The sequence below is a fragment of the Nycticebus coucang genome, chromosome 10 (genome assembly GCF_027406575.1).
Source record: "Nycticebus coucang isolate mNycCou1 chromosome 10, mNycCou1.pri, whole genome shotgun sequence".
In the NCBI taxonomy this organism is placed as follows: Eukaryota; Metazoa; Chordata; class Mammalia; order Primates; family Lorisidae; genus Nycticebus; species Nycticebus coucang.
This window is the reverse complement of record NC_069789.1, coordinates 114,262,999-114,328,255: the sequence shown is the minus strand read 5'-3', so window position 1 is coordinate 114,328,255 and position 65,257 is coordinate 114,262,999. Positions and strand designations below refer to the sequence as shown.

Here is a 65,257-nt window from a genome sequence, read left to right as displayed (position 1 = left end):
GACCCCAGGTCCTGACTCACTGGCTGATGCAGTGGGCGGCTGTGAGCACCCACTGGGGGTGCACCAGGACGCCCCTGCACTCATACTGCCCGTGGTGGAGCACTGCCATCAGCCAGGGCTGGACTTTCCTCTCACAGTCCTGGTCTTCCATGCTCAGGGAGGGAAGGAGGTCGGGGCACCTGTAGGGGGGTGCCGGGTGAGAGAGGATGGTCTAAGGGAGGGAGCTAAGAACTGTGCTTGACAGGCTGTAGGGACAGAGGAGGAGGGCTGGGGGATCTAACAACAAGGCAAGGGGTGCTGGGAAGGGCCCTGAATTCCTGAGCCATCCCTGGGTCTGCAGGCTGAGGGCTGATTCTGGATAGGGAGAATTCACGCTCTGAACACAGAGCAGACCCCAAGAGTCAGGGTATGCGAGACAGTGTCTGGAGCAGGGGTCAAGTGTAGGGATCCAGTAGTTCGAGGTAATTTGAGACCTTGGTCTGGGGGTAGATGGGGATCTGTTTGGAGAGTGAAATCCATATTCTAGAAACCAAGTAACAGTCCCAAGAGAAAGAATGATAGGCTAGGAGAGCAGAAAGTTAAGAGGATCCAGGCTTAGAAACTACTGTGGTCTGTGTGGGGATTTCGGGTCTGACTATGAAACATATTTAAGAGATCAGTTTTGGGAGGTCAAAAAAGTGCCTCCAGATTGGAGGATTTGGGGTTTCCTAGGCTGAGGTTGGAAGAAGTTAGTTGGCCTGTGAGAGTTATGAGAATTTTGGGTTCCAGGTCCAAGGGTGAAAGGTAGGTGAGGCTGAGAATTGGGAGGGGAGGGCAACCCTCCTAGCAGTGGCTCATGCCTGTAATCTCAGCACTCCGGGAGGTTAAGGCAAGTGGATGGATTGAGATCAGGAGTTTGAGATCAGCCTGAGCAAGAACGAGATCCCATCTCTATTAAAAATAGAAAAACTAGTCAGTTGTGTGGCAGGTGCTTATAGTCCCAGCTACTCAGGAGGCTGAGGTAGGAGGATCTTTTGAGCCCAAGTGTTTGAGGTTGCTGTGAGCTGTGACATCATGGCACTCTACCCAGGGCTACGGAGTGAGACTCTGTCTTAAAGAAAAAAAAAAATAATTGGGAGGGGGATCCTGTGAGGTTCGGGGTGCTGTGAAGTGGGAATGGTGTCTAAGGGGAAGGGTGACTGGGGGACAGGGCTGGGGTTGGGTCTTGGGGGTGGGGAGGGCTTAGTAACAGGCTCTCTGGGCTAGCCTGAGAGATGGGATCCTTATTTAAAGGAAATGAGGTGGTCTGAGGGTTCAGGAGGGATATCTGGTTCTCTTTGGGGTGGTCCAGGACAGGAGTGGAGATGGGGATGAGATGGGGACCTAGTAGATGTGGAATAAAGTGAAGAGTCTGTTTGATGTGGAGTCCAAGAATCCCATACTGAGGTACAGGAGTCAGTGAGGACCGCTGGGCTTAGAAGATCTGGGGGATCTTGGAGGGAGCTCCAGATATCCAGAGCTCTCCAGAAAGGCTTCAAGGAGCATAAGACTCCAGCCTGGGGAGGGATGGGAATTCTGTGAGCACTCATTGGGGGTCCTAGGTGTCTTTCATGGGAGAGACATTTGGGGGTACTGAATAGGGGTCTTGGTACAAAAAATGTGGGGGAAGAGAAACTTAGGGAACCCTCCTAGCAGGATGAGAGGCTGATCTGCTGTCAGGTGGCAGACGGTTTGGCTGGGAAGGAACAAGAGGAAGCTTGCGGAAAGAAGTCAGCATCCGCCAGACAGGACTGAAAGTTGACACCTGGGTGGGTCCTCTGGGCCACAGAGAACTGGAGACAGGAAGGGATGGTCAGGGAGCCAGGGTCTGACAGGGTTGGGGAGTTGTTGGAAGAGTCAGACTCCTCAGAGAGAGACAGAAATGGCCCAGGTATGCCCCTGTGACCCAGAGACTAATGTCAGGACATTGGCCCAGGAAGAGGAGAGAGTTGTGAGGTAACTGGGAGGGGGCAGGCCCCAGAGTGAGGGTGAGCACTGGGGAGCTCTGAGAACCTGAAGGGGCTGGGGTGGGATTGTAGGGTGGGGGTGGGGAGAAAGGAAGGAATCCCCACCTTGGTTTGGGTGGCCTGTGGGCTAGAGGCTGTGGTCTGGACTGGCTGGGAAGGGAAGGGCTTGTGGGGGCGAGGACAGCAGGAGGGTCAGGTGCTCCCCTCCCCCTGCTCTCTGCTACTTACCAGTGCCCCCGACCTAGGGACAGAACCAAGCACAGCACCAGGAGCCACATGGATGGTGACTGAGGTGTCCAGGGCCAGGTGTGAGCTAGGACCTCTGTAGGGAGCCTTTAAGAGTTTGTGTCCCCCCTCCCCCCCGACACCCTGCCCTGCTGACACCCAGATACCAGCCAAGGCCCTGCCCATGCTGATGTGGTGACACAGTCCCTCCTACTCCCTGGGCATTGGTAGAGGAGGGACAGCCTGTACCTGCTGTCCTCCATGCCCTCGATCACTCTGGATTCCTTCCAAGGGGCCCATAGCTCTGGGACATTTCTCCAGGAGACAGACAGTGAGGAGTGGCTGATGAGTGGACAGGAGAAGGAGTCAGAGGAATCACTGATGCACTAGAATATTAAAATCTTCTCCTGTATATTTGATTCCTGACACATAGCTAATGTTTACTATATATAGTCATTTTCTTTACCCAGGGACATATGGATTTGTTTATGCAGACGTATGTGTAGGTGGTGGGCGCAAATATGGCCACAGTAAGTCAGAGTTATATGCAGACCCAGATTGAAATGTTAAAGTCAAATCTGTGATTCGTCCACAAGCCACTTGGTAGGAGACCCTAAGTTTCAGGCACACACCCAAAGGCTGGAAACTACTACATGGATCCATTCCATCAGGACCCTGGCGACACCCAGACATAAGCTGAACACCGAAGGTGAAAGACCTTTTCCTGGGGTCTTTCAAGTGCGAGGCCAGGACATCTTTTTCCATCTCTAGATAAGAGCCAATGTCAGATACTTGGTGTTGAAGGTCATCGCTTGGTTTCACACACAGGGACATCATTCACCTGTGTGGGGAGGATGTAACACACACAGTCTTGGACATCCCCCCCTCCAGCCCCGAACACACACGGAACTGCACCATCCACAAGGACACAAATAGGAATGATCCAAGGTCACAGGGCCATGGACCCACACACACATGGACAGAGGAGATGTGTCTTCTCAAGATGCTCACTCACTCCCAGGACACTTGGGCTGGGTTCTGCACAGCCTGACAAATTCCCAACACTGAGCTGCATTTGGGAATCTGGCACAGAACCGTGGTGAGGCCTGGGGGTGCAGACACGGTGGACGAGGTTTTTAGCCAAGGAAGTGTGAGGTTTTACTGCAGGGAACCGTCCAGCCTGTGAACTGAACGGTGTCGTGAGGCACCTCTGCAAGGCCCTCTAACCTTCCTGCATATCTCCTGGAAAAGGGATAAGCTGCTTTCTAGTTCTGGGTTGTCTATTCCTTGTTTCTGGAGAGCATCACAGAATATTTATTTACTGATAGACAGTAAAGATAATGTCCCTCCATTAAGAATCGATTGATTGTCCTGGATAGTGAATATATGTCTTTGGCAGCTGGGTCTATCAGCGGTCCAAGATAATAAAGATAGTATCTCACTCAAGTTCAAGATCAGGTAGATTTCCTTTCAGCTTCCGTGTATGATTGAGGATGTATAAACTTAGGTACTCCAGAATTGGCACCAACGCTTGTGTGCACAGTGTCCACCTGGGCCACTCTGACCACCCAGTGGGACCCAAGGGACAAGGTGAGCCAACCGGACCATGATCCTTGTGGTGCCTGCCCTGCCATGAGTAATAAAGTCCCTTGTGTGTGACTGAAGAGTCTCATGTGTTCTGCCAAAGTCCTCAACACACAGGTAGGCTAACATATTTGTTTGCAAGTAGGCAAAACCTCAGCTGCTTCACAGTTCTAGACAAACAGCTGGGCACTGAGACTGCACCTGGCCACCTGGAGATGGAAGTAGGAGGGGACCCAGCTATGGGGGCAGGAAGCATAGAGAGGGGGCAGGACACAGACAGAACGTGACAGGAGGTTGCAAGTGTGAAGGAGGTCTGCGGGACCCCCAGAGACAAGGATTGGCCCTAATGAAACCACACAGCCACCTCTTTTGGCAGGGGCATTGGGTCACAGTTAATTTCTCTGTATGTGGTGCTGTTTGGATTCCCCTGCACTCAGACTTACCTTAGCCTCGTGTTACATAAATGAATCGAAGATGGCTTCTGTATACTGGCCCCTGCATTTATTTCCTCCCAGCAGCCTGACATCCATTACCTAAAAGCCTGTTGTCCCAACACTGAAATATTTAACAGTAGTGCAAAGGAGCAGAGTCTTAGCCAATGGGAGCTTGCCTTCTTTGCATACCCTGTAAACCCACACTGCACAGGTGATCCTGCTTGATAAGACCCCACTGTAGTCAGGAGGCTCTGTGCAGCTGTGGCCTCCTGAGACTTCTTTGTAGACTAGTGCATACGCTATTTTTGTAGAACAATTGCCTCAGTTTTTGAGGCCATTAGGGGCACAGATCTTTATTATTACAACATCTTTCGGTTATAGTATTTTAATCAGGAATAATTCTCGGTGCTTGAGACACAACAGGGGGTATATTCCATGACACTTTTTTATCATTAGGTTGCTATTTACCTTTATATCTTTTTAAAATTTACTCTTTAGAATAGATAACCTGGATTCTTTTAAGTTCAAATTCACCTGATTTTTCTGTCATTCTGTTTTTTAAATTTCATCTTTGGATGTTGGATACACACATTGGATAAATCTAATCTTTATCATAGTACACTCATCACTTCTCATTTATGATTAGCTTTTATTTATTTGTTTGGATTTTTATGTAATTTTTAATTTTATTTATTTATTTATTTATTTTTATTGTTGGGGATGCATTGATTTTATGTAATTTTTATACAGAATAATGTATATGTAAAGAGTAAAAAGTTGTTAGTGTAACAATTAGTGATAACATTGCATAAAAGGAAAATACTTGTGCGGCCAGATTTAAAAAACAACCCTGGAATATTACAAGAATTCCAGACGCCCTCTGATGCCTTACTTCCAATGCTGCCATTACTGGGTACCACAAAAAGAACTATCTTCTGACATTGTAAATTCATTTTTTTTTTTTTTTTTGTAGAGACAGAGCCTTACTTTGTCACCCTCGGTAGAGTGCTGTGGCGTCACAGCTCACAGCAACCTCCAACTCCTGGGCTTAGTCGATTCTCTTGCCTCAGTCTCCCGAGTAGCTGGGACTACAGGCGCCCACCACAACGCCCGGCTAGTAAATTCATTTTAATTGCTTTTGAGCTTAATATAAATGGGACTGTGCTCTATGTACTATTTATGTCTGGTGGTTTCTTTACTCAACATTTTGTTTATGAGATTTGTGCAAGTGGTTGAATGTAGTTGAATTTGTCTATCTCCATTGCTGTATAGCACATTGCTTTGTGAATATACCACTATTTAAAAAATTTGTTCTCCTATAGATGAACATTAAGATGTTTTCCATTTGTGATCTTATGAATGTCTTGAACAAGGATTTTGGTGAATATACCTCTATGTTCCAGTTGGTATATGCCTAGGGGTGAAATTGGGAAGTCTTGAGTATGCATGTGACCAGTTTCAGTGGATTTATTCATCAAGGGACCCATTTACAGACCAGAAATCTGATGTGCACAGAAAGTTTGCCACAAGGGAGTAGGGCGCTGGCCCATATACCGGAGGTGGTGGGTTCAAACCCAACCCCGGCTAAAAAAAAAAAAAAATAAAGAAAGATTGCCACAGACCACACACCAGGAGTGTGAATTGGAGCAGACAGGGAGCTGCATACAGACTTTCTTGTGGACTTTATTTTTCCAGCTGAGAGAGGAGAGGAAGAGGAAGTGGGCGGGAAACACCCTCCGTTAGTGCTGCTCTGCACAGTGCCTGCCACCAGGGGATGCTGTACGTGCTTCTTTTCAGAGAAGAGGTTTCCTGGAGGTCTGGACCCAGGATCTGAGGGAGGAAAGAACAAGGGAATGCATGTGTGCGTATGTGCTCACGAGTGTGTTTGCAGTATGCACGAGTGTGTTTGCAGTGTGGAGGGGGAGGATCAGGTTTCTTGCTCCTGGGGCTTGCAGTTTACTGGCCTGTGTGGTCTTTGGAACTCAGCTAGTCCAGTGGAAGACTTTGCCACTGACGCTGAGTGCCAGGATTCTTCCTGGGGATCTTTGCTGAGGATACAGGCCCTGCCGGGACCCTCCACAGGTCCTGGGGCTCCTGTCATCCTCCTGGGAGAGAGAAAGATGGAGATTCAGAGATGGTGTCAAAGACAGGGATAGGGAAAGGCCAGAGACACAGAAAGAAACAGGAAGGAAAACAAAGCAAAGAATGGACTTGTCTTTCCCTAGAAAAGGACCCCATCATCGACCCCACCTCTTAGGAACTTTACTTCCTAATTCTGGGACCACTCAGTTTAGGTCTGCAGGCAGAGCTTGAAGTCTGTGTGGGTCTTACGGTATCTGTTCTCCTTGTTCTTTGTTTTTTTTTTTTTTTTGAGACAGAGTCTCACTATATCACCCTCAGTAGAGTGCTGTACTGTCATAGCTCACAGCAACCTCAAACTCTTGGGCTTAAGTGATTCTCTTGCCTCAGCCTCCCAAGTAGCTGGAACTACAGACGCCTGCCACAATGCCCAGCTATTTTTTTTTTTTTTATGATTGCAATTGCTATTGTCATTTGGCAGGCCTGGGCGGGATTCTAACCTGCCAGCTCCGGTGTATGTGGCTGGCGCCCTAGCCGCTGAGCCACAGGCGCTGAGCACTACTCCTTGTTCTTGAGCTTCCCTCATGGTTTTTTCTGGCTTCGTGTCCCAAAGTGTCCCTGTCAGTGTTTGAGGCTCTTTATTTTGCCTGTCAGTTATACCTGCTTTTCTGCCTCCTGGTGTCTGCCTTCCTTTATCTCCCTTTCTCAGTCTGAGAATCTCTCTCTCCCCCACCTCCTGTATCCCATTTCTCTCCGTCTCTACCTCCCTTGGTGTGTTCATTTCCTTCTCTTCTCTCTGAATCTCTCCATCCCTGCTCCTTTCCAGGTCTCAGGGTGCGGCATCCTGTCCTGGCCACTCTGGTTCCCATTGCAGCATGGAGCAGCCTGGGATGGTACTGTGACTGCAGTGTGTTTGCAGACTTTGTTCTTTATCACCTGGATGTTCGCATAAGGTCAGCACCAAGGGGAATTTGCCTGGGACACAGGACAAGGGTGTCAGAAAGAAAAAAATGACAGAGACAGAGATACAGGGAGACTCTTCATTCAGTGGTCCATTCCAAATGGAATCCAGAAGGTCATTACCACAGCTGGAACACTAGGAAGGGATGCAGGCCCTGTAGGTGAGTCTGACTTTGTGAGGAATGCATCTAACTTGGAGCATGATGTCATTCTGGAATGATCATCAGAGTTGTCATACAAGGTCTGACAATTAAGTTTGCACACTTGTCACCATGCATTTACATCAGCAGCACTGTACAAACACCACCATAAGATTTCATAACCTTAGTATATCAGTGTCTCACAGCTGTGTTCATGTCAGTGTGTGATGGCGTCTTACTGAGTGGTGTTCATTATTGCGTGTTTGTATGTGCCAGACAATGATGATGACTCTGATGTCATTCCAGAAAAAGAGTTCCAAAATTGCTTTGAAGGGTGGACTAGGTGCTGGTGTCAGTGCATAGCTTCCCAAGGGGAGTATTTCGAAGGTGACATTCAACAACGAGGTATGTAGCACTTTTTCTAGAACGAGTTTGCAAACTTAATTGTCAGATCTCCTTATGAGAGAATATGATTGGGATATTTACCCAGTGGTAAAATTTCTGGGTCCAAGACATTCATAAATTTAGTTTGATTGTTTCTTCAGAATGCCTGGGTCAGGCTTTACTCTCCCAAGTAATCTGCTCATCATTTTTGTATCCCTACCACTCCACCACACCTGTCATTACCCAACTTTGTAATTTCTTCAGCCAGACAGGTATAAATTATATCTCATTGTGGGTTTAATTTGCATTTTTGACTACACATGACTTTGAGCATCTTGTCATACCCACATTAGCTTTTTGACTTTTCTTTTTCTGTGAATTGCCTGTTTATATTCTTTGCTTATTCTTCTTTAGGGGTTGCTCTCTTGTTCTTGCCAGGAGTTCTTTGTGTATTCTAGATACTTATCCCTTCTTGGTTTTGAACATTGTTTATGTCCTCTTTTTTTTTTAATGTATACATATATATATATATTTTGAGACAGAGTCTCATTATGTTGCCCTTGGTAGAGTGCTGTGGTGTCACAGCTCACAGCAACCTCAAACTCTTGGGCTTAAGCCATTCTCTTGCCTCAGCCTCTAAAGTAACTGGAACTACAGGTGCCTCCCACAACACCTGGGTATTTTTTTGTTGCATCTGTCATTGTTTTTTAGCAGGACCGGGCTGGGTTCGAACCCACCTACCTTGATATATGTGGCTGGCACCTTAACTGCTGTGCTACAGGAGCCGAGCCTATGTCCTCTTTTATAAGTAAAAATTGTTATGCCTGTAATCCCAATGGTTTGGGAGGCTAGAGGCCAGGACTTTGAGACCAGCATGGGCAACACAGTGAGATGAGAAAATAAAACAATTAGCTGGGCTGGTGACAGATACCTGTAGTCCCAGCTACTCAGAAGGCTGAGCCAGGAGGATTCCTTGAGCCCAGAAGTTTGAGGTTATAGTGAGCTATGATTGTGCCACTGCACTCCAGTGCAATGATACAGTGAGACCCTGTCTTAAAAAAAATCTTAATACTTTCATAAGCTTTTAGACTAAAGTTCCCTTTAATCAACAATTTTAAATGTTCAGGCCAAGCATGGTGCCTCATGCCTGCAATCCTAGCATTCTGGAAGGCCAAGGTAGGTGGATTGCTTGAGCTCAAGAGTTCAAGACCAGCCTGAGTGAGAGTGAGACCCCATCTCTACTAAAAATAGAAAAACTAGCTAGGCATTGTGGCAGATGCCTATAGTCCCAACTACCTGAGAGGCTGAGGCAAGAGGATAGCTTGAGCCCAAGAGTTTGAGGTTGCTGTGAACTATCATGCCATGGCACTCTACCCAGGGTGACAGAGTAAGACTCTGTTTCAAAAAAAATCTAAATTTTCATATAAAGAGGTACATCAAATTTTTGTCTATGATAGTACTTTTGATATTGTGTCAAGAAGCTTTTTCTTTGCCTTATATCACAACCTCCCACATTGTATTTCCTCCATAACCCTTTCTGTCCATCTGTTTTTGTCATCTATTCATTAATTTCTTATTAAATTGACATTTGGTATAAATAGTGATATTGATGAAGACAACAAAAGCTCATAACACCCTCCAAACAAGGAAAGGAACAATAGACAAGTTAGTGTCATTAGTTCATGAACTATGGAAGATTAGTCAATGCACCAGACGATTTGAAATGTCTTGCTATCTTTCAGTTTGTATTTGAAAGAAACTTGTGATTAGTTTGCCCCAAATTGGACAACATCCTAAAAGTTTATATCAAATACCACTAAAAACTTTTGAAGTTGAAAGAAATGTTTCTAAAGTATCAATAATGAAAACCAGATTTTGATGAACTAGGATAAAGATGAAATTATTTTTTCTCCTCTAGAAGATATTACAAAACCATTTGACCATAGGCAGAAGTAATTGAAGAGTATGACGAAAAAAAAATAAACAAACAAACAGAGAAAAATGCTACAGAAGCATTTTGGGGAATTGATTAATTAAAATGTTATGCATCTTCTGAATTTTGCATAGATTTCGGTATTGTATTGTTATTGTTATTTATTGTGTGTTTTTATTGTGTGTATTATTAAATATTGTGTGTTATTCCTTTTCTCATTTAGATTTTGTAAATTAGATTTTCTTGTTATTTTTCTTATTAGAATAATCAGGTCATACCCACGTTTACATTAGGAATATTTTATCTTTTTTGGAATCTGAAGACCCCACAAAACCTGATCCACGCTTGCTGAGCATGAAGAGGTGCTCAGTAGAGAGGAAGTGGGATGTAGGTCTGGAAGAAAAGCACCAGCCTCATCTCCGTATTTCCTCTCTGTCCCCCTTTCTCTTTCTCTGGGTTCCTCCCTCTTTGCAGAATCCAACTGTCTTCTATTAAACCAGACATTAAAGAGATTTGCAGAAAAGTATAACATTATTTTTTCACTAGTTTTATCTTAAAATATATTTTTCATTAAAATGTTATTTGTGTTAACATATATTTATTACTATTTTTCAACTTTTTTTTTTTTTTTTTTTTTTGGTTTTTGGCCGGGGCTGGGTTTGAACCCGCCACCTCCGGCATATGGGACCGGCGCCCTATTCCTTGAGCCATAGGCGCCGCCCTATTTATTACTATTTTTAATGAATAAATATTTTCAAAATTTCTCAGTTGTAATGTCTAAAATGATGAGTATCTATAGATGTAATCCACATAAACAACAGCTCTTGGAGACCCTCAAATAATTTTTAAGAGCGTAAATGTGTCCTGCAATGGCAAAGGTCTGGGAACTACTGTTCTAGAGATTTCCCTTAAGTCTAGTGTGGAAGCTTAGCATGGACTTGGAGCTGGAGTCTGAGGCTTGGGTTCAGCAAGGTGGGGATGGATTCTGGAATACAGATTAGACATGCTGAGGCTATGGCTTGGGCTTTGCTATTTGCCCTGAGTCCTTGAGGGACCCTGGAGTCTGGAATCTGTGGTCAGAATTCCATTATCTCTAGTTGAACACCTTAAAGTCTGGGTTCTGCTTTCTTAGAGCTGGAATCTGTAATCAGAGACCTGGTCTGGTATTTCAACATCATTTACTGGGGTCCATGTTTCAGCCAACTGACCAAATGAACCATTACAGCCCTCTCTAACTGCCTTTGCTGGAATGTTAAACCCAGGATACCTGTTTAGTAGGTCTGTATCAGTGAATGCAACCTGATCCAACTTTGTGTTCCTTGCACCATTATCCCACACCCTTAATATGCATTCCCACACATATTTCTTGAATTTATGTTTGTATAAGTGGTGATCCTGGCTCTGCCAATTTCTAATGACTTAACATCTCTATGACTCATGTTCTACTTTAAAGTGGAAATAATAATAGCTCCTCTATTGAATTCAGGAGTTCCCAAGATGACCCTCACTTCTTATATCAATTGAGATTTCAGGGTAGGAGGGATCCCCATGACCACACTCAGGTTGAATAATTTGTTAGGTGAAGTCACAGTTATATTGTATTACAGCAAAAGGATGTAGAGAAAATTTAGCAAGGGATGACATGCAATAGGTAAGGACAAGGACATCGCCAAGCTTGAAGCTTCCAGTTGTCTTCTACTGGTGGAGTCATGGAAAGCACTCACTTCTCCCAGCAATGATGTGTGACAATAGGCACAGTGTATTGCTAACCAAGGATCTCAATGGAGCCTTGATGTTCACAGATTTTACTGAGACTCAGTCACATAGACACGACTGACCACATTCATAATTGGTGATCTTTAGTATCCAGCCCTTCCAGAAGTCTGGGTGACATGGGGTGGCCCAGTGCCCTACCACATACCACACTGTCAGACTGTCCATTATGATTCAATCCTCCAGATGAACAAAGGCACTCAAATATTACAAAGGCTTAGAGATGACCTCTCAGGAGCTGAAGGCCAAGGCCTGACTTCTTTCAGCAAGGTTGTTCTCTCCCCATACTCTCCTTTACAGTATCATTGTGGGGATCAAATGTCATGTGTGGGAGGTATTAGCCTGGTCATGGGAGTGCCCTAAAAGTGTAAGCCTTTCTGAGTACTTACCGTCTGTCAGGAATGACCTTTGGCACTCACAGACACTCATGTAATATAACATCCCTGTGAGGTGGGCACTACTGGCCTCATTTGAAAGAGGAAGGGGCTGTGGCTGGGAAGTTGGAGGGGGGCACTAGGTCAAGCACACTCTGGATGCAGGGGACTCCAGAGATCATGATCAGTCACTACCTGCAGAGAAATTAATTGTGGCCTGATGTCCCGGCCCTGGAGAGGATGATATGGACTTTCATTAACCTCCTACTCAGACCTCTGCCTTTGGGGTTTTCTCAGAAGTCCTCCACGAGACCAGGGTTCCATTGTACTCTCTTATTGTCCTTTCCCCTCCCTGACCCCCACCTGCCCACTGTACCCAGCTGGGGGCCCTCCTGCCTCCATCTTCAGTTAGCTAGGTGCAGCCTCAGTGCCTAAATGTTTGTCAAGAATGTTGAAGGAACTGACATTTTACCCATTTGCAAACAAATACATTAACCTGCCATAGTCTTGTCAACACTAGCAAGAAACATAAGACTCCTGGTACAGAGACAAAGGACTTTATTACTCACAGCTCAGCAGGCAGCACGAGGTTCATGTTCACCTTGGTTCACCTTGCCCCCAAATCCTATGGGGTGAGCAGAACAGTCCAGGCAGATGCTGTGCACACAGTGATTTGTGCCACTGCTGAGGAACCTGACCTTAGGGATCCTCAATCTTATAATGGGGCTGCTTGAAAACTTGCCCAGTCTTTATTTATCTCTGATGGAGATAGTATCTTTTTTATCTTGGATTGAAAACAGACCAACTCTGGAGGGACACATTACGTTTATTGTCCTGGACAGTAAACAAACCTGTTGCAAGAAAGACATTATCTTTATTATCCAGAACAGTAAGCAAACCTGAATCTGAGGGAGATACTATCTTGAAAGACTGCCTGCTATACAAACATCCTTGAAAAAGACAGTCCAGAAAAAAAAAAAAAAGACGTTAATGCCTTGGCTCAGAAGATGCACAGAAATGTGAGAGAACCATAGAGAATTATCTCCCAATGCTGTTCAGTCTGAGCTTTCTACCTTTGTCTGCAGGACAAGTTCAACGTTCCACCACAAACACTCTGTCTACCACATCCTGCTACTCCAACTCCTAAGCAGAGTTCTAGGTGTAGCTCCCCACAGCACCCCACTGCCAAACCCAGAATAAGGGTGGTTGGTGCTCAAGATCCCGAGAGGGCATGGCTGGGGATCAGAACTTTTGGGTTTGAGTGAAGGAGGAAGAGGCTGGAGGTCAAGGTTCTGAACAGGGAGGTGGGTGGGTAGGGCAGAGGGAGGAGACTGATAAGGTCCCATCTCCTTAGGTACTGATGTGGATCTAAGGATCTTGTATCCCAAGGAAGGAAGGGCTGGACCCTGAGAGGTTGAGTTTCCCGAGTGTGTGGTTTGAGACTCCTTGGTCCCTGAGGGGCAGGTGCTGAAGCCATTGGCTCCAGGGTTTGATGAGATCTCCTGATTCCCACAGGATGGGAGGACCATGGGTTGCCCAGTCTCTGATCTCTTCACCTATCCACCCTCCCCATTTTAGGGGGACATGCCCTGCTCCACTAGAATGTGCCAGGGAGTGCAATCTGTGCATGTACCCATATTCCAGAAGCCTGTGGGTTACTCCATGCATCACCTGCAGCCGTGCTCTGAGCGGATCAGCCACCACCAATGTTGATGTGGCTAGTCCCGCCTGGGTGACTCTCCAGTTACATGCAGGTGTGTAGGCGGTAGAGCTGCTCACATTTGCCCCTGGTCTGCACAATGTCAGGCTGGGACCTGGTCTCAGGCCAGGAGCTTGGGACCATGAGGAAACACCATTGAAAGTGTCTGAGAATGGCCAGATGTCATTGTCCATAAAATCTCAAGGGCTGCTTGGTGGAGGAAACAGGGGCCTGAACTTATGGGTTTGTTTCAAGTCCACTGTCCTCCCCAGTGAGTCTGCCAGATGAGTTGCATCGTCTTTGTCACAACATCAGCATCGTCTCTGACACATCTATGACAAAGACACTTAGGGTGCCTGATGAACACCATGGTGTGTGCAGGCCTGGAGCGGGGCTCTGAATGGGTTTGAGAGCTGGGATATGGTTGTCTTTGGTCTCCTTTGGCCACAGTGCTTGGCATAGGTTTAAGCAAGGAGTATGAACACCATTTAGAATGGAGGGTCAGGTTGGAGTTGGGTTAGAGATGGAGGTAGGGCAGTGCTTGGGCTGGTTTGGGGACTGATGATGTTGGAAGGGTTGGAATGGCATGAGTTTTGTGGAAATAGGTTTGGTTTGAGGTTGTGTGGGAAATCTGTGGGAACTGAATTGGACATGAGGGTAGGTTTGGTTTCAGAAGGGGACTATATGGAGGTAGATATTGGGTCATGTTGATGTGAAGACTGGAATGAGTTTGGTTTGATTGTAATTGGGGAAGATATAGGGATTGGGTTGTCTTGGGTTAAGTGGGGTTGGGTTGATGTGTTCTGTTGAAGTTGTGTGTGATGTAATTGGATTGGGTTGTGTTAGATTTGGGTTGAAGTTTGGATGGGGATGAGAAGACGCTTAGAAACACTGGATCCAGAAGTCCTCACTCAAACTGAGACAAACATTCTTTCAGGAGGTTGAGATCAGGATGATACAGGAGAGCTCTCACAGGAAGAGTTCTGAACCCTTGATTTATGTGAGGGGAGGTCAGACTACTGACCGAGGGTATCCTGACACCTTACTCCTTATGGTCTTAGATTGTGAGATCTGAGTAACTCTTTCATCCTCCTCACTATACTTAAAATTTATCTGATCCCTTACCTAGAAAAGGGGGGAGATTTTGTCAAATTCTTGTGACACAGCTGGGGCTGGATCCACATGAACTACTCTGGTTTCACAGAACAGCTGAAATAAGCAACTTGTTGGAAATCTGGGGAATCTAATAAGCAGTGGAGGTGGCAGGGTTCTGGTTCCAGATTCTCTTCTGAGATCCCAAACTATGATTTTTTTCAATGCCACTTAATTAATTAATTAATTTTTTTTTTTTGAGACAGAGTCTTACTGTCACCCTTGATAGAGTGCTGCTCACAGCAACCTCAAACTCTTGGGCTTAAGCGATTCTTTTGCCTCAGCCTTGCAAGGAGCTGGGACTATAGGTGCCTGCCACACTTGGCTATTTTTTTTTTTTTGCAGTTTTTGGCTGGGGCTGGGTTTGAACCCACCACCTCCGGTATATGGGGCCAGTGCCCCACTCCTTTGAGCCACAGGTGCCTACACACTTGGCTATTTTTTTGTTGCATTTGTTATTGCTGTTTTGCAGGCCCAGGCTGGGTTTGAATCTGCCTGCCTTGGTGTATGTGGCCGGCACCCTAACCACTGAACTAAGGGTGCTGAGCCAATGCCACTTAATCTTGAGGTGCATAAACCTGGCTCCTGATAGCTAAATATTTTTACTGAAGGAAGGCCATGAACACACTCCTGACCCAGGAGGGCATGTTAACAGGGATCCTTGCTGCACAGAGTTCACAGACTTGGAGAACAAGGAGTGGGATCCTTGGAGCTCCACATCATGTAGAGGACATGGAATTTTGAAATGCTAGGGAACTTGGTCTGGGAGACTCATTTCTGCTTTGGGAGGTTTTAGGTTATGGGTCTGTGGGACTACAAGGTTATATGAAGAGAGGAGCAATAGATTTGGGGAACTAGATTCTGGATGCAGGAGTGCAAGGAACAGAGTTCTGAATGCCCAGGCTTTTGTTTCAAGGACATGAGAAGATGGAGGTCTAGCACAGTGGTTCTCAACCTTCCTAATGCCGTGGCCCTTTAATACAGTTCCTGTTGGTCATGACCCACAGGTTGAGAACTGCTGGTCTAGCATCTTTGTTCGGAGTAGTATAGGCATCAGGGAGTGTCACGGCTTGTATTTCAGGGCACCTGGGGTATATGGGGTGCAAAGAACTTACTTTGAGTTTAGGCATATGGGACTTTGTAATTACAAATCAGTGATTGTCCCAACCCTTGTTCCTGTTCATCCTTTATCTGCCTCTGTCCCCTAGATCAAGTCTCCATGAGCTACCAGCCTTGCTCTATCAGGCCTTAGACTCTGGGAACGCATCCAGGGTGATCTAGTATCCGCAGAACAACCAGTGCCGGCCGTTTGTCCCCTTCCACAGCTTTGGATGTAGTGTATGTGGGGGTTGTCCCCACTCCAGTGGCATGGGGAGGGCTGGGCCAGCAGGCAGAGGTGGAGTCCTGCAGTGAAGGCTTTATAGGGCTCCTCAGGGAGCCCCAGGCCCAAGCTACCTCCTGCCCCTGGACACCTGTCACCATGCTGTTCCTGGTTTTCTCTCTTACCCTGTCCATGGGGTGGACCGGTGAGATGGAGGGGGGCTGCAGGAGGGGGTGTGGGCCCTAATTCTCATGTTGAAGTCCCCCCTTCCACCCAGCCCTCAGCTCTGTCCTTCCAGCCCACAGTCTACCCCAGACTAGGGTGCCAGGCTCTTCCTACATCTCCTCATTCCTGTACTAGGTCCTGTTCCTTCCTGCTTATCGCAGAACTTCCTCTCATTGACCAGCCAACTCCTACTCACAGCTGTTTTCTCACAGGAGCAGATCCTGGGCCATCTCTGTGTCCCTTTGTGAGGCTCAAATTTTCCAAGGACTTCTCTCAATGCCATTGATTCCTTGGACCCTGGTCACTGGGCTGCTTCCTGAGTCCCTGACTCCTACCACATTCTGTTGACTTTTCCCATCTGGCTCTGAGCATTCAACCCTGTGCCCTAGACCTTGATATCTGGCTTCCCAATCCTGCTCCTAGGAAATATGGTTCCACCCCTACTTTTCCCCAGTCAGGCTTGAGACAACAAATGGGCCCCCTAATCTGCACTGGTATTCTGAGAACCCCTCCTTCCGGAACTCTTTGCTCCAGACCCTTCATTCCAGGCCCAGCCTTTTCTGTAGGAAAAACGCAAGCACCCATAGCCACAGCTGCCAGTGTTTCCAGAACCAGTTCCTGAAATTTGCGTCCTTTTCAAAACCTGAAAAACCCAACCCAGGCCCCAAATGTTTCCTCTACCTGGGACTCTGTAAACCCTGCAAACTTATCTCTGCCAGCAACTGCCCCCCTCTGTGGGGCTCTTCCTGGTTTCTAAACCCCTTATCCGCTCAGGACCCATCACAGTTTTCCTTCTCCCAGACCGAGACCCAGAGTGGTCCCAAATAACATGGCTCCAGACTCTCACCCCTGCTCCAGATGCTGCCTTGTGTCTTCAGCCCTGATCTTCTGTGCACCAGCTCCCAACCTACAAACCCAGGGATGGCTCTAGAATTCCAGGCTCTTCCTGGCACCCCTTGACTGTATCCTCAGGCCCCCAGCCCTGGTCCTCTGCCCCAACACACTGTCAAACACAGCTCCTTCCCCTAGCCCTGACTCCCACCCCTTCTGCCAACTTGGAAACCCCCTGACCCAGCACCTCCCCCACCCCCCACAGGTGCTGTGACCCTGACCCAGTCTCGGATTGTGGGAGGCTGGGAGTGTGAGAGGCATTCCCAACCCTGGCATGTGGGTTTGACTCACAATGACTTCGCATACTGTGGGGGGATCCTGGTGCACCCCCAGTGGGTGCTCACAGCTGCCCATTGCTCCGTATAGTGAGTTGAGACCTGGGCTTGGGGGGAGTGCCTGGTGCCCTCAGGAGCAGCAGCTGGCCATTTCCCCTGGGGCAGCCTCACACACGTGAGGCTGAGGGACTGAGGGAGAGAGGGGAGGTTCTGGTCCAGTCACATGGGGAGGCAGAACAGGGACTGGCCGCCCTCCTGTGGCTGCCTGGGTGTGTCCCTCAGTCTCTGTGTCTCTCCTTATCTGACTGTGACTGTTTTGGTCTCTGTCACCCACTCTGTCTTCATGTCCCTGCATCTCCCCTGTCTCTGACCATCTCTGGGTCACTCTGTGGTCGTCTCTGTCACAATGTGTCTCACCTTCCATCTCTAGGCCCATCTCTCTCCCCCTGGGTCTCTGTCCCACCTCTCCCCCATCACTACTGAACACTCATCCAGGATGGGCCTAAGGGGTCCCCAACCTGTGTGCGTGAAGGGGCACTTCTCACTCTGCCCAGCCCCCCCAAGGATGTCAGTCCACTCAGGGGAGACAGGGAGGGCCAGTTACAGCCAGAGCTGGGTGGGGCCACTGTGGGAGGAGGAAGGAGAAGAGGGACCTAGGAAGGGGAGAGGGTTTTGGGAGGGAAGGGGGAACTGGACCTTGGTCTGTGGGCCAGGCCACCCGCCCTCTGGGGAGCCTGCACTGCCCCAGCTGCTCCCCCCTACACCTTCCCGTTTCCCCTCTCACACTCGGACTCCTGGCTTCCTCTCCGCCCAGTCCCTCATTCTCTGACTTCCCGAGTTCTTCTGTCATTTGTCTGTTTCTCTCCTTGTTCTGTTCTCTCCTTCCTCTTCCTGCGTCTGTTTCTTGCTGTCTCTGCTTTTTCTCTTTCTCATCCTGTCTCTTTTTTGCTCCCCCTCTCTGCCTTTCTCCTTCCCTGTCTTTCTGAGCTCTTTCTTTCCCCCTAGCGTCTGTATTTGTCTTTCATGTTGTCACACCCCTTTGTTTTCTAACTCACTGCCTGTATGTATCTCCCCTCCCCCAGGGTTTTTCCTTGTTTCTCCTTCTCTCTTTTGGGACCGTCCCCCTGCTCTCCTGCCTTCACTGTCCTCTCTCCTTATCTCTCCCAGCCTTGGTAGTGGTGGTCAGGTCTGGCTTGGTCGGCACACGTTGTCTGAAGATGAGGACACAGCCCAGGTGATCAAAATCAATCAGACCTTCTTACACCCGCTCTACAACACCACCCACCTGAAGCACCAAACACTGGAGGTGTTAGAGGACAGCAGCCATGACATCATGCTGCTCCACCTGTCGAAGCCCGCCAATATCACAGACGCTGTGAAGGTTGTGGACTTGCCCACCCAGGAGCCAGAACTGAGGAGTATCTGTTACACCTCCGGCTGGGGCAGCATTCATCCAGATAATTGTAAGCCTGGGCCAGACGGTGTAGCCTGGAGCCCCATGCCTAGGTCTGCAGGATGAGGGGCCCAAGAACCAGGGAAGTCCTACTACAGCTGTTTTTTCCTGCTCCGCAGTCATTCGCCCAAGGAGTCTCCAGTGTGTGGATATCATACTCCTGTCCAATGACAAGTGTGAAAAAGCTTACGCTGAAAAGGTGACAGAGTTCATGTTGTGTGCTGGGAGCTGGGATGGCGGCAAAGACACCTGTATGGTGAGCCACCCCAGCCCCTAAGAGCTTAGGGGGAAAGGAGAGAGGGGACCCTGCTTTTGGGCAGGGACCTGAAAGCTGCTCTGGCATCTGCTCCCCACTTTCTCCACTGCTCCCCACTTTCACCCTCCACCTCCAGTTCTTCAGCTCCCTCCCTCCTGCCCCTTCCCTTGGTCCCTGGAGGCACAATCTGATTCTCACAGCCTCATTCCTCCATTCCTGGCACTGCCCTGGACCCCGAGAAGACAGCAGTGGACACACAGAGCAGCTCCTCCCTTGTGGAGCCCTGTTCTGGTGAAGGGCACAGGCTGGAACAGGGAATGTAACACAGAAACTATGGGAAGTGTCAGGAGCTCTGGGGCGGGGGAGAGTGTGACTGTGGGGAAGTTGTTTGGAAGGTGGGAATAAGCAAATGGCTGAGGCAGCTGAGGGGTGAGCCCCCATCCAGGAGGAGCAGAGAGAGTAACAGGTGTTGGGCACAGGGGAGAGGGGTAGAGCGTGTGAGGAACAGGGGTCCGCATGTGATTAGAGTGGGGACTGGGGGAGGCTGGGGAGGCCTGGGGAGGAAGCCAGGGCTAGTCCTGTGGGACCTCTCCTGGGCCACAGGAGGGCGCAGCTTTTCCCCTGAGGAGTTGGCAGCTGCAGTGGTGCCAGATTGAAGCTGGACAGGGCTGGCCCAGGTGTCCACAGGCTGCTACTGGCCTCCACGTGGGGATCAGACTACAGGAAACGACGGTGACAGGGGCCAGGGAAGGAATGGGGATGAGGCTGGTTTGGGTGGTGGCTCCAGGCCATCTCCCCCACAGCTGCCTGGCTCTCAGCCTCTTGCCTTTCATTCCATCCCCTTCCTGGCCCCAGCCGGTCATTCTAATCTCAGAAGTAACCTTGCCCCATCCCTGCTCACGGTCCTCCATGGCTCCTCAGTGCTCTTTGGAGAGGGGGGTCTAGTAAGAGAAGCTTCCTGGAGAGGTGACTTCTGGGCTGAGCCCTGTGGGGTGGGGGTGGGTCCTGCAGATGGCCCTGCTCCTCCCCCACTGATCCATGCAGGGCCTGTCTCCATGGACCCTGTACCTTGCATGGGAGCTGTACACTGGAGTGTCTTCCCTGTTGGCCAGGACTTCCCAGTTAGAATCTCTGCCTCCCTTCTTCTGGGAGTGGGCTCTGGAGACACCAGGGCTGACCTTTCTCACTTTATCTCTCTCCCTTTTACCCTTAGGGTGACTCAGGTGGTCCACTCATTTGTAATGGGACACTTCAAGGTATCACGTCGTGGGGCGGTAAGCCATGTGCTCTGAGACAAAAGCCTGCCCTGTACACCAAGCTGTGGCATTATCTGAAGTGGATCAATGAGACCATCACTGCCAATCCCTAAGCTTTCCTCTCCTATCACCACCCCTAGTAAAATTGAGTACACATCAAGTTTTGACATCACCTGGCCTTTCTAAATTTGGGCTTCTAGAGGCTTAGAACTCATCTGGCCAAAGCTAGAGCCGCCCCAGTTCTCCTGACCTGTGTCCTCAGATGAGGGAGTCAGGGTCTGACACTAGTGTAGACTGGTGTTTCTCAAATGGGTGTAAATTTTTCCTTCCCTCTCTCACTGGGGACATTGGCAGTATCTGTTAACTTCTTAGGTTCTTCAAGGGCACACATGAGGAGGTGGGTGGTCATGTTGTTTGTGTGGTGCAGAGATGGAGGAGGGGTGGAGGGTTCACCCTGGGAGAGTGGACGTGTTACTTGGTGGATGCTGTCCATGGCCACTGAGCAGAAACTGAAGGCACAACACACCAGACACACTCAGCGAGGATGAAGCTTAAAATGGGATCTGCTATGTCCTGGGGTCACTGGGAAGCCTAGGTAAGATTGTGAGCAGAGGAGGGGACAGTCTTCCTGTCTCGTAGGGGGATAGATTCAGCTGAGAGCCTGGAATCCCTGGAAACTGATCCACAATGGGGGTGTGTATTGGGTGTCCCGCAGGCCACCCTTAGATTTGATAATTTTCCAGTAGTACTCATAGAACTCAAAACAATATACTGTGGTTTTTTTGTTGTTTGGCATTGCAACAAGATATGGATTAAAATAAGCTAAGGAAACAGGCATGTAGGCTGGAGTGTGGAAAAAACAGGGGAAAACTTAGTTTTTCTCTCTCAGTGGAAGCACAGTACTTAATTCTCCTAGCAAAGTTTTGTGACAACATTTATGAAGTGTTTCTAACTAAGGAAGCTCACTGGAGCCTTAGTGTCCAGGGTTTTTACTGGAGTCTGTATGGTAGGCATGGAGTGCTTCAACTGTTCAGTCCTTGTTCTCTCTATAAGTTAACCTGATATAGCCTGGCTCAGAGTCCCAGACATACAAAAACAGGCCTCATCATAAATCACTTTGTTAGCATACATTTTCTGGCATGGCTCTGGGACCCAGATATACCAGAGCACTCTTAGCCAGAACATTCTAAGGCAGGGGTGGGGAGCTTGCAGCCTTAAGGCCACATGTGACCTTCTAGGTTCATACATGTAGCCTTTTGACCGATTCTAAATTTTATAGAACAAACCCTTTTATTTTTGTGAATATATTTTGTTCATCTTTTGTGTTTTTATTTTATTTTAAAATACCAAAGAATACAAGAAGTTTTAACAGAATAAGACTCCCAGGTTGACCAGCACAATTAGAACATTATAAGCCGGGCGGCGCCTGTGGCTTAAGGAGTAGGGCGCCAGCCCCATATACCAGAGGTGGCAGGTTCAAACCTGGCCCTAGCCAAAAACTGCAAAAAAAAAAAAAAAAAAAAAAAAAAAAGAACATTATAAGTCATACGGGCTAAATTTACAGTTGCTACACTCATGATTTAGTTTTAATTTCCCTCACCTGGCTGGGGCCACTACCACATGAGGCTGGTTGGGGAGAGTTTATGGGGGTTGATTACACCAGTTTACATCAGCTTTTGACAATGGTGCACTGTTTCTGTCTAAAGCAGAATTTGTGAATAGTGTACAACTATTTTGACAGTATTTTTAAATTCTGTCTGGCTAAAAGCCCATCATATCAAAGAAGACCAAGAGAACACTGAAGGGAGAAAACAAATTTTTTTGAGATGAGGATTGGAAATTGCAATATTATCTTGTTTCTGCTAAAGATAAGATGATTTGCTTGCTTTGTGATGTTGTAATATCAACATTAAAGAAACTCAATGCTCATCAACATTGTAACAGTCATAAGAACCACTCATACTTTAAATTAGAGAGAGAAACAAAAGGTTATATTGCGGAAATTAAAGAGGAAAAGCAAAAGCAAAGACAATTCTTTCAAGCAGCAATAAGACCTGGAAATAATGCCATTGAAGCAGCTTATAAAGTAGCTTATGTACTTTGGAACAAAGGGAAGCCATGCAGTGATGTAGAAATTGTGAAAAAATGCATTGTTGAAGTTGTATGATGCTTAGATTCCAATAAAGTTTCAAAGTAAAAACAATTGCCTCTTTCAAGGAGAACTGTAACTGATTTGCTACATGCATTAGACTTCAACGTAATAGAACAACTTCATGCAATACTTCAAAAGGAAAATATATATTATCCAATTGCTTTGGATGAATCAACTGATACGAAGGGTGTGGCACAGGTTTTATACTTCTTTTGGGTCATAACAGAAGATTTTCTTTGTTATGAAGAGTTGCTTGCTTTGGGCATTCTTGTAAACTGAACACGGGGAATAGATAATCTTCAACAACTTTCAAGATGAATGTCACGAAGTTAGACTGAATTTGGTGAATTTAGTGAGTGTATGTACAGATGGTGCACCTTCCAGGACAGGAAAACATGAAAGGTTTATTGCATAGATAAAAAAGATAGGTTTATTGCATAGATAAATTAACAGATCCAGATGCTGTCATTTCTTTTTGTTGCATTTTGCATCAGCAAAATCTGTGCTAAAGCTACTGTTTTAAGTGACACTTTGCCACAAGTTATAAGTATTGTTAATTATATTCATACAAATGCAACATGGCCTCCTCAGTTTTGTAACATGCTAAAGTTGAATGATGAGGTATTTAGTGTGGATTTCCCACATCATTCTAAAGTGCATTGGCTATCACAGGGACAGGTATTGGTCAAAATTTTACCTCTGCAAAAACAGATACATTTTATAAAGAACAGAATCAGCAATATTAATATTGAAAGATGCTTTCTATAGGAATGCAGCATTTCTGGGTGATATCATGTTGAATCAAAATGATATGGGGTGGCACCCATAGCTCAGTGGGTAGGGCTCTGGCCACATACACCCAGGCCGGCAGGTTCTAACCCAGCCCAGGCCAGCTAAACAACAATGACAACTGCAACAACAACAACAACTGCAACAACAACAACAACAACAACAACAAAAATAGGCATTGTGGCGGGCGCCTGTAATCCCAGCTACTTGGGAAGCTGAGGCAAGAGAATTGTTTAAGCCCAAGAGTTGGAGGTTGCTGTGAGCTGTGTGATGCCATGACACTCTACTGAGGGGGACATAGTGAGACTCTGTCTCCAAAGAAAAAAATGATTAGAATATTTCTTTGCAAGATAAAACTAAGTCTATATATGATATGTGGCAAAAAAATCCAAGCAGTTTGAAAGAAATTATCGGCATTATCACCTGCACATGGCCACAGGTGATTTTTTTTTTTTTTTTTGTAGAGACAGAGTCTCACTTTATGGCCCTCGGTAGAGTGCTGTGGCCTCACACAGCTCACAGCAACCTCCAACTGCTGGGCTTAAGCCTCAGCACAGGCGCCCGCCACAACGCCCGGCTATTTTTTGGTTGCAGTTTGGCCAGGGCTGGGTTTGAACCCGCCACCCTCAGTATATGGGGCCGGCGCCTTACCGATTGAGCCACAGGCACCGCCCTTGATAGAAATTATCTTTTGACAAAATGCTGCTTCTTCAAATGAAAATTTCAGATGAACAGTTTCCCTAGTTAGCAAAGGTCAGTGAAAAGCAGGGTGATATATGTGAATCGTTTGAGGAATACACAGCTATTATAGACCTATTAATTGGAGAATTCAGCGAAAGGTTCATTGGCTTTGAGAATCATGACATCACACTCAAATTAGCATTTCAGTCTCACTACTTGATATCACCAAGGGACCTAAAGAACTACAGATAGAATTGATTGAGCTCTCAGTAGATGATATTTTAAAGTCATTGATGCTAAGAAAGTTCCAATTCATGGGCGGTGCCTGTGGCTCAAGGAGTAGGGCGCCGGTCCCATACGCCAGAGGAGGTGGGTTCAAACCCAGCCCCGGCCAAAAACCAAAAAAAAAAAAAAAAAGAAAGAAAAGAAAGTTCCAATTCAAATATGCAAAATGTGCAGTAGAATGTTCTTGCCCCTGGCAACATGTCTGAAAGCTGCTTTCTTGCTTTTCAAGCACTTACTGCTGTGAATCTCTGTTTTCCTACCTAACCCAAATTAAGATGCCCTTAAGGTCACAAGTGACTGACACCCATCTAGAGGATCAACTGAAACTGGACCTCAAATACTTCTCATCCAAGAGCAGACGCAGGAAAATCATTAGAAGGTTGGTTAACCTTAAAATTAAATAGTTTTGATTTTTTGAAATTATTAAGTACATAGTAGTTAGATTTTCACAAAATAATGTACATTTTAAAGTATGTCTACTTGAACTTTCTTTCTTTTTTTTTAATTAATTTATTTATTTGAGACAGAACCTCAAGCTGTCACCCTGGGTAGAGTGCTGTAGCATCACAGCTTACAGCAACTTCAAACCCTTGGGCTTAAGCGACTCTCTTGCCTCTGCCTCCCAAGTAGCTGGGACTACAGGTGCCCACCACAACGCCCAGCTATTTTTTGGTTGCAGCTATCATTATTGTTTGGTGGGCCTGGGCTGGATATGAACCTGCCAGCTCAGCTGTAATGTGGCTGGCTCCTTAGCCACTTGAGCCACAGGCGCGGAGCCTACTTGAACTTTCTTTAATGTGTCCTTATTGGATTACAGCTAAATTAATGTGACCTTCCAACATGGAAGGGATCAGATGTTATCTCCCAGATGTTACTCAAGGGTGATCCCCTTATTGGGAGTGTGCAGGATTTGAGCCCTGCAGGCCTGCTGAGTTAACCTATTATCATGCAGGGGCTGAGGGAACTAGAGGGGACGAGGAAAGCACCTGGGGGTCTGGTTTTGTCTTGTGGAGATAAGCAGGGAGTTATGGCCCTGCTGGGGGAACCCAGAAATAGCAGTGGGTTTGAGGAAAGACACTGAACTCATAGGGGATACAGTCATTGTTTTATTTGCCTTCTCCTTACACCATTGGTAAAGGAGGAGTTCCCACTCCAGGGTTATGAGGATGGCTGAAATACAATATGTGTCATTGGGCATATGAGATCAACAGTAGGTTATTACTTACAGATACAGCCTAAGGAAGGAGGACTCCAGCATCATGGGAGGGTGGGGAAGGGAAGGCACCAGATTGCTCGCAGCATCAGCATGAACAAATAGGGACTATTGGAGGCAGGCTTTGCAGTAACAGGAACGTTACTGAGATCAGGAACTCTGATTCCCATAGGAGAATGTGATTGTCTTGTTTTACTAATAGAAAGTGAAACCTATTAGGCTGAGGACCTTCAGGGGTGCAGCTGATCCAGCTGATGGAGGAGCTACCCAGGTGGGGAGACTTTCTCATCAAGTGGGAGGCATATCTGGTCTGAGCAGGAGACCTTGTGGGTTGGCTTTTTGAAGCCCTCTCAGTTACACATATTCAGGCAGCCAATAATATTGAATCTTATTTTCATACCTTACACAACCTTATTCAGTCCAATGAATGTGAAGGTATATTTGGTGAACATAAATATATATAAAAAAGGATTTTAGGGTGGCACCTGTGGCTCACAGGAGTAGGGCGCCGGCCCCATATGCCAGAGGTGGTAGGTTCAAACCCAGCCCCCTCCAGAAACTGCAAAAAAAAAAAAAAAAAAAAAAAAAAAATCAATTTTAGATTAAATTAGAAATTAACCTAAAAAAGCATACATAATGAAATAAGAGAATATTAGGAATATTGAATAACATAAAATAGGGCTGAAGAGAAATATTAGGAAAGAAAAATATAGTTGAAAAGTTTTTTAAAAATTACAAATAAGCAGAAGAATGGAATACAGCAAAAAAAAAAAAAAACACAAAGGGAGACTTTTCAGTTTAGAATGAAGGATGATGAAAGACAAATTTTAAATGAATGTTAAATGGCCATGGATATTAGAAGTATAGCTGCTAACATTAATGTTTCAGAAAAACAGCAAAACAGGAGAGGAGGAAATATGTGAATAAATGTTGGAGATAGGTTTTACAGAATTTAAAATATCTGAAAGACCTCAGATTAAATTGCCATGGAGGAGAAAGAAGGAAGTGGATTTTGTTTGGTTTGATTTTTTCCTATTGATTTCTTATTTTCAGGTTCATTGATTTTTTACTCTGATTTTTATAATTTCTTCTCTTCTGTTTGCTTTAGGGCTATGGGAAGTTGGATGTTGTTGTCCTCAGAACTAGATGCTCAGAGACTCAGAGATAAGCACTGCACGCAGAGCGATTATGATGAGAGGGAGACCAAGGCTCGCTCAGGCCTGTGGTGACTTCCCACATTTATTGGGTGTTTTTATACACAGCACTAGTCAAAAGAAAAAAAAAGGTATAGACATAGAAAAAAGGAGCTTATAATGGTGAAATCCTAAAGACTGCTGAGAAATTCTTTGTTCAGCACACATGCTGCTAGACACACACATAGCTAGTTCTAAATCGAGACCCTTTGCTCAACACTTTGCTGAAGGCTTAACCACAACGGCTTCTAGCTGTCTTGTTCTTTTTTTTTTTTTTTTGTAGAGACAGAGTCTCACTTTATGGCCCTCAGAAGAGTGCCGTGGCCTCACACAGCTCACAGCAACCTCCAACTCCTGGGCTTAAGCGATTCTCTTGCCTCAGCCTCCCGAGTAGCTGGGACTACAGGTGCCCGCCACAGCGCCCGGCTATTTTTTGGTTGCAGTTTGGCTGGGGCCGGGTTTGAACCCGCCACCCTCGGGTATATGGGGCCGGCGCCTTACCGACTGAGCCACAGGCGCCACCCAGCTGTCTTGTTCTTGATTGATTAGTTCCCTAAAACTTAAGAAAGAATACCCCATTTCCCCGAAAATAAGACATTCTCCAAAAATAAGACCCACTCACAGGAAAGATAAGACGTCCCCTGAAAATAAGACCTAGCGCATCTTTGGGAGCACACCTTAATATAAGACACTGTCTTATTTTCGGGGAAACAGGATAGTTTGCTAAAAGGAGAAAAGAGCAGAACACATCTTCCAGCAACCTCCGCAGGTGCCCAGCCCCCAGTGGCAACCCTGAGAAGCCCTCCGGTAGGTTACTTTCCTTTCTGTGAACATTTGACTGATTGTTCTTACTAGCCCGGGCATGTCCACAAAGAAAGAAGTTTTTCCATCTTAGGGCAACATTCCTTGGGGAGCACATGAGGCCATGTCACTTGCTTTGGTTGGGGGGCCAGTACCTCTCCAGTTGGACTGGAAGCTGGGAGGAAGAGCAGGATGACAGGAGTGGGTCTGGAGAAAGGATGTGGCTTGGTGAGGAAGGGATGAGCTGGTCCTTGGGGATGGAGATCTAGGGGACAGGTGGGATGTGACTAGCGTCTGAAGGCTGTGGGGCACCTGAGGGTCTGTGCTGGGACCTGAGGGAACAGTGGATCATCCAGAGGTGTGAGATGTGAAATGCAAGAGGAAGAGCGTGTTGAGGAGGGGTAGAGACAGGGCGGTGTCTCTACCCCGCCTTTTCCCTTTTTTTTAGAGACAAAGTCTCACTTTATCACCCTCAGTAGAGTTCTGTGGTGCCACAGCTCACAGCAACCTCCAACTCCTGGGCTTAGGCGATTCTCTTGCCTCAGCTTCCTGAGTAGCTGGGACTACAGGCGCCCGTCACAACGCCCGGCTATTTTTTGTTGCAGTTTGGCCAGGGCTGGGTTCGAAACCTGTCACCCTTGGTATATGGGGCCAGCACCCTACTCACTGAGCCACAGGCGCCGCCCGAGAGGAAGTTTCTTATGCAGCAGGTGGGATGAGTCTGTGTTTGGAGAGATTCAGGTGGGGTCAGGAAGGTTCAGCTTTGCCTTGGCTTTTTATATCCTACTGAAAAGTTCGACTCAGCCTTGGCTCCTCCTCTGCCATGTGGCTGCACCCAGCTGGACCTCTCCGTCCTCCATCTCCAGCTGTCCTGGTGCAGCCTTAGTGCCCAACTGTTTGTCAAGAACTCAGAAGGTGATGGCATTTACCAACTTTCAAACAAATGTTAGCCTGCCATGGATTTATTGGTAGAACACACGAGATCCTGGGTTAGAGACAAAGGATGGGCATTTTATTACTCAGGGCACAGCAGGTGGTATGAGGTTTGGGTCGTGAGGGTTCACCTTGCCCCCCAAGTCCTGTGGGGTGATGAGAGCAGTCCAGGAAGATGCTGTGCACACAATGGTTTGTGACACTGGTGTGGACCCTGAGCTCAGGAATCAGTTTTACAAGGGTTGCTGCTTGCAACCTGCCTGGCCTTTGCCTCTAATGGAGATACTACTTTTATTATCCTGGACCACAAACAGAAACTCAGGGACAGGCATTTATTGTTTTGAACATTAAACAAATTAGTTCTGGGGAAACATTATCTTTACTGTCCTGGACAGTAAGGAAACCTGCTTTGATGGAGATACCATCTTGCCAGACTGCTTGCTGGTCAAACATCCCTGATAGACTGTTTGGGCAAAATGATTTATCTTTACTCACAGGACACGTAGAGATGTTAGAGGCCCATGGAAAAGTGTCTCACTGTTCAGCTTGTGTCCTCATCCTTCTCCGCAGGAGAGCCTTGCCTATCCTTTCTTACCCTGCTCATTGCCACCACATCCACGTCCCTCCAGCTTCACCAGTGTTCCAGGACCAGTTTGTGACTATGGCAGATATAGTATGGTTATTTGATCTGGATGAACAAAACCCTCCCTACGGTTGGTGTTTATGTTAGTGTCTCCATGTGTGTGACTTTGACCTGGAGGGGCCATATCCATGTTTTCCATATAAAGGCTCCTGTTCCTTTGACCTTGAAAAGTCCACGTTTTGTACTTGTGAATCAGTTGTCTGTGTGTGTGGTAGGTGTGCAAGGCCCTGCCTGTCCACCACCTGCTCACATGTGTGAATTGCCTCCAAATGCAAAGCGTGACAAGTATGTGACTTGGGGGCTGATCTTGGGATGGATTATTTCCGTTCTCCATGGTCTCTGTCTCTCTGTGTCTGTCTCTTTCTCTCCCTGCCTCTCTCGTCTCTGAGTCCCCTCCCCCCCCCCGCCACACTCCTTTTGCACATGGCAGGGATGTTCTCTCAGTGCCTCTTGCTCTTCCTGGCTCACCATGCTCGGTACCCTCTCTCCACCTGCCATTTGCACTGCTCCACGCTCTGTCCCTGGCTCTCTGTCTCTCTCTCCCCACTCCTGTTCTAGGTCTGTGGGCCAGGAACTCAGCCATGAGTGAGCATCCTCTGACATGGCCTCAGTATCTTCCTGTAGGACCAGAGGAGAGAGGGAGAAAGGGTAGAATGGACATTTTTTGAGCTAAAGTTCCCCAATTCACTGTATTCCCATCTTCCCTTTCAGATGCTGCCTGGCTCCTGCGGTCCACTGGTCTGCATCACAGGTGTGTAAGGATGTCTGTGTGTGTATGCATGCACACGTGTGTGTGCTTGTGTATGAGTATGTGAGGCTTGAGGGTGCACGAGTTTGAAGTCCTCTTTGATTTCTAGAACATTTTCTTGCTCTGTGTTTCGTTCACATATTTGTTCCTTTCATGTCTGTTATTTCTTCCCTATCGTGGGTTCCAGTTATAAACATATTGGATCTTCTTTGCTTTTCTTTTATAGATATCATTTTCTCTTAGGTCATATTAAAAAAAACACCTGTTTCTGTTCAGTTGTAAGACTAGAGAAGGAAATAGAAGATTATAAAGCAGGGACGTATGGATAAGTGGAGTGAGAGTTCTTGAAAATACTGACCCACTTACCCTGGAGTTAGGTGAGTGATGGAAATATGTGGCTCACTCCACCTCAAAAAAACTTTTAATGCTAAGAAGCTGTCTGCATCCTCAGTGCTGAAGGAGGGCTGCTGGGCAAGTGGACTGCATGTCTAGTCTGGGACACAGCAGGGTAGAGGGGCTTGAAAGCTGCATGAAGCTCAGAGACACCTGTCAGATGGGGTCATCCCAGTTGCATCACCTACCAACTGTGGGTTTTAGACCCACTTCCCTTGAAGCAAACCCTGAGATTTGGATTCTTGTGAAAGGTATTTATTGACAGGGGACTATCAGGAGAAGAGGAGGGAGGCATAAAGAGTAGTGTAGGGGAAGGAGCCAAGCAAGGAAATGTTATGGATTTGGTTTGAGTCTACCTCCACCCTGAACCTGAATCTGGAGGATGAACTGCCTACCTTCCCACCTTGAAAGATACTTGGCTTCTGGGCCATGAGTTGTTGGCCGCTGGCTGGCTGCTTTAGAATGGGGTGGGCATAATCTCCTGGGTGCAGCAATTCCTTTTGGATGAAGGGAAATCCTCTTGAGAATGCCGATGTTGTGAGCTGTTAGAAGACAATGTCCTCAGCACCTGCGGGATTGAGGGGTGGGGCACCAACAGCATCCGGGGACATGGGGTCTGTGTCTTAGGCAACCCCTGCCTTAGTTTCTCCAGATGTTAAATGGGGATAATATTACTGTATTTCATCAATTCTATAACTTTCTTTTGAATGTGTCTGAAAATGAATGTGTTTGAATTCAATGGAATATTGTAATTTAATTGGAAGTGTTTTCCCCCCTGGTTGTGCATCTTACATGCCATTATAGATCTGATGAAATATTATTATATTCATCTCATGCAAATGTCATAAGGTTTGAGTGAGTTAATCTGTGACACATAAATAGTCAACTATCCTTTCTGCAGAACACTGGGTCCTTCCCCAAGACTGGGCACAATGGTCTTCTTCTGAGGACTCTTCCCTGCTCTTGAAGTGCCATTGCTGACCTCATTACAGTTATGGAAAGAGGTCCTGAGGTGGGGATTGATCTGTGGCTCCAAGGCTCTGCTTCCTTCCAAGCTTCAGTCTCCCCACCTTCCAAACCAGAGTGAGCAGCATCTGATAGAGCTTAGGCCTGGACTCCTGGGTCTGAGGGAGAAGAGTGCTGAAGGAACAGACTCCTAGCACCTGAGAGAGGAAGGACTGTAGGGGGACAATGTGCTGGGTCCGGGATCCTCCTCAGTTGTCCTGTATGGTTTGCTGGATCCAATCAGAGAACTTGCAGACTTTGGTGTACAAATTGGGTTTCTCCAATGGGTGACATGGAAGCTTTCCTGCAGACACAATACCTTGCAGGAAATTGCCACAGACAAGGGGGCCCCCAGAGTCACCCTGTGTGAGAGAGTGAGAGAGAACATGGGTCAGAGAAAAGAGGAGAACAGTCAGATGTGCACCCAGAGGGACACAAATGCAGAGACTGGGGGCAGAAAGAGAAACAGGGAGATGAAGAGGAACAGCAGCGGCTACCTTGCCTTCAAAATCGGCCTGTCCCCTCCTCATCAGTTTCACTTCGGAGCCCTGGACCACCTGCTCTGCTTGGCCAGCTTGTGCTCTGGGAGAATGTCTGGTCTCGTGACACCCTTGGCATCTATGGCCTGGTTCCCTCTCTCTGTCCACGTGTGTCTTTGGATCCATTCTCTCTCCCTATCTCCTCGCCCTGCTCTCTCTGTCTCTGTCTCTCTCCCCCATTTGTAGCTAGTTGGCTGCATCAACTCCTCCTTGTTTTTTTCTTGAAATTTTCTCTGTATTTCCCTCCATATTTCTTTCTATATAATAGTTTCAAACTTTTTTTCTGGGTTACTTTCTTGTTTCCCCATTTATTCTTTTTCTTGGTGTGTATAATAAAGAATTAGGGCAGCACCCATAGCTCAGTGGGTAGAGCACCGGCCACACACACTGGTGCTGGAGGGTTTGAACCCGGCCAGCACCTGCTAAATGACAATGACAACTGCAGCAAAAAAACAGCTGGGCGTTGTGGTGGGCACCTGTAGTCCCAGCTACTTGGGAGGCTGAGGCAAGAGAATCGCTTAAGCTCAAGAGTTAGAGGTTGCTGTGAGCTGTGACACCATGGCACTCTATGGAGGGTGACAAAGTGAGACTAAGTCTCAAAAAAAAGGCTGGCACTTGTTTCTAGGTTGGGGCAGTACCTTCCAAATGGGCTTGAAATTTCCCAAGTGATAGGAGTGTCTTAATTATTCATGGTGGGCCCATGATTGTTTATACTAAGGAGATGACTCAGGGTGGGGGCAAGTTATCCCATAAGATCAAGCAGTTGATTAAAGGTGAGCCATGTGATATCAGCCTGACCTCTAGGGAAGAGAGAGGTGGACTGGTGAGTGAGTTCAACTACACGGGCAATGATTCTATCAACCGTGATTACCCAATGAAACCCCAATAAAAACTCTGGGACATCAAAGCTCACATGATCTTCCCTGCTTGGTAACTACACAGGGGTGTGTCAGGAGGGTGATGCATACTATGGACACAAAAGCTTTGCTTTGGGGGACCCTCCCAAACTTCACCCTGTGTGTGTCTCTTCAGTTGCCTGGACCTGATTTGCATCCTTTATAATAAAACTGTCATCACAAATGTTGCACTTTTCTGAGTTCTGTGGGTTGTTCTAGCAATAAGCCTGTGCCCTCAAACTGTGGAGCCTGCAGTAACCCCATAGTTAGTGTCAGAATTGCATCATACTCGTATCCAGCCTCTATCTCATTTCCCTCTGGTTCTCTGTCCCTTTCTTGGTGTTTCTTTCTTTCTGAATCTCAGCTTGTCCTCAGCTCCTTTTTTTCTCTGTACTTTCTCATTCTTACATCCCCATTCTCTCCTGAAAGTCCAGACCACTGACTCTCCTAGAAACTCACCTTGCAGGCACTCTCTCCTTTGTTTCTGTTGGCAGCACAGAACACGCTTGAGTGCTCTGCGTCAGGATAGAAGGCTTTGCAGCTCTCATCTGTTTCCACAAGGACATTTGCACACTGAAGCACTCTGGGCAAGTGGTCTAGGAAACAAACCCCAGAGTTAGAATCAATGGCTGGGAGAAAATGGGCTCAGAGAAGAACACCAGACAGAGGAAAACTCACTGTTTGCCAGACGACCCCAGCCAGAGATGACACAGGTGGTTCCAGGGGCTGGGCACTGGGGAGCGATATTGATGGTACGGATGGAGGCAGATTCTGTGACTGGTTTCTTCAACTTGATGAGCATAAGGTCATTGCATTTTGGCTTTTTTTTGAACTTTGGGTGCTTCACTGAGAAGGTGGCCTTCATAGTCCGACTTCCTGGTTCTCTTTTTGCATAGAGGTTGTGCCGACCCAGCTTGATGGTGTAGGAGCTGAGAGGGAAGGGCTGATGAATACCACGGCAACCATATCCTCATCTCTCTTCCCTAACCCAATGATTATAATAAAATTGTAAATATAAGTACAGCACCTCCCTGATTTCCATGAGTTGTTCTAGTGAATTATTAAGCCTTCGGAGTGGTGAAACCTTTGAATTTGTAGCCAGTTGGTCATAAGTGCAGGTGGCCTGGGGACTCTGGAACTTGTGACTAAGGTCTGAGGGGAGATTCTAGTGGGGGTCTCAACCTATAGTCTGCCCTAACTCCAGGTAGTGTAAACATTGTATTACTTTCAGCCTGTTTTCTTTCTAGCTCATTTCTCTCCAGTTTTACATGTGTTTCTATTATGAAACACATTCCCATTCAGAAACACAGCCCTATTTCCAGTCCCCATCTCCTGTCTAATCCTATCACCATGACCACCCCTAATCTAATCATCAACTCCCATCTCTCTTCTTCCCAGCCAGGAAAAAACTGTTTAGAGCATCCAAACAGCTTACCTTGAGGCCTCCTTTTAACTCTTGGGGGATTCGTTCTCTCTGCCCATCCATCCTTCACTCTGGGACTCCCAGTTTAAGTTGGGGGTCTTTCCCTTAGCAAGTATCCACTCTAGCTCCTGACTCAAGAGAAGCTGCGTCTCTATTCAGACCCGGCTCACAGGCTGAAGCTCCGCCTGGATGAGGCCCAGCGCAGCTCAGTCCTGCACTTACCTCCGGTAGCAGTGAGCAGCCGAGAGCACCCACTGAGGATGCACCAAAACGCCCCCGCAAGAAATTCTGGCATTCCGGACGATGGCAACCTGCCAGGGCTGGGAGTGAGGGCGGCACTCTGCACCGTGTACTATGAGGCTTTCCGTGAGATTGTCTACGGCTCCTAAGGGCAGGATCGCATTTCCTAGGGACAGGGTTGGGCAAAAATAAAGGATCAGTATGCAAATAGTTGGTCCATTCTGAGGGAGAAAGACAGGGTCTGAGGGTGGGGCAGGACCAGGCAGGTGAGGCCTGTGTCAAAGGGAGGAAGTCTGAGGGAGCTTCTGTGTCAAGAAAGAAAAGCTCCTGTTTCTGGCCGCTGGGACCCTGAGGACGACTGATCGGCTCCTCCAAGGAGCCAGTGCTCGGAGGTGTGGCCAGGACTCCTACAGGCAGAGCCAGTGTTGGGGTGCGTGTGGGTGGCCAGGGCTCCTGGAGGAGGGTTGGCCAGAGCTCCTAAAGGTAGAGACAGTGCTGGGCCGGAGTGGGGGGTGGGGAATGGGGGGAGGCCAAGGTTCCTAAAGGTGGAGCTAGTGCTCATGGGGTGTGTTCAGGGCTCCTAGAGGTGGAGCCAGTGCTCAGGGGGTGTGGTCAGGACTCCTAGAGGTGGAGCCAGTGCTCAGGGGGTGTGGTCAGGACTCCTAGAGGTGGCACCAGAATGTGGTCAGGGCAGGGACCTTGGAGTCCCGCTCCTTTCTTAGTGCCTATGGCATTTCTACAAGCTCTCCCAATTCCAGGGAGAAGGTCATGGCTTCTGGAGGTGGAGCTGGTGCTCACTGGAGGGGCCAGACTCAGGGAATGGAGTTAGGGTAGAATTAGGCTCCACAGTGTGAATGGAAATTGGCCTAGACCTCTTGAGTGAAGGGAATGGATTCTTGGGCTGGGCTGTCCACACGGTGGACCAGTTCAATCACAGAGTGTTCATCTGGAACCCTCCCCTCTCCTGTTCCCTCAACACCTGTAGACACACTAGGAAGCCAATCGTTTCCTTTTTACCCACGTCTTTCCTCTCCTTATCAGCTGCTCAGTTCTCACAAGTATTACTTGATTTAACCAAGCCCTGGGTTATGTCCATCAGAAAAACACGCACACTTACCCTTTTATACTGACCCTGAAGAGGCCCACTGCACATTACAGTTGTGTAGGAAATCACAGTTGAGAGTCACAATACACCTCACACACATCTCTCACACACACCTGTGACGAAGTGCACGAGGCACCCCAGGACCCAGGTCCACGGGCTTCCTACTGTGGTCATCCTGTCAGCACCTAGTGAGAGAGTGGGGACTCAGGTGAGTCTTGGAACTTGCTTGCGAATCTTGGAGATTTTGTTCTAGGTCCCTCCCTTCTCCATCACTGGGAAGGAAGAAGTTAGATGAAGAAAACCTTTTCCTATCCTGGGCTCTGAGATCATGGGCTAAGAGATGAGAGAGGAAAAGAGGGACAAAAGGAGAGGGAGAAGGAGAGGAGCAGATGAAGACTCAGAGGTAGAGTGGGTGAGGGGAGTGTGGAGAGAGAAAGGCACAGCAGGTGTCAGCAACATGCGGAAGATGGATACATGGGAGAAAGCGAGAGGTACAGAGAAGGCAATGGCCACAGAGTTCAAGGCTCAGAGAGTCAAGGAACAAAACGTGGGTTAGAGACGGACTGGTGACAGAAAATGAGAAACAGAGAAATTGAAAGACCTAATTGAAGAGGTAGGTAGAGAGCAGCAGAATGACCCAGAATCAGGGTGTTACAGACCCCAGGACTTCCAAGAGAGAAAGCAAGTGTGAGAGACAAGAGAGTAATAGAGGGGCAGCGCAGGCACGAGAGGGGCACGTGCAGGAACCCTGGCGCCCTGCTGAAGGGGAAGAAGGGAGCAAGGGGGGGGTAGACCCTGCCAGTGGCTCCAGGATGGGGGTAAAGCACAGGCTGCTCACCTGGGCTCCTCTGGTCTCCTACTAGGATGATCTCCTGCCTGCTGCCTTTCTGGGACCAGGACAGGCCTGAGGTTTTAAGTATCCTCACTCAGCCTGGGATGTCCTCCCCCAGGTACGGTAAACACATTCCTCAGGTCAGCAATATTTCAGCTAACCCGCCTCAGGCTGCCCTGATCCGAGCTGCAGGACCAGAGGTCAGGACAGTGCCCGCTGTCACTCTGCGCACTTTCCCAATTCCAGGCTGTGCTCTTAGCCTCTATTCTTCTGCTCTTCCTCCTTCCTGAGTCTCCACGGTTCTCTCTGCCTCTGTGGCTGCCTGCAAGCTTTCTCATGTGGTTTCATCACCTTGTTAATATTTCTCACTGGACTCCAGATTCATGGGATTAAATTCATCCCCATCCTTGGTCCATGGATTATCTATCATTCCTGTGCTCACACCATGCTCTTGATCTGTTTATCATAGAGGATAAGCACCTGCTAACCATCCACCAAAATAAAACCGAGGTAACCCACATTAACCACACAGATCTGCTGCCACCCACCCCTCCATTTCCTCCACCCAGGGGAATGACATTCTGAATCCTGCTGGCAAACTCCCCTTGCTTTTTCTTCTGCCTCATTTTGCCTCTGTGTATCTTTCAACAAGATATCTACTAATGCCAACTGTTTTAACCTTCTTAAAGTGTATCATGCTGAAGGTGATCTTTTGAGATTTTACTATTTTTACTTAGAGTTATACTGCAGGGTCATATGGTTGAGTGTCCTTTTAAATTAATCTGGTTTTGTTTTGTTGGCTTTTTTTTTTTTAGACAGGGGTTCTCACTATATTGCTCAGGCTGGTCTCAAACTCCTGTCCTCATGCTATCCTCCCACCCAGACCTCCCTAAGTACTGAAATTACAGATGTGAGCTACCATGTCTACCCAAAATTTATTTCTGTTGGCTGCTGTATGAAATTTCAGTATGTGGACAAATCTCACCTGGTTGTTTCTGGACTCCTGGTTTATGGTGGGCTGAGCTCCTGCCTGCCTAGTTTAGTTTATTCACCCTCTGCCCTGGGATGGGCATTTAGTTTTTTAAAGCTGTTTTTGCAAAGTGTGTGTGTATAAAATATAGGGGTTTTTTTTTTTTTGGAGACAGAGTCATATTCTAGTGCCCTGGGTAGAGTGCCATGGCATCATAGCTCAAGCAATCTTCACCCCTAGCCTCAAGCAATCCTCTTACCACAGCCTCCCAAGTAGTTGGGACTACAAGCACCTGTCACAATGCCTGGCTAGTTTTTCTATTTTTAGTAGAGACAGAGTATCGTTCTTGGTCAGGCTGGTCTCTAACTTCTGAGCTCAAGCAATCCACCTGCTTTGTCCTCCCAGAGTGCTGGGATACATGTGTAAACCACTGTGCTCAGCCTAGTTTTTTCTTTTGATATGTGAGTTAAGCCCTTTTATATTTTGGTGATGAAGGAGTTTGTCCTCTCTCCTCCTTCCCTCAATTTGTTTGTGAATTCAGGAAAGCTGTTTCATCCCTGGTGGGTACCTGTGTTCTAATACCTTTATATAATGCTCTTGGTCCCCTCTTGTTATATACCAGTAAGAATTTACTTAACTTGCATGTCTCTGGTTCATTTGGAGCTTGGCCAATAAATCTGGGTTTGGGTGGGTTGACTATACTGTGTGTACCTTTATTCCTCCTATGGGCACAGGAGACCAGGGGCCAGCCTGGGTGGTTTCTTCTCATGGTGATGGCAAAGTGCAAGACCACCGACCACGTTAGTGCTTTTGGTGTCCCTGCTTGGATAATATCTGCTAACCTCCCACTGCTAAAGCAAGTCACAGGGTCAAATGTGGGGACAGAAGTGGGGAAGTATACCCCATCCGGGCCTGATGCAGAGCTTTGATTTATGGCTTCTTTGTCGACTGAGCTCAGGATTTCAAAAATAGCTTAGAAAAAGAGCAAAGGAGCAATAGTCATTGGGTTCTTGCATGCTCACTACTGCTTATCTTTGGCCTTTGTATGTGAACTTTGGTTTGGCTAAATATAGCAACCCTGCCTCACATCACAGTTACCTGAGTATGATAAGTGTGCGTATGTATGCGTGACGGCTGTGCACGAGTATGCACGGTAAGCGTGGGCTCCATTGTCTTCTGGTGTCATGTGTCCTGCCAAGGAATCGCAAGCCCATTTAGGTCACATTTCCCTTATAAGTCATTTGGTATTTTCATCTAGATGTGCAGACTTTGAGGTTTTACTAGAATATATTTACCAACTTGTTCAGTTTCCCCAGGTACCTAGTTAGCCTCTCCATTTAATGTTTGATTTCACAAAAGCTTTCCTAAGGTATGTGCTTTAGGTCTTTATTGGTTGGGTTTTGTACTCAAGGTGTCCAGTTAGATGTATATTAGTTGTTTTTTTTTTGTCCTGCCTTCTACATTTATCACTTTCTCTTGAATAGTTTTTCTTTCTTTTTTTTTTTTTTTAGAGACAGTCTCACTTTGTCGCCCTTGGTAGACTGCCGTGGCATGACAGCTTACAACAACTCCAGCTCTTGGGCTTAGGCAATTCTCTTGCCTCAGTCTCCTGAGTAGCTGGGACCACAGGTGCCCGCCAGAACGCCCGGCTATTTTTTTTTCTTTGTTGTTGCAGTTTGGCTGAGGCCGGGTTTGAACCCGCCACCCTCAGTATATGGGGCCGGCATCCTACTCACTGAGCCACAGGCAGCGCCCTCTAATAGTTTTTCTTATCTTTTCTTTTATTATTATTATTATTTTTTTTTAGTTTCCCCTTTCTATCTTGACTATCCTTTCTATACACTTTGTGTTAAGCGTTCATTCTTCTGTTCCTTTTAGTTTAACACTCTTTTTGGGCCATGTGTGGTGGCTTATGTCTGTAATTCCAGCATTCTAGGAGGCTGAGGCAGGAGGATTACTTGAGCTCAGGAGTTCAGGACCAGCCTGGGCAAGAGACACCAGCCTGGGGCCAGGTGCAGTGGCTCATACCTGTAATCCTAGCACTCTGGGAGGCTGAGGGGAATGGATTGCTTGAGCTCAGGAGTTTAAGACCAGCCTGAGTAAGAGTGAGACACCCATCTCTACTAAAAATAGAAAAACTAGCAGGGCATGTTGGTGCAGGCCTATAGTTCCATTCCACCAAAAATAGCAAAATTAGCCGGGCATGGTGGCAGGCTCCTAAAGTCCCAGTTACTTGGGAGGCTGAGGCAGGAGAATTACTTGAGCCTAGGAGTTTGAAGTCTCTGTGAGCTAAGCTGAGTCTATGGAATTCTAGCCTGGGCTACAGAGTGAAACTGTCTTTTAAAAACAAAAGCAACTATAGCAAATACTTATAGGGACAGCTTGTGTGCCTGGGAATTGTCCCAGGTGCTTGACATGCAGTAACTCACTTTAATAACAGCCTTACCTGGTAACTCCTATTATTACCCTCATTTCACAGGGAGAAACAGAGAGGCTAAGTAACTTGCCCAAGATCACACAGCTAGCAAGTGCAGGAGCTGATATTGGAACTCAGGCAATCTGGCATCAGTGTCTATGATCTTAAAACCTCACTTTACACTGAGTCAAAAGGACAGTGTGAGAGGGAGGGAAAGAAACATGTTCAGTGAGAAAGAGACAGGAAAGAGGCTGAGACCCAGAGAGAGAGGTTGGCAAGAAACAGATCAGCAGCTTTGGGGTGGAAGAACACAGGGTGCCTCTGGGCTCCTGGGGCCTGGGCTGGGCTGAGCTCCTGCCTGCTACTCCCTCCTCTAGGACCCCCACCTGGCTATGACCCATGCTAGCCTGGGCCAGCCAGCCGCCAGGCTGACAGACATGTTCCCTAGTCAGTGATCACTCAGCCAGGCTACCTCTGGCTGCCCCAATTCTAACCTCTTGCTACTCTGGCTCCCTGGTTCATTATCCTTTGAACTTGCCAGGCATGTTCCCATCCCCCACCCCCAGGGCCTATGCACTGGTCATTCCTGCTGCCTGGTATACCTTTCCCCTGGATTCCCCTGTCTCATTCCTTTGCTTTCTTCAAATCTTTGCTCAAATATCTCATTCTTAGTGAAGGTTCCCTTGACCACATTATTTTTTTTACCTTTTTAAAAAAAGTAGCGTGTAGGCTCCGCACCTATAGCTCAGCAGCTAGGGATCCAACTGCATACACCAGAGCTTGTGGGTTTGAACCCGGTCCAGGGCCTGCCAAACAACAATGACAGCTACAACCAAAAAATAGCCAGGTGGGGTGGCAGGCGCCTGTAGTCCCAGCTACTTGGGAGGCTGAGGCAAGAGAATCACTTAAGCCTGAGAGTTTGAGGTTGCTGTGAGCTGTAACGTCACAGCACTCTACCGAGGGTGACATAGTGAGACTCTGTCTCAAATAAAAAAAATAAAATAAGAAAAGTAGAGTGTAATTTTTTTTTTTTTTTTGTAGAGACAGAGTCTCACTGTACTGCCCTCGGGTAGAGTGCCATGACGTCACACGGCTCACAGCAACCTCTAACTCTTGGGCTTACACGATTCTCCTGCCTCAGCCTCCTGAGCAGCTGGGATTACAGGTGCCCGCCACAACGCCCAGCTATTTTTTTGTTGCAGTTTGGCGGGGCTGGGTTTGAACCTGCCACCCTCAGCATATGGGGCCGGCGCCCTACTCACTGAGCCACAGGCGCTGCCCAGTAGAGTGTAATTGACACACAGTAAAATCCACCCTTTTGAATGTACAGTGCTGCACATTTTGACAAGTATATTTAGTCTTTTAACCATTGGCACAATCAAGACATAAAACTTTCTAGCCCCAGGGCGGTGCCTGTGGCTCAGTGAGTAGGGCGCTGGCCCTGTGTACCGAGGGTGGAGGGTACAAACCCGGCCCCGGCCAAATTGCAACAAAAAATAGCTGGGCGTTGTATAGGGCGCCTGTAGTCCCAGCTTACTTGGGAGGCTGAGGCAAGAGAATCGTTTAAGCCCAGGAGTTGGAGGTTGCTGTGAGCTGTGTGAGGCCACGACACTCTACTGAGGGCAATAAAGTGAGACTCTGTCTCTACAAAAAAAAAAAAAAAAAAAAAGCTTTCTAGCACCGGGCTGCGCTTGTGGCTCAGTCGGTAAGGCGCCGGCCCCATATACCCAGGGTAGCGGGTTCAAACTCGGCCCGGCTGAACTGCAAACCAAAAAATAGCCGGGCGTTGTGGCGGGCGCCTGTAGTCCCAGCTACTCGGGAGGCTGAGGCAAGAGAATCGCTTCAGCCCAGGAGTTGGAGGTTGCTGTGAGCTGTGTGATGCCATGGCACTCTACCGAGGGTGACAAAGTGAGACTCTGTCTCTACAAAAAAAAAAAAACAACTTTCTAGCACCCCTCAAAGTTAGTTCTGTGTTTGCTTGAAAATCAATCATAGTCCCTGGCAACCACCAGCCTATTTCCTGCCCTGGTAGTTTGTCTTTTTGAGCACGATATGTCAGTGGAATGAGGCAGCATGCCGCATGGGCACAGCGCACGTGAGAGTCACGTGCGGGGGCATCAGTGGCTTGTCCCACTTTTACTGCTGAATAGAATTTCATTGTGTGGCAGCACCTGTGTATTTATTCACTCCGCAGCATATGGAACATTTATCTCCTTTTTATTTTATTTTATTTTTTTGAGCTAGAGTCTCATTTTGTCACCCTGGGTAGAGTGCTGTGATGTCACAACTCCCAACAGCCTCAAACTCTTGGACTCAAGCGATTTCTCCTCCCTCAGTCTCCTGAGTAGCTGGGACTACAGGCACCTGCCAAAATGCTTGGCTAATTTTTCTATTTTTAGTAGAGATGGGGTCTTACTCTTCCTCAGGCTGGTCTCAAACTCCTGAGCTCAAGCAATCCACCCGCTGTGGCCTCCCAAAGTGCTGGGATTACAGGCATGAGCCACCTGCCCGGCCTGTTTGTCTCCTTTTTAACACTGAGAATTCCCCTGATCTTCCTTATTATTCAACTTATTATATAGGATTTATTTTAATATGCAATATGTTAACATACGTAAGTACATATTAAATTTATTTTATGGATTTATTTTCTATTGTTTGCATCTCTCGACTACAATAAGAACGAGAGCCTTTGCCAATTTTGTTCACTGTTTTACACAAGGCCCCTACAACAGTACTTGGCGCATAATGGGTACTTGATAAATGTTTGTCGAACGAATGAAAATGAATGAATGGTGTCTAGCTCTTTCCATCACTGTATGCCTTGATTTGAGCTTCCCTTTCAGGATTTTGTCTGGCTCTGTTTCTGTTTTTGAAACAGACCACTCTCTCCCTCTCTCTGTTTCTCTCTCTGTGGCTGACTCCCCATCACTCTCCCCTGTCTCTTTAGAAGATCTCTCACAGTGTCTCTGCTGGTCTCTGGAGTATGGTTGTGGCCATGCTTGGAGTCAGGGGTCCTGACTTTGCACTCTAGAGGAGAGGCATGGATTCAGCTCTGGATCTGAATTCTGGGATCTTGGGGTTGTGAGTCAGGCATCTGAAATCTAGATCAGAGGTCAGCAAACTTTTTCCATAAAGATCCAGAAAGTGGTAATGTTAGGCATCATGGACCAGACAGTCTCTGCTACAATTACTCATGTTTGCTGGCCCAGCACAAAAGCAATCATGGACAACACAAAATGAAGGAACGGACTGCAAAGCATTATTTACAAAATCAGGTGGCAGCTGGATGTGGTCTGCTGGTGTAGTGTGTTTACCGGTGATCAAACTGGGACCCGGAATGTGGGCTGTAGGAATGGAAGTCTGAAGCCTAGAGCCCTCTAGGCCATGGGTGGCTGAAGTTGGGGGCGTGTGCCTTGGGTGGTGAGGGGAGGGAGGGGCTGACAGCAGAGGAATCTGTCAGCCACCAAACCTACAAACAAAAAATCCACCTCTGGGGCTGGGTGTAGTGGCTCATGCCTATAAACCCAGCACTTTGGGAGGCTGAGGTGGAAGGATCACTTGAGCTCAGAGACCAGCTTGAGCTAGAGCAGACCTCACCTCTAAAAATAGCCCGGTGTTGTGGCAGGCACCAGGCTATTCCGGAGGCTGAGGCAAGAGAATTGCTTGAGCCCGAGAGTTTTGAAGTTGCTGTGAGCTATGATGCCAGGGCAATCTACCAGGGGCAACAAAGTGAGACTCTGTCTCAAAAAAAAAAAAAGTATATATATATACATATATGGAAGCCAGACTTTTAGGAGCCCGGGGTGGGGCAGGAAGCAGGGACAGAATTATAAGAATGCATATGCCACGTGGCAGAAGGCTGGAGAACTGGGAGTGTTGAAGGGATAGGTGAACTGGAGGAGGTGGGAGGAGTCCCCAAGCAGGTGGGCTGATGCCAAAACCCAAAAAGAATTTAGCTGCTCCCCTGGAGCTCAGATTTAAAGTAGTCAAGAGGCTGACACCAAAAGCTGGACAAGATGAAAAAAAGTTACTGGGAGGAGCTAAGCAAGGTAAGGACTGAGTGTAGGGGAAGACCTCCCATTCCCACCTCCCACCACACCTCACCTGCCTCACCCTCCACCCAGAAAGACCCCACATAGTCCCTAACTATTTAATAGTTAGAGACTTTAGAGGCTGTGGAACTGGAGTTCCAATGGTCCTCGCTGTTCTTCTCTCAGACTGCCTTATTGATACGTATGTTCTGAGTTGTCAGAGAATGGAGTGCTGATAAGACAAATTCCACAACACTCTGGAATCCATAGCTGAGAATAGTTTGAACCAATAAAACCTGCCAAGACTGTAATTAGAACTATGTCACATAACATAGTGCTGGCTCCTTCTCAAGACGCAGCACAGGCTGGGGGTGGGGTGGGGAGGGTGGGCGAGGCTCTCACCAATGTTAATACTTTTGTCTGGGCTGTATCTTGGAGGAGGCTTATGTGGCCTCCAAAGCCTAGGCAGGAAGCAGCTGCCACTGTTTGCACAGTATCTCACGTCAACAGATCAACAGCATCTCGTGCCCTTTGTGTGCCACACCGGACATTGCATTGCCTTGCTTTTACCTCTCTGGGAAGACAGTAGGTCAACCAGATCATTGTGCCTGTTTCTTTATTTAAATTTGTTTTTTATTTTGGTAAAATATGCACTATACAAAATTCAGCATCTTAACCATTTTAAGTGTACATTTCAGTGGCATTAAGTACATTCATGTTCTTGTACTGCCATTATCACCATTCGTTTTCGGAGCTTTTTTTTGTCTTGTGAAACTGAATCTCTATACCCTGAAATACTGACTCCCCATTGCCTCCACCCTTGGCTCCTGGCATCCCCGGTCTACTTTCTGTACCTATGAATGTGACTACTGTAAGTACCTCTAATGGTATCAGATGTCGTTTCTGAGTTGTATTCTTTAGGTCTTGATGGGTTTTAAATTTTTTATTTTCTAACCTTTGTGGCAGCTATGTAGAAATACCATTGGGTTTTGCTTCCAACAAGCTTGCTAAATTCTATCATTAATTCTAGAATTATTTATTGATTATTTGGGATTTTGTGCATTCACAATTAGATTGATGAAGAATAATAATGGTTTTATTTCTCTTTCTTAACTCATATATTTTATTTTGTTTTCTTGTCTTATTTTGCCTGCTAAGATATGTTGTACAATGCTGAATAGAAGTAGTTATAACTGATTTACCTGTCTTTGCAATGTCAAAGGGAAAACGTTCAACAGTTTTTTCCATTAAGTATAATTTTTTATGCTAGACTTATTAAGATATTCCCTATTTTTTTTTTTTTGAGACAGTTTTACTTTGTCACCTTTAGTAGAGTTCCCTGGCATCACAGCTCACAGCAACCTCAATTGGCCTCAAGCGATTCTCTTGCCTTAGCCTCCCACATAACTGGGACTACAAGCTCCTGCCACAGCACCCGGCTGTTTTTAGAGATGGTCTCAATCTTGCTCAGGCTGGTCTCAAACCTGTGAACTCAGGCATTCCATCTGCCTTGGCCTCCCAGAGTGCTAAGATTACAGGAGTGGGCCACCGCACCTGGCCTATTAAGACATTCTTTTTTTTTTTTTTTTTTGAGACAGCATCTCACTTTAATCACCCTTGATAGAGTGCCATGGAGTCACACAGCTCACAGCAACCTCCAACTCCTGGGCTTAGGTAATTCTCTTGCCTCAGCCTCCCGAGTAGCTGGGACTACGGGTGCCCACCACAATGCCTGGCTATTTTTTGGTTGCAGCCGTCATTGTTGTTTGGCAGGCCCGGGCTAGATTCGAACCTGCCAGCTCAGGTGTATGTGGCTGGCGCCTTAGCTGCTTACACCATAGGCACCAAGCCCCGGCTATCTTTTTGATGCAATTTGGCCAGGGCCGGGTTTGAACCTGCCACCCTCCGTATATGGAGCCGGCACCCTACCCACTGAACCACAGGTGCTGCCCTTATGACATTCTTTATCATAGTAAAATTCCCATCTATTTCTAGTTTGCTAAGATTTTTTTTGTAAATGAGTATTGAATTTTATTAAATACATTTTTGTCACTGTATTATTTTTCTCTTTGCCAATGTCATAAATAGCATTAATTGATATTCTGATATTAAAGAGTCCTGCATGCTTGGTGTAAACTCAATCCATTATAATGCACCATTGGCTCATGTGTTGATGAATACAGATTTTGTTTAGGAAACTTGCATTTACATTTAGGACTCATAATCTGTGATTTTTCTTTCTCAGCTGTTTTTATTGAGTTTTGGTATCCATGTTATTAGATCTTGATGAATAGATTAGGGGAATGTTCCTCTCTTTTAATTTTTGGAAGATTTGTGAAATTTTTTGATTCTTTTTCAAATATCTGATTGAGCATTCTTTTTTTTCTTTTTTGAGACAGAGCCTCAAGCTTTTGCCCTGGGTAGAGTGCTGTGCCATCACCGCTCACAGCAATCTCCAACTCAAGCGATTCTCCTGCCTCTGCCTCCCAAGTAGCTGGGACTACAGGCACCCGCCACAATGCCTGGCTATTTTTTGGTTGTAGTTGTCGTTGTTGTTTGGTGGGCCCGGGCTGAATTCGAACCCAGCAACTCTGGTGTATGTGGCTGGCACCTTAGCTGCTTGAGCTACAGGCACTGAGTTTCAAACAAATTCATTTCTTATAAATTTTACAAATTTTAAAATATACTGGCATAAAGTTGTTTATACCTTAAAGTAGTCCCCTTGGCCATCTGGTGACCAAAGGGATATTCAGTAAATAGAACTTTTTTTTTAGAATGAGTTCACAAAGTTAATTGTGTGGCCTCATATTTTTAATACCTTTTTGATGCCTGCAGGATCTGAAGTATAGCCCCCTTTTCACTTTTAATCCTGGTTCTTTATGCCTTCCTTATAGGGGCTCGAACTTGTCAATCTTCTGTAGTGGGTACACCTGTTGTCTCTGCTATCACGTTTTGCTCTCTAATATTTCTTTTGTGCTTTTTTGGAGTTTATCTCGCTGTTAATCCTCCTTACTTCTGGAGATGATTGAATCATTAATTCTCAGCTCTTTCTTAATGATTACACATTTCTTTCCAAGCATTCATTGTGTGTCTTGCATTTGCCCCAGCATTCATTTCAAAATATTTCTAATGTTCATCATATTTCTTGTTTGAGCTGTGGGGATTTTCTGGTTATCGTCTTTTTCATGATTTCTATCTTAATCACACTGTGGTCAGACAACATACCTAATGTATTATAATTTGGAAATTTGTGGAGACTTGCTTCATACCTCCACACCTGAGTAATTTTTGTAAATGCTGTGTGTGTTCTTTTTTAAATTGAGGTAAGGTTTTTATTGAGGTACACACAATGCAGCTTATGGGTTCAAGTGTGCAGTTCAACACCCTTTGGTAAATGCATACAGCCATGTAATTCTCAGTCCCATAAAGTCATAGAAAATTCTAATCACCCCAGAAAGTTCTCTCATGCCCATTCCCAATCTGTTTCCATCCCCAATTCTCCCTTCCCTTCTAGCGACCAGACAAAAGTGATTAGTTTTGCCTGTTCAGGAATTTCATATAAATGGAATCAAGGAGTAAACCATACTTTGTTTCTGCCTTCTTTCTCTCAGCGTCATGATTTTGAGATACATTTTAACTCTTGCCTGTATCAATAGTTCATTTCCTTTTTATTTCTGAGTAGCATTTCAGTCTGTGGTTATGTCATAGTCTGTTTATCCATTCACTCATAGATGGATACTTTGTTTCTAATTTGGCCATTCTAAATAAAGCTACTATAAACATTTGTAGGCAAGTATGGTTTTTGTTTTTTTTGAGATAGTATCTTACTATTGCCCAGTCTGGAGTGCAGTGGCCTTATCATAACTCACTCCAATCCCAAACTCCTGGGCTTGGGTGATCCTCCTGCCTTAGCCTCCTGAGTAACTGGGACTACAGAAGTGCACCAACACACCCGGCTGTTTTTATTTTTTGTATATTTTGTAGAGATTGGGTCTCATTATATTGCTCAGGCTGGTCTCAAACTCCTGGCCTCCAGCCATTCTCCTACCTCGACCTCACCCAAAGTGCTAGGATTATAGGCTTGAGCCCCTGCACCTGGCCTCATTTATTTTATTTTTTTCATGGCTCTTACATAAATACTTAGGAGTGGAATCACTAACCATGGAGTGGATCAATGTTTTCCTTTCTAAGAATCTGCCAAATTGTTTTCTAGAGGGCCTGCACCATTTTAGGCTCCCCCAGTGATGCATGAGAGTTCCAGCAGCTCTACATGTTACTAAGACTTGGTGCTGTCATTCATTTCAATTTGGGCCATTCTGGTAGTTGTGTGTGTTTTGAAAGGATTCTGTACCCTGCAGATACTGAGTGCAATGTTCTGTATATGGCCATTAAGCAAAGTGTGTTATTCATGTTGAGCAAATCACTTATATCCTTAAAAAAATTTTTGTCCTACTACTTTCTTTCTTTTTTTTATTTATTCATTTTTATTTTTTTTTTGAGACAGAGTCCAGTTTCTTTTTTTTTTTAATTTATTTTATTTTTTTTTGTTGCATTTTGGCCAGGCCCAGGTTTGAACCCATGACCTTTGGTATATGGGGCCGGCATCCTACTCACTGAGCCACAGGTGCCACCCCAGTTTTTCTATTTTTAGTAGAGACAGATGGGGGTCTCGCTTTGTTCGGACTGGTCTCCAATTCACGAGCTCAAGCAATCCACCTGCCTCAGCCTCCTAGAGTGCGAGGATTACAGCCGTGAGCCAGTTGGAATTGAACCCGCCATCTCCGGCATATGGGGCTGGCGCCTTACTCTGTTGAGCCACAGGTGCTGCCGTGTCCTACTACTTTCTAAGGGTTACCTTAAAATCCCTTTCTCTGAGTTATAATTTGTAGATTTTACTTTAGTTATTTCACTCCTTATTTACATATTTTGAGACTACCTTAACAGATACATACATGTTGGAATATATTCTTATGAATATTGAATATAAATTCTTAGCAGTGCATTTTTATTAGGATAATTTATCAGTTGAAAGCATAATGGCAATTCTTTGTGTTCTTGGGCCCTCAGTCTCCCCTCTGTGCCTTTTGGTATTTGTATCTCCCAATCACAGTGGGTCTTTCCAGGATCCTTTCCTCTAGTCTTCAGCTACAAGGTCCTGAGGCAGATATGAATTTAAAATTCTCAAATGCAGTTAAGAAGACAAAAATGGGTCAACCACAGCTGAATACTAAACTAAGCCAGAAAATCCCATATAGCCACCATTTTATGACTTGACTTTTCAGACACTGGAAAACATCCACAGCTTGGTTCCTCTCAACCTTCCAGGACATGGCTCTTCTCTCTGAAACCCTGTGGCTCTCCTGGTTGGAGCTCCCATTTCTCAGATGGGGAAACTGAGATGCAAAGAGGGAAAGCTACTTGCATAAATGCCTTAAGTAGGAGGGGAAGCAAGGCAGAAATTTCAGACAGAGCCTGTGGTTCTCTTAGATTTTATTTCTGGATTTAGGAGAAGGGTACAAAAAAAAGATGAAAAACCAACTTTCTCTAACACTGGCGAAGTTGAGCGAACATTGTGCCACCAGGGGGCACTGTATGCAGGAAAATATTCCAGGAGGGACTGGACTCCTGGGATGGAGGGAGGAGGGGCTGGGGCCTACCTACCCTTGGGTCTGAAGGAGGAGGGCTTCTGGTCTGCATTCTGGGTGTGAGGGAGAAGGCCTGGGACCCAGAGTCCTGAATTTCTTCTGCAGGATATATGTGGGGTTCAACTTCACAGGCCCCAGGCCCTTAGCTAACCAGCCTGGATGGTTGTCTCTATCCAGTCAGTGAATTTGCAGAGGTTGGTGTACACGCCTGGCACTCCGACTTGGCCACACTGGGCTTGTCCAAAAGACACAAGGCCATGCAGGGAACCGTTGCAGATCAGGGGCCCCCCAGAGTCACCCTATTATGAAAAAAGAGAGAGAGAGTCAGAATCCGAAACATAGAGAGGTGGATATAGATGTAAGATTGGAGGAGAACCAAATAAGGTGGAAAGACAAGGAGAACAAACCCCAGCAATATGCCCTTTGGAAGTTCCAGTCCAGAGTCGTGACGGGCCTAATCCTGCTCCCCTGTGTCCCTCCCCTGCTTCTCTTGGGCTTGCTGCTCGTCTTTGTTGCTCCTTCTTTGTCTCTCTCTATGGCCTGTTTCCCTGTCTCAGTGTCTCTGTGTGTTTCTACATCACTTTGTAGATTCTGGATTTTTTTAATTTCTCTTTGGGTTTTATCTCTACGAGTCTCTGTTTCTTTCTGGGTATAGAGTTGACCCTTCAACAACATAGGTTTCAACAGTGTAGGTCCACTTGCATGTGGATATTTTTGAGAAATACATTGGAAATTGTTTTTGATATTCCCAACAGTTTGAAAAATGTGCAGGTGAACCACAACCTAGAAATATCCCAAAATTTAGGGAAAAGTTAGCTGTGTCATGAAAGCATGTACCAAATGTGTTATTGGATTGTTTATGTTATCAGTGAAGCTTCTGGTCTAGGCTGTTAGCAGTTAAGTTTCGGGGAGTCAAAAGTTATATGCCCCCACCTTGTTCAAGGGTCAACTATATTTTTATGTGTGTTTCTATCTCCCCATGTCTGTATTTCTGTTCACTTCTTCCTTAACTTCCCTTTAATTCCGTGTCTATTTACCTGTTTCTCTCTCTTTCTCTCTTTGCCACTATCCCTTGCGTGTCTCTGTCCCCCCCCTTTCCAGCTCTCCTCGGGCCACCTGCGCCTTCCCCTCCCTGTGGCTCACGTTGCAGGCATCCCTTTGGTCCTGCCCCCCGCCGGCGCAGAGCATGCTGGGGTGGTACACTGGGTCATAGAGCTCTCTGCACTGGTCCTCGGACACCACCGACACATTCACGCACTGGAGCACTGTGGGCAGTCGACCTGGGATACAGAGCTCCGGGTTACCCCCTCGGCCAGACAGAGGACGCCTCATAGAGGGGAGACTCTGCTTAGGCGCTCACCGTTCACCAGCAGACCCCAGCCAGAAACCAGGCACGAATCCCCAGCGGTCGGGCACAGCGAGGAGACGCTGATGTCCCGGATGGTGTCAGACGGGGTCACTAATTCGTTCAACCGGATGAGCATGAGGTCGTTGGCGAGAAGGGGTTTGTTGTACTCTGGGTGTCGTATGGAGAGGGTGGCCTCCAGCATCCGGCTGCCTGGCTCCTGGCTGGCCTCGAGGTTGTGCAGGCCCAGCCCGATGGTGTAGGAGCTGAGGACCACGGAGGGTGGGTAGGTTTTGTGGCAAGTACGTTGTTATCTCCGTTTTCATCCTCCACTACTACGGGGATGGCCCCGGTCCCTACCCTGACACCGTCCTCCTCGCTAACTTAACCATGATCCCAAATCTTCAAAACAATCCAGGGACAAGAACTTGCCTCAGCTCGCTAGGGACTCAGCAACTGAGCTGGGCTTTCCACTCAGTGCAATCCCCACCTCCCTTTCCCTCCCTCTGGACGCCCCCAACCAGGCTCAGCTCCTTCCTGTGCCCAGAGCCTTCACACCTGCACACCCTCAGGGGAGCCTCACACTAGGCCCGCCCCTCAGGTAGGGTTACACCCAGGTCCCGCTCCCAGGCCCAGATCCTGCCCTGCCCTCTCCGCCCCCTCACTCACTCCTGGAAACAGTGTGCGGCTGACAGCACCCACTGAGGATGCACCAGGACGCCCGCGCAGAAAAGTTCGTTTTCCATGAACAGTGCCGCCTGCCAGGGCTGTGAGTGCGGGCTGCAGTCCTCGCCATTTACGATCTGGCTGCTGGTGTCCGAGGCGCGCGATCCTGGGGGCGGAGTCAGGGCTTCTGGAGGCGGGGTCACGTCCGGGGGCGGGCATAGGGCTTCTGGGGGCGGGGTCACGTCCGGGGGCGGGCATAGGGCTTCTGGGGGAGGGGTCACTATGCAGGGGCGTGGAGAGGGCAATCGGGGCCAGGAGATCTGGACTTCCTTTGGGAAGTCAGGGCTCACTGTGGTTAGGGCTCAGGGGGCGGAGTTATGGGAGGGAGCGATATTAGAGGACCCCAGGCAGGGTCGCTTGGGTCAGGAGGTGCAGTTCAGCTTTGAGTGACAGACCCATCTTTGGGACTCATACCACACACAAGCAGCATGCCAGGCACAGTCCCCACCGCAAGTGAACCCCTCACACAGGCGGAAGGAAGGAAAGGCAGACACAGCCAGAGGCTCAGGAAGGAGGTCCCGAACGTCTTCCCCCCGCCCAGGGTGGTCCGCAATCACGCCCAGCCACTAGTCCTTTTCACAGAAACGCCACCATACATAGTCCTAGGACGTGGGCCGCCGGGAGTCCGAGGACTGAAGACTCAGGAAGTAGGGACAGACTCCCAGCAAGCCGCGGCTCCCTCGGAAGCACGACCTCGCGTGTTGTCCCTCGGTTTACCCTGCCTCCTCTGCATCACCACCCTTTGGTCCCTCCCCAGGGTATTCAGAGGCACAAACCTCAGGGCCGTTCACCCAATCACACACTGACCCTCAGAAGTACGACCACACACCCCCTCACGCTGTCACACATGAATTCACCGTGATTGGAGGAATTACACGTGTACAGCCACAGGGGAGTGGTCACATGCTACTGTCTCACAGCCACTTTAAAGTCACAAGGAAGACACTGAGTCATGCCTGAACATTAACAAATACTGTGCCCTCAAGCACAGTCATGCATGCATACTCAGATACCTGTGACACCAAGGATGAAGTACCCCAGGAACAAGCCCCAAGGTTTTCCCACTGTGGCCACCATGTCAGCACCTAAAGATGAGAACTGGGACTCAGGCAAATCTGAGGGTCTTCAACCCAAGTCTCCCCATCTCTCTCTCTCTGTCCCCTTCCTCACCCCCTGGGATGTTATTGGGCTGGCAAGACCATGTAAACACCCCCTTCCACCCCAGATCCAGAACCTACAGACAGATTTAGAGACTGAGAGAGAAAAAGAGAGAGAGAGAACTAGGAAGAAAGGAAGGTATAAAGTGCCTAGCCTTCCAGCCATCTATGAACAGGCACAGCTGGAAGGGGGAGAGGGCAGGGAGAGATTTGGAGTTCAGGCAGACCGAACACTTAGCAGATATACTCAGAGACAGGCTGAGAGCTAGAGACATGGAGAGACAGAGAGAGAGGAGGGAGAGAGAGACACACTCAGGTTTGTATGTAGAGAGAGAATGGGAGAACATTCCTAACTAGTGTAACATCTCACTGTCATAGCTAGGGACAGTGAGAGAGCTGTTTTGAGAGATGAAGAACAGAAAAGGTCCAAGGGCTGAGAATCACAGTGACATAGAGCTATAGGGAGAGCCAGGTCACAAAGACTGCAGGCTTTTAGGTGGTGACCACAGGGCCTCTTACCTGGCCACGTCTGGGCTACTGGATTCTGCTGCTAAGTGGAGCTCCTGCCTACTGCCTCCTACAGGGCCCCCCACAGGGCTTATAAGCAGTATAATCAGCCTGGGCTGCCCTGCCCCCCAGGGACACATTCCATCGCTCAGGTGCTGCCAGCTCAACTCTCTCAGGCTGTCTCTGGGTATCCCTAGGAGGCTGGAGCAGGGACTGAGATGGGGGAGACCCTGGAGCCTGGACTGCCCTACCACGTTTTTCTTGGTTCTCTCCCTCTCATTGAATACCCCCTCCCTCCCTCATCTCCCCTCCTCCATCTCTCTCTTTCTGTGCTTCCCCAGCAATTTTTCCAGGGTTTCAGTCCAGCCCACGTCCTGTACTACCTTTAGGACTTGGGCAGAGGACCACAGCCCGGTTAGCCTCCATCTTCCTATGCATAAATGCAGGGTAACCATTCTCATTCCCAAAGTAAATTAAAAGAGAGAACGAGCAGAAAGCGGCTCCGCTAGGGGGCTCAGGCGCTGCAGGCTCTGGGTGAGAGTGAGCATGAGGCGCCTTCGGGAGCAACCACGCACTCACCGCGCCCCAGGGTGGCTGCAGGAGCTGGGGCAGCAGAACTAAAATGCAATGTCCCTGTGCTCCTGGGGCTTGCGTCCCAGCGGAGGGCACGGACAGTGAAGGATAAAGAACGGTACCAGCCAATAAGGTGGTGGTCGGGAAGTCTCAGAGGAGGGGACATTGAGCTGAGAGCCAAATGATGAGCCGTCTGGTAGGGGAGCGTTGCAGGGGCTTGGTGGAGGGTGGGGGACAGTGAGGCTTGATGGAGCGGGACAGGGCTTGGAGGCTCCCGCGCCCAGAGCAGAGCTGGCGGGGATAAGGACAGACCCGTGCTGGGGTTTAACTCCCGGGATTAAGAATTTTGGGTTTTATTTAGGCAGGATGGATTTTATTTTATTTATTTTGAGATAGAGCCTCAAGCTGTCACCCTGGGTAGAGTGCCATGGCATCACAGCTCCCAGCAACCTCCAACTCCTGGGCCCAAGCAATTCTCTTGCCTCAGCCTCCCAAGTAGCTGGGACCATAGGTGCCCGCCACAACTCCCGGCTGTTTTTTGGTTGTAGTTATCATTGTTGTTTGGCGGGCCGGGCTGGATTCGAACCCGCCAGCTCTGATGTATGTGGCTGGTGCCTTAACCACTGAGCTACAGGCACCCAGCCCAGGTGGGATGGATTTTAACCAGGAGGAAGGGACTGGCCTCACCTTCTCTACTTTTAAAGCACTCCAGCCTGGAGAACGATGGGCGGGTGAAGTGGCAGCAGCACGGTGGTGGGAGGCTGCAACAGCCGGGGCCAGAGACGATGAGGTGGGGCGCAGAGAGGAGGACGTGGGGTCTTCGTGCGGGCGGACTGGCTTGTCTGAGCACCCGTGCTGCCAAGGGCGGCGCCCTTTGGGGAGACGGGAGCAGAGGTGTGTGTGTGGGGGTGGAGCAGGGGATGAGGTCAGGACTGAAGGTGGGGGTGTGGGAGCGCAGAGGGCAAAGGTCAGGGCAGGTGAGAGACAGTGGGGAGTCCTGGGGGAGAGCTGGGGTTTAGAGCCGGGCGATGAGGTCATCTAAGGAGAGGGTGTAGACCGCAGAGCCGGCGCGGGTGAGGGGCGGACCGCAGATGACGAGGAGGAAGCATGAATGTCTCTGAATGTCTCGGTGTCTCCCGGTCTCTCTCCTGTCTCTGTGTCTCCTTGGCTATCTCTGTGACTCTCTGCCTGTGTTTCTCTCCCTCTGCCTATCGCTCCTTTATCTCTGCTTTCTGTCTTCTTTCTTCTCTCTCTTTCCGTCTGTTTTCCTCTCTGTATGGGGTTCTGTCTTCATATCTGTCACGTTTTTGTGTCCTTGTGTCTCTTTCTCTCCGATTTCTCACTGTCTAGCCTTCTAGCTTTGTCTCAACTTGTCTATCTGTCTGTATGCAGCTCCCAGGGGCACACGGTGATGGGAGGAGCAGCTGTGACCACCAGGATAGGGTGGGGCATTGGCTGTGTGGTTGGGAGGGCTCAGGTCTCATGGCAGCCAGACCTGACTAAGGTTGGGGCAGTGAGAGACCGTGAGTAGCCACAGTACTGGGGAACAAGGTTGGGGGCTGAGGAGGGAAGGGTAGCAGGTGGCCTATCCCTGTTCTGTGGCCCTGCCCCTGGCCTGTCCCATCTTAAGTCAGGCAGAGGTGACCCAGAATTATCAGGGGCGTGTAAGCCCAAGACACAGTTGGGGGAATCATGCTGTGGGATGCTTTCTGGTCTGGCAGGTGGGGACAGGTCCCAGGGGTCAGAAGCCAGGCTGGTGGAACGGGCGGGGAGAGACAATGAGACAGAGAGACGGACAAAAAGACTTGGACCCAAGGACAGAGAAATGAAGTCACAGAAGGACACAGAGACACAGAGAGGAACAGAAACACATGGAGAGGTAAAGGGAGAAACATAGAAAGAGGCAGAGACGCATAGAAGCATAAAAACGGAGAGGTGAGAGGAGGAGCCAGAGAACACTGAAAGGCAAGGAGAAGAGGCAGAGGCCGAGAGAAAGTCTCAGAGAGGCAGAGACAAGGGGCAGAGAGATAGAGACAGGGAGATGGAGACAGACAGACAAAAGGCAAAGAGATATACAGAAGACATAGGGAGACAGAGACACAGAGAGAGAGACACACAGGCACAGAGATAAAATGATAAGGAGAGATTACTGAGAATTCTGGAAGTCATTTAAAAAAGAGAAAAGAAAGACATAGCTTTACCTTTCCCCCACTTGACCCGTCCAACCTCCCCAGGCTCCTTCCTTCAATGAGGAGGACCCTATTCACCCAAGAGCTGGGGCTCAAACCCCAGGGTGTCCCTGAGATTCTTCTCTCAGTCACTGCAGCCCCTTAAAGGCAGACCCATGGTAAGTTCCTGACCTGATTATAATTAATTTAACTTATTTTAAATATTAATTAAATAATAGCAATCTATTATTATTGCTGTTACTTCCCTCCTCCCCATTGGTCTTCATCTTTTCCTCTTTCTGTCTCTGTATCTCTTTTTTTCTGCTCCCCCCCCCCGCCCCATCCATCCATTCAACACATCAGCGGTGAGTAGTTCTCATAGGCCCTGCTGCCATGGGGATCCCACACTAGTGAGGGAAGCAGGTGGTAGAAAAACAAGCACGCGAACAACACGTCATGTATATCTTGGGCCAAGGGTACTAAAGAAGTATGTAGGATGCTATGAGACAAAAACAAACAAGCAAAAAACGGGAAGTGAATGCTCTGAATTAAGAAGTGACATTTGAGCTGAGACAAAACGATGAGTAAAGGGAAAAGTGTGAGAGGTGCATGGAACAGACCACGGGATGGCCTAGAGGGGAAGGGAGGCAGGGCTGGGTAGAGTTGGAGCTGTTCCCAGGAGCTATCTATTGGTAGAAGCAGGGAGCCCAGTGTGAGGGCATAGGGAATGAGGAGCTGGCAGGGCCTGGGGAGGACTGGCTGGGTCTGAGTTAGGTTGGGAGGCTGGGCTGAGTAAAAAAATAAAATTTAAAAAAAGTCATAAATTTCCTGGACACAGTGGAACAGAGGCCATCGGCTTACAAATGGTATCTGCTCTGAGGCCCAAGGGAGTCCTGGTCTCTATCTGCTGGAACCTCCTAGAGTGGCCTTTAGGAACCAACCCCTGAGTTCTACCAGGTGATGTCAGGGACTGCTGGTAGGCTGGATTTGAACAAACCTCAAGGGTGGAAGGGAGGCACTGCCCCTTTTTATTCAATAACGTAAAGGTGAATTGGGGCAGATCCTATTATACAAACAGAAGTGCTTACCTTCCTTAGTATGGATGATGGGATATTCAGTAGGAAACACCCACAACCTGGCGTGAGTGGCTCCCTTTCCTGCTCTATGCCAGGAGAGAAAGGCCAGACTGAGTGGTGCAACTGTGGGATCCCCTTCAGAAGTGGGGGTGGGTGGGTGGAGAGAGGGACTTTGGGAGGGAGAGAGTTGGAGCTCACTCCAGGATGAGGGATGTGGGAGGCACAGGGAACACAGCCTGATCACGTGCAAGATGGGAGGATAGCTGGGAGTGGGGAGGAACACTGTGGGGGGGGGCGGGGAGGAGGAGGGACAGCTCCCAGACCTGCTGCAGCAACAGTTGGGGGAATCTCAACAAATGTTAAAGGAGCCTTGTAGACCAATGGCCTGAGTATCCCTCATCTAAGCTGAGTAGTTAGTGATCACCCCGTGAAGATTTTGGATGCACAGGGAACCCAAAGCAGCTGTGACATGTCCTGCCAGGTGGGTTGGGGAAGGCAGTGGGCTTGGAGAAGATTAAAATCAATTCAGATCTGTGCCAGCCAGTATAGCAATTGTCATCCACTATAGTGGCAAGAGTGGTTGATACACTGGCTTTTAAATTTTAATGAGTTGTAATTAATTTAAATGTGAACACTGGCAAGGAAAAGGTGTTTTTTAATTTTAATCCCTTTGATCAATATGGCTTTTTCCAAATTGGCTAATGGATCAAAATGAAACCTGTCAATGTAAATTCAGTTATTGAACTTGTTTTTGCTAGAAATGTTATTAATGTAATAAATGTCAATGTGGGAGATAATAAAAAATGTGAACACTGACACCTGATTCAATTACTGGGAAAGTTTAAAGTACATTTGGAACAACCTGATTGCATGAATCTACACTTGCAGATCTACACAACTGTGAGTTGCGTAGACTCTTAAATGCAGATCAAATATTTCTGATGAAAATTTAGCATCTGAATTGAGATGTGCCATAGACAAAAAATGTACACTAGATTTTGAAGATGTGCTATGAAAAGAAGACTGAAAACTCTTATTATTGATATTTTTATATTAGTTACATGTTGAAATGATAACCTCTTGAATATGTTGGGTTAAATAAAATGTTATTAAAATTAATTACACTTGTTTCTTTTTTCCTTTCTAAATGTGGCTATGGGAAAATCTTAAATTACATACATGGCTCACGTTATATTTTTATGGACAGCACTGATTTGGAGGAATAAGAAATCAAAGGTTAACAAAATGAAATAGCTTAGGTGTTGTTAAGCAGTCTTAAGCGAAAACCACCAGAAGCAGATAAAACTTCCAGAGCCAGTGAGGGGTTTTATGTTTGTTTGCTTTTTTGGGGGTGGGGAGCAGAGTCTCACTTACTTTGTCGCCCTCAGTAGAGTGCGTGGCATCACAGCTCACAGCAACCTCAAACTCTTGGGCTTACACAATTCTCTTGCTTCAGCCTGGAACTACAGGCGCCCACCACAATGCCTGGCTTTTTTTTTTTTTTTGTTGTTGTTGTTGTTGTTGCAGTTGTCATTGTCATTTAGTAGGTTCAGGCTGGGTTTGAACCCGCCAGCCCCAGTGTATATGGCCGGCGCCCTAACCACTGAGCTATGGCACCAAGCCTGTTTGTTTGCTTTTTATTTTGGCTCCCCCAGAAGCTCCCCCAGCTCTAAAAACAGCTCCATCAATAGCAGATCCTTGTTTGGACTGATCTTCTATAGCCCTTAACTGATGGAGAGATCTCTTTACATGTAAATCTGATCCCAAAGACTTCTGATTACACTCACAGCAGAAGGTTAAGGCCTCACCCTGGCCACAAAGCCCTGTTTCATCCCTCCCCCTTGGTTCCCTCTGTCCAACCACACCGGCCTCCTTGTGGCTCTTTATATTTGTGAAGCATGTTCCCCGCTCCAGGGCCTTTGGCACTTGCTGCTGCATCTACCCAGGATGCTCTTTGCCTAAATATCTACCTCACTGACCCCTTATTCATGTTCATGCTCAATGTTCCCTCCTCAAAGGGGCCTTGCTCAACCCCCCTGTCTAGAGTGGTTCTCTTTACCCCGTTTTATTATCATCAAGTATACATAGCTGTATTCTGTTGTCCCTGTAATAATTACCACAAATTTAGTGGCTTAAAACAACAGAGATGCATTCTTGCACAAGTCAGTCTTGCTTGGCTAAACTCAAAGTGTCTGTAGGATCAGTTCCTTCTGGAAGCTTCAGAGGAGGCTCTGTTTCCTTGCCTTCTCCAGCTTCTGGATGTCACCTATATTCCTTGGCTTGTGGACCTTTTCTTATCTTCAAAACCAGCAATCACATCATACTGACCTCTGCTTCCCATAGTCACATGTCCTTCCCTGACTGACCCTCCTGCCCTCCCCCTCTTATAAGGGCCTTTGTGATTACCTGGTGTCTCCCTGGGATAATCCAGGATCATCTCCCCATCTCAAGATTCTTAATCACATTTGCAAAGTTCTTTTTGCCATGTGACGTCACATATCCACAGATCGGGGGATTAGGATGTTGTCATCTTTGGGGCGGGGGCACTGTTCTGAGTACTGAAAATTCATGACATCGTCAGTGAGTCACCTGTTTAATATGTCTGCCTCCTCTGCTGAACCATAACCTCTGTGAGGACAAAATATCCCCGTTAAGGTCACCATTATATCCCCAGTGCTAAGAACAATGCCTGGCACATACTAGCTCTTGATAAATATTCACTGAATGAACCAATGTCCCCAAGGATGAAAAACTAAGTGCCCTTATGAACATCTTATATGCAGTCACACAAACAATGTTGAAACTGTTGTTGCATTTTACACCGATTTAAGAGACAGACTTGAACTCATGTAGTTCAAATCTCTGTCATTGACTAGCTGGGTGATTCTGAGCAAATTACCATGTGTCTCTGTACTTCAGTTTCCCATATGTGAAATGGAGGTAATTGTGGTACTTGACTTATAAAACATTGGGGGGAATTGAATGAGTTAATACATATAAAGCAGATGGAACTGTGTTTGGCACATAGGAAGCACTTCATAAATGTTAACTTCTACTGTTATTATTCATATTATTCTGCCAGTATCCGAAATGGCATTTGGCAAAATGTGCTGCAGACCCGAGCAAAGGGGAGTCATGTGTAGTTCCATATAGTTTAAAAACCCAGAAATACCTTGGAGGATTCCTATTGTCTTCACCTTGAGTTTACCTTGAACTAAATGCAAGGAGTAAGAAAATAGACCCTATTTCAAAAGGATGGATGATGAGGATGCATTCACTTCATCCTCCAAGCTTAAAAAATTCAGCTGCCAATTTGCTGATCAAAAACCAAGTGCCCTTTTCCAAGATGAAAGCCATGATTTGTATTTTCTCTCTGAAAGAGGAGAGCCTTATCATTTCTGGCTTCATGAAAGGAACATGTTTTCTAGTTACCAAGTAAAATTAACTGCAATTCTCTTGGATCTCTACCAGGCCATACATTTGGCTTTTTGTTGTTTGTTTGCTTGCTTTAATTGGTTACCGGTGTTAAAAGGCCAGGAGATTTTAAGTTTCTCCTGTAGAGGCCACAGGCATCAGTCGAGGTCATGCCTGCCTTCCCACGTGGAGTGGCGGTAATCCATCATCAGCAGGCTCTGAGTGGCTGTCCTGGGGGCATCCTGCGGTTTCCCCTGCTCCCCACACACTCTGCTTCCCGGTTTACATTTCCAGCCTGGCCTCAGGAGGTGACCAAGTCTGTGACCCCAGTGGAGGAAAAAAAAAAAAAAGTGGAGACAAGGAAACAGCCGTGACTATAAAGACATCAGAGGGAAAGAAAGTCACAGATGACAACACCATAACAAAAATAGTCACATCATCCTCCCGGTCATCATCATTATAGTCCTGGCTGAGCATCTTGTGCCAGGTGCTATTCTGGGCTCTTCACAAATGTTAACTCATCTAATCTCCTCAATATGCTATGAGGTAGGAACTATTATCCCTCCCACTTTATAGATTTGAAGAAAGAGACACTAGGAGGCTAAGGGGTGTTTGCAGACTTCTGAGAAATCTGAGAGGTGAGCGAGCCGGGATCAGAACGGCCGCATTCTGAGCAGGTGCGCCTACCTCTACGCCACACCGCCCCCTTGTGGAGCCATACATCCACGCGACGTGTTTCCCACTGCCAGCGCCCACAAATGCTACCAGCTCCAATTATAGCTGCCCCTATAATGATTTAGTAAGTTGGAGGCGTCGCCATCAGCGTCTCTATTCATTCTGGATCATGGTGACCCTGAGTATCTTGCAGAGCCGTCTCCCCCTTCCTCTGGGCACTCATATACACAAATAGAGAGAATGCAGATGATAATAATAATTAACTGCTGATGCATTGAGCGATTACAGTCATTTCTAACTTGAGTTGTGTTTAATCTTGCCAGGTAAAATCATGAACCTGTATTTTTAAAATATATGATTAATTTGGATAATTTCCTTGTTTTAAAAGAAAATTGTTTTTTTCTCGGTGAATCCTTGCTGGCTGGATTTGTTGGGTTGGTGGGAGGAAGAAAGTGAAAGAGGGCGAACCCTTCTTTGCTTCTGTTCCCTCCAGGGGGAGAATGTTAACACCAATTGCTAACTCAAGCTGCGTATGCTCTATGCAACTTTTTTTTTTTTTTGAGATAGAGTCTCACTATGTCACCCCCGGTAGAGTACTGTGGTGTCACAGCTCACAGCAACCTGAAACTCTTGGGCTTAAGTGATGCTCTTGCCTCAACCTCCCAAGTAGCTGGGACTACAGGCACCCGCCACAATGCCCAGCTGTTTTTTGTTGCAGTTGTCATTGTTGTTTAGCTGGCCCCAGCTGGGTTTGAACCTGCCAGTCTCAGTGTATGTGGCTGACGCTGTAACCACTGTGCTACTGGCGCTGAGCCTATACAACTGTTTTATAGGCCTTACATGAATTGACTTGTTTATATTTCCATCTACTCTAGGAGGTTGCTACTGTTTCTATCTCCACTATAAACAAAGAGAAACCCAGACAAAGGGAGATCAAAAATCATTGTCCAAGGTCACACAGTGAGGGACAGCTGAGTTTGAACCCAGGGACTCTGGCACAAGAGTGTGTGTGTACCATCATTTCTATTTAATTTTTTGAATACAAATATTTTCACGTAGTACAAAAATAAAGTACGTTTCTTAAGAAGGTGCAGAGCGATGAACTTCCATTCTGTCTTTGTTCCCCACCTGTCCTGTCTTCATCCCTCTTCAAACCATAAACATAGAATTAAGTTTCTTGGCTCATCTTCCAGGGTTTCATGTACATAAACCAGCCAACACAAACACACATTTTTTTAAAATTTTTTTTTTCTTGCCTTAGCCACCCAGCTGGGTTCCTCATCAAGTAAGGCGTCTCCTGGTGCTTAGAACAACTGATGAATTCTTTCTCCTGTTATAAGCATGGAAGACCTGAAATGCCTGGTTATTTTCAAGGTTTGTGAAACACTGCTTAGATAATTACATAAGTAGTAAGACAATGGATGGTGTGAAAATTACAGATGATTCATAATTATATCTATGTCTGTAAAGCTTTCTGCTGGGGAGTCTTGCAGCCAGAAAGAACTCACTGGGAGGGGTTTTCTTTTTTTCCCTGAAGGAAGCTTATTGCTTATTTTGTGATTTTAGAGCTGAGCAGAAAATGGACACTGAAAAAACAGCAAATAAGATCGAATGGAGGCTGGGTGCAGTGGGTCATCCCTGTAATGCCAGCACTTTGGGAGGCCAGAGCAGGAGGGTGGGTTTAGACCAGGAGTTTGACACCAGTCTAAGCAACATAGTGAGATCCTGTCTCTAACAAAAAAAAAAAAATTAGCTACAAGAAAAATTAGGTGCATGTGTTAGTTCAGGCCTCTAGTTCCAGCTACTCTGAGGTGGGAGGATCTCTGAGCCCAAGAAGATTACAGTGAGCTATAATGACACCACTGCACTCCAACCCAGGCAACCAAATGAGATTTTGTCACACACACACACACTAAATGGAAAATGCATCCAAAGAAATCTAGAGTGGTGATATGTTTACCGAGCACTTCCAATTGCCACTTTTTTTTTTTTGAGACAGAGTCTCACTCTGTGCCCTGGGTAGAGTGCTGTGGTGTCATAGCTCACAGCAACCTCAAACTCCTGGTCTCAAGCAACCCGTTGCCTCACCCTACTGAGTAGCTGGAACTATAGGCAACTGCTGTTATGCCAGCTAGTTTTTTTTATTTTTAGTAGAGAGAGAGTCTAGCTCTTGCTCAGGCTGGTCTTGAACTCCTGAGCTCAACCAATCCTCCCACCTTGGCCTCCCAGAGTGCTATGATTACAGGCACAAGCCACTGCATCTGGCCTGCCAGACACATTTTTATCATAAAATTTTATTTTGAAATAGTTCAAAACTTGCAAGAAGTTGCAAAATGGTACAGAGAGGTCCCATGTACACTTCTCTTAGTTTCTTCCAATGATAATATTTTTCATAATATAAATAGTGATGCATTAAGCTACAGTTTCCCATTTTCCCTAAGTATGGTGACTTTAGGGACTACTTTTGGGACACCCTATAATATGCCAGCCAATGTGGTATATGATAAACTCAATTCTTCTGTCCTTGGTCAAAATTTAAAGTAAAAATAATAAGTATGTCTGACATAGATATTGAATTGCTCTGCAACTGGTAGAACTTGACCCATTGACCTATGAACTCATTTGATTAATTTGGCCAATAGTCATGGCCAGGAAAATTTCTTTAGTAGGATTTTTCATCTTTGCAATTCTTTTTTGACATGTGAAACATAAAGTGTGATTATAGAGGATTTTCTTTTTTAAAGAAATAAAACAAATTCTTTATTTTTCAAGTTCTCCAAGGGCTTTCCCAGCTCAGGCAGCATCTGAGGCAGGCAGCAGAGGAGTGACTCCTGATCAGACTGGAGCTACAGACTGAATGTTTATATCCCTCTGTCTCCAGAATTCCCATGTGGAAAGCTAATCCCTATGGGGATGGTATTAGGAGATGAGACCTTTGGGAGGTGATTAGGTCACGAGGGTGAAGCCCTCATAGTGTGATCAGTGCCCTTATAAAAGAAGCCCCTCTCTCCTCTTTTCCACTATGTGAGGACCCAGCAAGAAGATGCTCTCTGTGAACCAGAAAGTGCCCTTCATCAGACATTAAATCTGCAGGCCCTTGATCTTGGACTTCTCAGCCTCTAGAACTGTAAGAAACAAACTTCTATTGTTTATAAATGACCCAGATTCTGGTGTTTTGTTAAAGCAGCCCTAGCAAACTAAGACAGCTGGGGACGTGAGATGCTAACAGGGGTCAGACCATGCCAGCCCCTGAAGGCTGTAGTGACAAGTTTGGCTTTATTCCCAAAGTAGTGGAAAGCCATCAATGGCTTAGAAGCACAAAAGGGACTTCACCCATCCCCTCCCCTAGTCCACATGAGGTAGAAGTCCAAGACACCCCACACCCTGACACATAAATCACTTCAGAATCCTATAGTCACCCAGAGGATCACCCTTTTAGATTTCCATATGATGTGTTCCCAGGTGGCCCCAAATGCAGAAGACTTAGGGAAGGTGGTGGGCAGGGGAGGGTGTTTGCCTAAAGGGTAGACTTTGAAGTAAGGCCTTTATCCCTGCCCCCCTAAGTATTATGGCTCTCAACAGCCCTTCCAATTCTGCCTCTGCTCTTCACATGGCTTCAGCCACAGTGCTGCTGCTTCTGTCTTCTCCTCCTCCATCCTGCCCTCTGGGAGAGTCTCCCAGAGACCCTCAGCATTTCTCCCTCTTCAGTGGAGTGGTCCAGCCCTTCCCATACCCACCACCAGACTCTACTGGAAAGCCCTGCTGAGCCTCACAACCTTGCTGCTGATGTGTAGGGCAGGAGGAACCTGCTTCCCTGGGAGTGGTCTCACTTTCCTCTCTTTTCTGTGTAGAGAACAGCTCAGAGGCACAGTGGGCCAGGAGCGTGGAGTGACCACTGTAGGGACAAGAGTACAGGCCGTGTCTCAATCCAGTGTAAATGCATTTGCTGTCCCTCTGTCCCTGGAGTTCTCTTCCCTCTGTTTCCTGCAAGACTCCCTCCCTTGGTGTTTCCAGTCTGTGATCAATTTACCTCCCTACCTGGTCTCTCCTGACTGGTTGATGGGAAATCAAATCTCTTCCAGGTTCTCATTGTCCACTTACCCTGCTTTATTCACCTTCATAGCATTTAATGCTTCTGTAGAATGATTACATATTTATATATGTCTGTTGTCTTTCTCCTCCACTAGAAAGAGAAAGCTTCATGAAAACAGAGAATTTCTCTGAATTGTTCAATGCCAGGGTTAGGGAACCTAGAACAGTGCCTGGCACATAGCAGGTGCTAGA

The 65,257-nt window shown here is 47.0% G+C and overlaps 3 protein-coding genes across 5 annotated transcripts; 1 reads left to right on the top strand and 2 right to left on the bottom strand.

The window, feature by feature from the left end:
* Positions 1-16,202: 16,202 nt before the first annotated feature.
* LOC128596691 (kallikrein-2-like) lies at positions 16,203-20,621 on the top strand. The gene is made up of 5 exons (XM_053606327.1): positions 16,203-16,248; positions 17,365-17,524; positions 18,611-18,897; positions 19,007-19,143; positions 20,357-20,621. Exons 1-5 carry the CDS (start codon positions 16,203-16,205, stop codon positions 20,510-20,512), a joined length of 786 nt encoding a protein of 261 aa, XP_053462302.1. The 3' UTR covers positions 20,513-20,621.
* A 9,854-nt stretch (positions 20,622-30,475) lies between these two features.
* Positions 30,476-36,354, bottom strand: LOC128596690 (kallikrein-4-like). Its single transcript, XM_053606326.1, has 6 exons — positions 36,277-36,354; positions 35,552-35,623; positions 34,316-34,499; positions 33,349-33,599; positions 33,130-33,266; positions 30,476-31,597 (listed from the first exon to the last, which is right to left on the bottom strand). Exons 2-6 carry the CDS (start codon positions 35,610-35,612, stop codon positions 31,445-31,447), a joined length of 786 nt encoding a protein of 261 aa, XP_053462301.1. The 5' UTR covers positions 35,613-35,623; positions 36,277-36,354; the 3' UTR covers positions 30,476-31,444.
* Positions 36,355-49,169: 12,815 nt separating this feature from the next.
* On the bottom strand, positions 49,170-53,512 carry LOC128596689 (kallikrein-4-like). Of its 3 annotated transcripts, XM_053606323.1 has the most exons (6): positions 53,451-53,512; positions 52,417-52,488; positions 51,347-51,509; positions 50,693-50,943; positions 50,476-50,612; positions 49,170-49,631 (listed from the first exon to the last, which is right to left on the bottom strand). In XM_053606323.1, the coding sequence occupies exons 1-6, from the start codon at positions 53,503-53,505 to the stop codon at positions 49,479-49,481; spliced, it is 831 nt and encodes a 276-aa protein (XP_053462298.1). In that variant the 5' UTR covers positions 53,506-53,512; the 3' UTR covers positions 49,170-49,478. The 3 variants fall into 3 exon arrangements, with proteins under 3 accessions (XP_053462298.1, XP_053462300.1, XP_053462299.1); XM_053606325.1 differs by lacking the exons at positions 52,417-52,488; positions 53,451-53,512 and adding an exon at positions 52,180-52,368; XM_053606324.1 differs by lacking the exons at positions 52,417-52,488; positions 53,451-53,512 and adding an exon at positions 52,000-52,150.
* Between the last annotated feature and the right edge of the window lie 11,745 nt (positions 53,513-65,257).

What these genes read in the sequence shown, in the direction of transcription:
- LOC128596689 (XM_053606323.1), bottom strand. Translation starts at nt 53,505, where the DNA reads ATGCATAGGAAGATGGAGGCTAACCGGGCTGTGGTCCTCTGCCCAAGT. An exon ending in CTGGGGTCTGCTGGTGAACG is followed by an intron (nt 50,613 to 50,692) that starts GTGAGCGCCTAA and finishes TCTGTATCCCAG; the next exon opens with GTCGACTGCCCACAGTGCTC. An exon ending in ACCAAAGGGATGCCTGCAAC is followed by an intron (nt 49,632 to 50,475) that starts GTGAGCCACAGG and finishes TTTTCATAATAG; the next exon opens with GGTGACTCTGGGGGGCCCCT.
- LOC128596690 (XM_053606326.1), bottom strand. Translation starts at nt 35,612, where the DNA reads ATGACCACAGTAGGAAGCCCGTGGACCTGGGTCCTGGGGTGCCTCGTG. An exon ending in CCTCGTGCACTTCGTCACAG is followed by an intron (nt 34,500 to 35,551) that starts GTGTGTGTGAGA and finishes CCCTGTCCCTAG; the next exon opens with GAAATGCGATCCTGCCCTTA. An exon ending in AAGGAGAGAGTGCCTGCAAG is followed by an intron (nt 31,598 to 33,129) that starts GTGAGTTTCTAG and finishes TCTCTCACACAG; the next exon opens with GGTGACTCTGGGGGCCCCCT.
- LOC128596691 (XM_053606327.1), top strand. Translation starts at nt 16,203, where the DNA reads ATGCTGTTCCTGGTTTTCTCTCTTACCCTGTCCATGGGGTGGACCG. An exon ending in GCTGCCCATTGCTCCGTATA is followed by an intron (nt 17,525 to 18,610) that starts GTGAGTTGAGAC and finishes CAGCCTTGGTAG; the next exon opens with TGGTGGTCAGGTCTGGCTTG. An exon ending in CAGCATTCATCCAGATAATT is followed by an intron (nt 18,898 to 19,006) that starts GTAAGCCTGGGC and finishes CCTGCTCCGCAG; the next exon opens with TCATTCGCCCAAGGAGTCTC.